At 34.4% G+C, this 60948-nt stretch overlaps 6 protein-coding genes and 1 non-coding gene across 7 annotated transcripts; 4 read left to right on the top strand and 3 right to left on the bottom strand.

Moving 5' to 3' along the window:
- The first annotated feature begins 851 nt into the window (after window positions 1–851).
- LOC7486380 (piezo-type mechanosensitive ion channel homolog) lies at window positions 852–16396 on the top strand. The gene is made up of 21 exons (XM_024601180.2): window positions 852–1369; window positions 2400–2480; window positions 3126–3285; window positions 3414–3547; window positions 4101–4257; window positions 4351–4537; window positions 4825–4940; window positions 5053–5137; window positions 5265–5480; window positions 5567–5744; window positions 6273–6404; window positions 6626–6799; window positions 6942–7175; window positions 7529–9067; window positions 9767–12234; window positions 12722–13117; window positions 13870–14028; window positions 14702–15205; window positions 15308–15443; window positions 15566–15710; window positions 15861–16396. The coding sequence occupies exons 1-21, from the start codon at window positions 1321–1323 to the stop codon at window positions 15994–15996; spliced, it is 7386 nt and encodes a 2461-aa protein (XP_024456948.2). The 5' UTR covers window positions 852–1320; the 3' UTR covers window positions 15997–16396.
- Window positions 16397–16804: 408 nt separating this feature from the next.
- On the top strand, window positions 16805–16886 carry TRNAS-UGA (transfer RNA serine (anticodon UGA)). The gene has a single exon. It is a non-coding gene; the product is annotated as a tRNA-Ser (tRNA).
- Window positions 16887–18077: 1191 nt separating this feature from the next.
- On the bottom strand, window positions 18078–19609 carry LOC18098821 (uncharacterized). The gene has a single exon (XM_024601179.2). It carries the CDS (start codon window positions 19419–19421, stop codon window positions 18492–18494), a length of 930 nt encoding a protein of 309 aa, XP_024456947.1. The 5' UTR covers window positions 19422–19609; the 3' UTR covers window positions 18078–18491.
- A 6686-nt stretch (window positions 19610–26295) lies between these two features.
- LOC18098819 (probable LRR receptor-like serine/threonine-protein kinase At3g47570) lies at window positions 26296–29929 on the bottom strand. The gene is made up of 2 exons (XM_006382570.3): window positions 27021–29929; window positions 26296–26863 (listed from the first exon to the last, which is right to left on the bottom strand). The coding sequence occupies exons 1-2, from the start codon at window positions 29767–29769 to the stop codon at window positions 26430–26432; spliced, it is 3183 nt and encodes a 1060-aa protein (XP_006382632.1). The 5' UTR covers window positions 29770–29929; the 3' UTR covers window positions 26296–26429.
- Window positions 29930–31659: 1730 nt separating this feature from the next.
- LOC18098818 (sugar transporter ERD6-like 2) lies at window positions 31660–32639 on the top strand. The gene is made up of 4 exons (XM_006382569.3): window positions 31660–31749; window positions 31948–32007; window positions 32123–32237; window positions 32331–32639. The coding sequence occupies exons 1-4, from the start codon at window positions 31660–31662 to the stop codon at window positions 32480–32482; spliced, it is 417 nt and encodes a 138-aa protein (XP_006382631.3). The 3' UTR covers window positions 32483–32639.
- A 4182-nt stretch (window positions 32640–36821) lies between these two features.
- Window positions 36822–39445, bottom strand: LOC18098817 (cytochrome P450 93B2). Its single transcript, XM_006382568.3, has 2 exons — window positions 38564–39445; window positions 36822–37606 (listed from the first exon to the last, which is right to left on the bottom strand). Exons 1-2 carry the CDS (start codon window positions 39443–39445, stop codon window positions 36920–36922), a joined length of 1569 nt encoding a protein of 522 aa, XP_006382630.2. The 3' UTR covers window positions 36822–36919.
- A 17964-nt stretch (window positions 39446–57409) lies between these two features.
- On the top strand, window positions 57410–60037 carry LOC18098816 (cytochrome P450 93B2). Its single transcript, XM_006382567.3, has 2 exons — window positions 57410–58297; window positions 59253–60037. Exons 1-2 carry the CDS (start codon window positions 57416–57418, stop codon window positions 59937–59939), a joined length of 1569 nt encoding a protein of 522 aa, XP_006382629.1. The 5' UTR covers window positions 57410–57415; the 3' UTR covers window positions 59940–60037.
- Window positions 60038–60948: the final 911 nt, after the last annotated feature.

Here is a 60948-nt window from a genome sequence, read left to right as displayed (position 1 = left end):
ATTTTTTTTATAATTTTAATATGTTGATATAAAAAATAAAAAAAAATTAAAAAAATTATTTTATATATTTTTAAATAAAAAATACTTTTTTAAAAAAATAAGTGCAACTCAATTCTGAACTGTCTAAAAACGTTGTAAATTAAGGTGGGAGTATTGTATACACAATGGTGAAAGTAAAATTTATAATTAGGGGGGGCATGAAAGAAGATAAGGGTTTTGTTGTGAAGTTGAAATCTATACAGAAAAAAATAAAATTCAGTTCTTCATCAATTTACAACTATTAGAAATATATGTTCAAGAATGAGTTACAAAAGAAGATATTTAGTGGTTAATGGTAACTTATACTTGTTGAGAATAATAAGATTAATGTTGAGAAGTTTTAAAGATTATATTTGATACGATTTTTGCAAATTAATTTATGTTATTTTTTCATTTATGAGTCATGAAAAAGTCATAAATATATCTGATTAGATATATTTTTTAATTAAATTAAAAGTTTATTAAATAAAAATTTGATTTAACCAAAAGTTGATATTTTTAACTTACACTACATATATTCTTTTTTTAAAAATTGATTTGAATTATTTTCACTGAACTTTCTTCTAACTCAAAGTTATTTGAACTTATGTTTACCATAAATCATTTATAAAAAATAACTTTTAAATTATAACTTAAAGTATATATATATATAAAAAAAAAGCAGAATTGGAATATGCATAAGTTAAAGGGACAAAATTTGAAGTTTTCCCTTAAAAATTACTGGCTCCACTCTCATGGGCTTAGAGCATCTTCATATTCCAGCTTCATTTTCCTTTGCACAGCATGAATTCAGTTGCCTATTATTGAGGAAACATGACCAAAATGGCAGGTGGCAACACAACAGTGTTACCTTTCTGCAAATGTCACACGCATGCATATGTTTTTTTCTTCTTCTTGGAAAGCGAAAAACAAGGGTCCATAAAAATGAAACCTTAAAAACCATTTTTCGCTCGTTGGCATTACCTTAATTTCTTCCTAATTATCAAATAAATTTCAAGCTTTCATTTTTTTTCTTCTTGTGAACATGATTTTTGGCAATGAAGGGAAACATTTTGTTGGACTTTAGGATTCAACAAGAAATCCCATTTGATATTTCCCCTAGTTATAACCATTAAGTATTGTTTTTTGTTGTCTATGTTAACAAGGACAGCTTTTTGATTGCTCTCTTCGGCTTGTTTTGGATTTTACTCAGTTGGGATTTCATTGTTTTCATCAAAGATTTGACAAGAATGATGCAATCTTAGTGGCCTGGGGATTTATTGTTGAGAAGGTAGGGTGACAATGAGGGGGTTCGTAAGTGGATTTGTATTGCCTATGCTGCTCTTGGCAGGTTAGCACATTCTGTTGTCATGATCCCTTCTTTCTTAAGATAATTGTCATGCGTTAGTCTGCCATGTTCATCTGTTGTCAGGTAGATTTCTATATATGTAATGTTTGAAAGGGAAAAGCCATTCAGATATTTTGAAGTGGTTAAGCATTATACACCCATTGTGCCGTATCTAGTGAAATGTTTCAAGTTTCGAGAATTTTTTCTTTTGTGGGTTTACTCTTTGGCATTAGCTTTTGTTAGGTTGAAATGTAAATAGCAGGAAAAGTTTGCAACCTTTTGCTTTTTATGGGATTCTGCAGTCTAACATGCTTGTCAGGTGCCAATGTGTATAATTTGTGATTTATTTTTGTACTTAAGGTACTAGCTTAGGTGTTACTGGGTAACCTGTAAGTTGGTTCTGCTTCAGCACTCCATAATATGCCTAGTGCATCTTGTCAACTTGGTTATGTTCTTGTGCATAAGCAATTAAGCCTTTGTTTTGATTTATTCAGAAGAAACATTAGATACAAGGAGATAAAGAAATAAAGTAGCTATCTTCATACATTCAGCAAGAATTAGTATGACATTAATCAGAGGAGAAGTTTCCATCAAAGCGGGGTTACTTGTAGCCTTACATTTTTCGCTGGCAGTGGAAGACCTTGTCCTTTATTGATATCTGCTGAAAGTGGATGTAATAAGAGATCATCTGAAATAAAATGGTTTTGATTTTCTTTGGATTTAAACTGAAGGCTTTATTATAAATATAAACTATCAAACTGCGTTAGATTTTTCTACTTAAACCATGATGTCAAATGTGTTGAATGGGCATGATAAGATTTTAGATATTGAATTACTGATATTTCAATCTGCCAACTGAATTGGGCTATAAGCAGTTCTAATGGTAAATTTCCTGTCTTTTAAGTTTCATTGAGATTGAGTTTACATATATTTGGTGTTGTAATCTGCTCCTGCAAAGAGGTTTGGTGGTGCGCAATTCAGTCTTATTCTACCAGCTAAATCCTTCTCTCGTTTTCTTCCCTATTTCATCCAGCTGCCTTGTTCAATTGGAGTTTGATATCTCTGGCCGATCTGTTAGCCTTTCTTTTCATTCAGCATAGTGCACCAAAAAACGGTAAGCAATTGATGTTATATATGTTGTCTTGATTATCAATGTTGTCTCGTTGTGTTATATCACATATGGTTCCTGTTAGATAAGCCATGTCCAGCCCAGAGGTTCAAGTGATTAGGGCTTGAGCACCATGAGTGCTTTTAATGGTTATCAATCACATGAAAAGCCAGTAAGGCATTTTCTATGTTGTTATATTGGTTTTTTCTATTGCAATGGTATTGCAAGATATTGGTGTTACCAAATCTTCTTCCTCTTAAATTTGCATTAAAAGACATCCTTGCACTTACCATTCATACAGCTCTAGATTTTGTGAAGTGGCTGTGTATGGCAGCTGGTCTGTCCATGCCAGGACACAATGGTCAAGCATGCACATCACACACATATATGTAAAAGCTAATTCTATATTTTGAAAAGTTACTTCATCCTTTTTCTCCATTTTATCTTGTCCAGGGTCAATCTTTTTGTATATTTAGGTGTGCAAACTAAATGGTCCTCCATTCACTTTGTGCACCTGGTTGTGTGCTCTCTTGCATATGAAGTTGCCATTTTGTTGAGTGAATTGTTATGTTTCATGTGCTCAGGAAGATTATCAACCTCTCGGAAATTGTATTATGTTTCTTAAGTCATACTTTCCTCATTGGCTAATAGGCTTGCGATCTCGAAGACGATCCCTTGTTCCATGGTGTACTCTTACCCTTTCCTCACTGGCTATTCTTTCAAGTGCAACATTTCATATTATCTGGGCTATTAAGGGGGATGATTGGAGTGTTGCTGATGCTCAGTGGGTCAAGTTAGTTGGTTTCCGAAGGTAAGGTCTGATGCCAAAAACATCTTTTTATCTTTTTCATTGTAGGAACCCCTTCAATGCAGTTTCATGAAGACACATAGTTACTTCTTAAGCAAATATTCTTTACTATTGCAATGCTGTGGTTGCAGTGTTCAGACCTGGGGGTCTCCATCTCTGCTGTATTTTTTGGTAATCCACGTATTGGCAGCTTTTGCCGCAGTAATTGAAATCCACAGGAGCAGATTTGATCAGGTTCTATGGAATTCTCCAGAGATAACTATAGGTTTGTCATTGTAGACTAAACAATAGAATCTTCCTGAGTTGAGATGTGTTCTATCTTCTCTTTTTAAGCACAACTATGAAATATCTTTCCACTATGGTTCTCTAGTGATTTAGTTTGGAGACAGCTTTTCTTGAGCATTTATGTGATCAGGTTTGCAAACAAATAGTAAAATATGCTTCAACTTCAGCACTTGATTCATCTTACCCTCCCAAATCTCCATTTGATTTCCTATTTTATTTCAGCCTTGTGTAATTAGGTACTATAGAATCATTTTCCAGAACAACTTCTCTTGTCCAAAATCAACATGTTTGTCTGAAGAGAATCCTTTTCCCTAGTTTATTGAGTTGCCAGAGTCATTGCATCTGAATCATTGAAACATTTGCAAGGTTCCATCCTCTGGCCAATCATATAATCGCTTGTAATGCCCAGATGAATTTCTCCAACTATATTTTTTATTCACAATTAATTGGCTTGAGCATAGATTATTCTTCATTTGTTAAATTACTATGCCCTCAGGTGTTGATTTTGGATTATTTCTTTTGATCCTTGGAAGGTTCTCATCTCAGGGTTTTATGCTGCTTATTGTTGCCTGCTGTACAGTTGGTTGTGGGAATTAGTCACCCGTCTTGGGCATCTTTACCATTTTTCATTTGTAGCTGTATTGGACTAGTCAACTGGTCTCTAACAAGCAACTTTCTGGGCCTATTCCAGTAAGTTTCATACACTTAGCTGACTAATCTTAGTTGTTCTTTTGAATGAAATGTCAGCTTGACTGATTTACATTAATTTGTATGGGTTTGAAGGTGGTGGAGGTATCTTTTCATTTATGCAGGCTTGAACATTTTCCTGCTGTATGTATACCAACTTCCCATCGAGGTTTCTGGGACGATTGAATGTGTAGCTGGTTTCATTGGTCTCTATAAAATACCTGCACGACCAGAGCTTTCAGAAATTTGTTCTGGTCTTTCACTTCTACTTTTCTACATTATGGTGAGTGGAACTTGTTTCAAGTTTATATAAATTTAAAAGCAGATTTCATAATATCTGATTGCTATGATTTAGACCAAACTTATTGTAACTGCTGATTTGCAATGCTGGAATTGCATGTGAATTCTTTGGAAGCAGAATGCTAAAAAAGCAACAAGTATATGCCTCTTAATCTACTCAAAAATATATTTTAGCGCTACACAAGACAATTTCTCGTTTCTTTTTCTTGTTCATATGGGGGTGCTTCATTTCCTTAATCACAACATTCACTGACATTCTTTCCATAACAGCTATCCTGGATCAGATGTGATCTGACAGAAATGAATTTCATCATGTCAACAAGAGAAAACAATTTGAATGAGCGATTGCTTCCCCTTAAGCATTCGTTTTTCATTTCTGAATCGAGGTAATTTGCTGTGCTGCTTTATAATATGAACTTTCTGTATGGCTTCAGCTTAAGCCTCGACAATTTTTTTATGGTACTTGATGCTTTACTTTGTTCCTCATCTTTATCCTAGATCTGGTGCAAGGAACACCAATGTGTTGTTGAGAGGAGCAGTTTTCCGGACCTTTAGCGTTAACTTTTTTACTTATGGTTTTCCGGTAGGCTTTGGCATTAACTCTCTCTTTTTTTCCATCTTCTTTTCAGAAATAATTCATCTTGCAACTGATTTGTACTATTCTTTAGTTGGTTTCCTTACTTAATACCTTTTTGTATCACCCGTGACAGATTTCCTTGTTTGCTCTGTCATTTTGGAGTTTTCATTTTGCAAGTTTATGTGCATTCGGACTACTTGCTTATGTTGGTTACATTCTATATGCATTCCCTTCACTGTTCCGCTTGCACCGATTAAATGGTCTGCTGCTTGTTTTCATTCTCCTATGGGCCACCAGCACCTATATCTTCAACGTGGCATTTACAGTCCTAAATAAGAAAATGTGGAAGGTATTCTTCATTGAGTGCATACTTTATGTCCTGTTTTCACAATCATTAGAGATTACTGTAGTAAGATCTTTTGAACATGTTTTCAGGATGTGGAAATTTGGGAAACTATTGGCTTATGGCATTACCCGATTCCGGGATTTTATCTCCTTGCACAATTTTGTCTTGGTGTCCTTGTTTCTTTGGTCAATCTGGTGAACAATTCTGTTTTCCTCTACTTGTCAGATGAGGATAGGGAGCTTTCAAATCATGATTTTGTAGTTGAAGGTGAGGAAAGGAAATAGTCTTACTGGACTATTTGCACCAATTTAGTTGATTTCTGCAGCTGCATGGATTCACTTTGGCTGGACTGTTTCGATTCCTTTATAGCACGGTTGTTTCCTTTTCAGTTGACATTGTTTCTTCCTGGTACCTAGATAGCACGAAATAATAATTGTTAGAAGAAAACTGTAGCAGCAGTGGTTTCACACTATACAAGAATAAAAGTTAAGAGGGACACAAAATTCTAGAGAACTTTTTGTGGATTAGGAACATTTCCTTTCTTTCTTGATTATATAGCCACCCCTTGGTCCTTACTGTAGCTACACTGACACATCATAAGTCATGAAAGTTTAGAAAGGGTAAGAGCATAGCATGTGGATGTGTTCACTTGATGCTGTCTTTCTTCTCAGTTGATTGGAATTCAAAGATATAAATTTCGTGAATTTCTTTTTGATGGTTTTCAGTTTTAGTTTAGTTATTCTTGGAATAATGCCATGGTTGTGGGCCATAATTTCAGTTGCATTTACATTTCAGAGAGTGAAGAAACCAAAGTAATGATTGTTGCTACAATAGCATGGGGACTTCGCAAAAGCTCCCGTGCTATAGTACTGTTGCTGATATTTCTTATTGCATTGAAACCAGCAGGCTTCATTCAATCTGTATATAGTAAGTTGAAGTAACGCTTCTTATTCATATATGTATCTATGTGATTCACTTTTCACACGATGCTAAAAACATTCTTCATAGGTGTGAAATTCTTTGAGTACATCCAACTGTTTCGCCGATATTTGTCATTTTCTTCTGGATATTTTAGTGCATTGTGTTATGATTTGACAATTTCAGCAGACAATGTACTAACCCTTGCCAATTTCTGCTTCATGAATCAGTGATTTTCTTTCTGATATATCTGTTAAGCCACTTGATCAGCAGAGAGATACGCCAATCCCTGGTTCTTCTATGTGAGGCACATTTCGCAATGTTGTACATTCTCCAGCTTAAACTGATATCAGAAGTCTTGAAACAGAAATTCTCATTTACTACGGAACTTCTTTCACAATTAGGTAAACAGTAGATTTTGATACTTGTTATTTAGGCTCCTCATCTGAGTTTCTTTGTACTGCCTCCCTTCTGAGTGCACGCAATCATTTATGTTTGTTTGTTGATGCAATTTATAAATATCTTATCTTTCATTAATTGCTGTAGGTTTTCTTAGTCAAACTAGCACTGGGGATTTCTTGAAGATCATAGCGCTTGCATGCATTTGTACCATCCATAATCATGGATTTGAAATGTTGTCCTCATTTTCAGCAGTTGTGCAGAATACTCCTTGCACTCCAATTGGGCTTTCCATCTTGAGAGCTGGTCTAATCAAATCGGTTCTGTTATCAATTCATACATCAAGATCCAGACAGAACCACGATAATAACTCCTCTCATGGTATATAACTCATCCATTGTTAAAATATTTTTAAAAATGATTTTGGTTTTTGCTTTATGACTATTCTAAAATGTGCAAGTGTTTCTGATACTGGCTACCATCTATTTTTACTGATGAGAAGGCTTAAAACTAAGTTTAAACCTTAGGGAGATGTTAATAAATATTAGCATCAGAACCTCTGACATGATATGGTGAGTTTCCAGTGCAAAGATTATTTCTGTAGCTTTTCTGATTATTTTACCATGTTGCCTTTATTAATTTTTAGACTTCTAACATGATCCTGTTTGACCATGCCTTTTAATTCCTCTGTTGTGAAAACTCTATCAGGTTTTTAATATATTTTTCTTGTTCAGAGAAAAAGATAGTATCATTTCTCAATGCAATTGGACAAAAGTTTCTTTCAGTATATCGATCATGTGGAACCCCCATTGCCCTTCTGACAATTCTTCTTTCGGTGTACCAAGTAAGACCTAATTTTATTTCCTTTGGCTACCTGTTCTTCCTTCTACTGTGGGTGATTGGAAGACAACTTGTGGGGAAGACAAAAAAGCGCCTTTGGTTACCACTGAAAGTTTATGCAGTTGTGGTGTTTATTCTCATTTATGGCTTGAGTGTCTTCTCCAGTTTTCGCACATGGTTGTCCAGGATGGTTGATGTTTCTTTTGCCTTTGCATATAAACCAGAAGCTTCCATTTTGGAAAATATATGGGAGTCCCTTGCTGTGTTGATTGTGATGCAACTTTATAGTTACGAGAGGAGGGAAAGCAAGAACTCACAATCACGTTATGTTAATGCACCAAAAAAATGTTCCCTTATATTTATGAAACGTCTTCTGATCTTGCACAGTGAGAAGATATTAAGTCTTTCCCTTTTCTATGCATCTCTGTCCCCTTTAAGCATATTTGGTTTTCTATATCTTGTTGGCTTGGTTGTTTGTTCAACTTTACCCAAGTCTTCTAGGAGCCCATCAAAACTGTTCATCGTTTATTCAGGACTTCTTGTGATGATTGAGTATCTTTTCCAGTTATTCATTGACCAGGACAAAATTTTCTCTGGTCAAAAGCAGTCTTCTCTGTTTCTTTTCCTTGGATTGCAGCTCTACAAGCCTTCGTTCTCGGGTCTAGAATCAGGCTTGAGAGGAAAAGTTTTGGTTATTGCTTCATGTATACTTCAGTACAATGTCTTCCGTTGGTTGGAAAAGAGACCGTGCAGTTTTGGAAATGTTAGAAAAGGGGAGGAGCCTTGTGCTTTGTTTGGTACATCAGAAGAGGTCTCAAGTGAAACAACAGAAAGTAAGCTATCAACAGCTGCTAGCGTCCTTTCAGCTAGCGTCCTTTCAGAAAAAAGAAAAGACGCAAGACGCAACTCATGGCCATCTCTCAGCACTTTTGTACCTCAGGGGCCAGATCCTACATCCTATGAAACTGGGGTCACTGAAAGCTACACACAAAAATATTTATGCGTCTCTGGAAGTTCCAGAGGTGGCCATAAGTTGAATAGAAAGAGGATTCGTATCTTGAGAAAAGAGAGACTTCACATGCAGATTGCTACTTTAAAAGTGTTCCTGAAGTTTTGGATAGAGAACATGTTCAATGTCTATGGTCTTGAGATTAACATGATTGCATTACTTCTTGCCAGCTTTTCCGTGCTAAATTTCATCTCTTTGCTCTATGTTGCATCACTGGCTACTTGCATTCTGCTACCTCGGGGCATCATACAAAAACTGTGGCCCAAATTTGTGGTCTTATTTGGTTCTGTTATAACCCTTGAGTACTTGGCAAGTTGGCAGACATCCTGGAAACAACATGCCCTAGGTGATGTAGAGGTGCCTTGCAATGACTGTTGGAGAAGCTCCGATATGTACTTCAACCGTTGCAAAAAATGCTGGTTAGGTATCCAATTCCAGAAACTTGTTACTTTTTTACACATCATTTTATCTTTCCTTGCATCACTGCATTTAAAAACTGTGCATTCCAAGTGTTTCACTTTTAGCAAGTTGATCGTTTTTTTATGTTATAGATAAAATGGTGTTGCTGCAGCTCTCAAAAGGTTTCAATGATCTGTTAGAAAATTCGACCAGTCTCCAATTTATTTAGTTGTCCATAGATACATTTAGTTAAAATGCTTTGTTTTGGATTTGGTTGTCTATGGCCAATTTAGATTTCATTTCTCTGGCTTCACATTGAAGGAACTAAGCCTATCTTACCCTTTCATATTTAAGCTACAGATTTTTTGGTTTATCGATATCAACTTAATGTCATTCTTTATTTTCTTTTTACGACCCATCAGTCTCTTTTATTATGAAATCTTGAAACCACTTTACAGAATCAGCCCATGTCTTTAGATGCCACAAATAGGAAATGTATCACTTGACTTCCACTTGTTCTTCAGAGGAATACAGAAAACTTGCCTCCTTCCATGGAGCAGATCTATGGCTAAACCATGCACATTCTCTTCAATTCACTCTTCTCCTTTTACTCTTTCACACACACACATGCATACATCCCTTCAGAACATCCTGTCTACTTTTTTGTCTATTGAGCCATCTCTCTCTGATGTTAAAACTTCACAAACAAGGTGCTTTTTATCAGGAACCTTGGTCGATGATCCTCGAATGCTCATCAGCTATTATTTGGTTTTCATGCTATCATGTTTCAAATTTCGAGCTGATCGCTTGTCCAGTTTCTCAGTGTTAGAGACATATCAGCAAATGATGTCCCGTTACAAGAATTCATCACTGAGTGACCTCTCATTTGAAACAAAATGCTTGTGGACTATTCTTGACTACCTGAGGCTTTATAGTTATTGCCACTTGCTGGATCTTGTTCTTGCTTTGATTTTAATTACAGGGACACTTGAATTTGATATTCTACACCTTGGATATCTTGGTTTTGCTTTGGTTTTTTTCCGTATGAGGCTTGAAATACTTAAGAGGAAGAATGAAATCTTCAAGTTCTTGCGGATGTACAACTTCGCTCTTATTGTTCTTTCTCTTGCGTATCAATCCCCTTTTGCTGGGGACTTCTGCGAGGGGAATTGTGAAACAATTGATTACATAAGTGAGGTGGTTGGATTTCATAAATATGATTATGGGTTCCGAATTACTTCCAGATCTGCCCTTGTTGAGATTATCATATTTATGCTGGTAGCACTACAGTCATTTATGTTTGCAGCCCAGGATTTTGACCATGTGTCTCGGTATCTTGAAGCAGAGCAGATTGATACCATAATAAAAGAGCAAGAAAAGAGGGCCGCTTGGAAAACTGCACAATTGCACCAGATCCGTAAATCAGAAGAGCAAAAGCGCTTGCGTAATTTGCAAGTGGAAAAGATGAAATCAGAAATGCTTAACCTTCAAACCCAACTTCGCAGCTTAAATACTTGTGCGAATTGTGGTGACATTCAAAATGAAGGCATTAGACGGCGGAGAAATAGTTCTCTAAATGCAGATGCAGGGAATAGCATCCTGGAGAATCTGGAAATCAATTTTAGGAAGCAACCAGTTAACTTGAGTTCTGATTTAATATATTCTTTTGATATGAATGAGTCTCTTAGAAGTGAAAGATTTGGAAGCTCATCCGCAGTGAACTCTAGAAATCATTCAATGGATTTTCTTGGTGACGTCATATTGTTAAATAATAGAGCTGCTAGTTATCAGTGCTGGGATTCACATAAAAGGGATGGAGAAAGGTTCCGAGTAAAGACAAACCCACTAGTCTCAGTAGTGCATCTGTTCAGTGATGGTGTTTCTCAAGCAAAATCTGTTGGTAAGATGGCTGTCTCCAACCTTGTGACTTTCTTTAACATAAAACATGAAGAACCTGATTCAAGTGATGATTCCTCTGACGGTGATGTGTACTATGAAATAGAGAATCAGAATATAGGTTCTGAACCTATTGAACGAGCATTTTCCACACAATCTGATAGTGTGCAGACTACTTCTGCATACCGGCAAATTCAGATGATCCTCCTTTACATGTGGGAGCAAATGCGATCAAACAATGATATTGTTTGTTACTGTTGCTTTGTCCTAATATTCCTATGGAACTTCAGTTTGCTGTCAATGGTTTATCCTGCAGTCCTCTTCTTGTATGCACTCTGTGTAAATACTGGTCCACTTAGCATGTTCTGGGTTATTATGCTGATTTACACTGAGATGTGTATATTTGTTCAATATCTATATCAAATCATCATCCAACACTGTGGATTGACCTTCAATATTAGTTTGCTTCAGGAATTAGGATTTCCTACACATAAGATCTTGTCATCTTTTGTAATCAGCAACTTGCCTCTTTTCTTGGTCTATTTATTTACTCTCCTACAAACCTCCATAACTGCAAGAGACAGAACAATTACTGATGCCCGCTCTCAGAAGAGAAGAAACAATTTCCAGGAAGAGGTGGTTCAGGGTTGCATGATGAGAATAGAAACGCTGCTTTTGTCTGCTAAAAATGTTCTGAAGCGGCTGATTAGAAGTCTGTTCAGGTATTGGAAATCTCTCACACAGGGAGCAGAAACTCCACCTTACTTTGTACAAGTGTCAATGAAAGTTGATGTGTGGCCTGAGGATGGCATTCAGCCAGAGAGAATTAAATCAGGAATAAACAAGCTGCTCAAGGTTATGCATAATAAAAGATGCCAGAAGAAAAATCATTTGCACTCAGTCAGCAATATCCGTGTCCAAAGCATTGAAAGAAGTCCTGAAAATGATAATATTGCTCTGGCTGTTTTTGAGGTGCTTTGTGCCTCTCCCTTGACAGGATGCACCAATGTGGATCTTTACAAATCACTAACTCCAGCAGCTGATGTAGCCTATGAGATTCTAGAAGCTCAACGCGCTGGTATTGTTAAGGAAATAAGATTTCCTTACCCAATACTATCAGTGATTGGCGGAGGAAAAAAAGATATTGATCTTTATGCCTACGTGTTTTGTGCAGATTTGGCTGTCTTCTTCTTGGTAGCCATTTTCTACCAATCAGTCATAAAAAACAACAGTGAATTTCTTGAAGTTTATCAGCTTGAAGATCAATTTCCAAAAGAGTTTGTTTTTATCTTAATGGTAAACCTCTTTCCTTATGAGACAGTGTTGATATTGCAGTGTAATCCAAAGTTACAGTTTTATCAATTCTCCATGTAGAATCAAAGGTTGGAAGAGGTCAATTTAGAGTCGCCCCATTGTACACAGACACACATGAATATATGGAATATGTATGTGTAATTACTATCATGGAACTATCAACAGAACCAATGGCACCCATTCAGATTTTTGTGAAACAACTATGTATCGATTTTCATCATTAGCAGATTAAGTTTCTGTAAAAACCCCAGGCTCTTAAATCAGTTTGTTTTGATAAATGACACACATGCTCTTTCCAAAGTGATTTTGTCACATAAAGTTCAATCTGTAATTTAGTTTCCCCCCTAGTATTTTTTTCATACTGTGAGCAGACTCGACAATGTGAATTCAGTTTCTTGTTATTTTTCTCCTATGAATCTTTGGTGCCAATATATTTTTCTGAAGGACATCAAATGGTTTCTTCTTGCAGGTGATCTTTTTCTTAATTGTGCTCGATCGTGTTATATACCTTTGTTCATTTGCCACCGGAAAAGTCCTCTTCTATCTCTTTAATCTTGCTCTCTTCACATACTCAGTCACAGAGTATGCTTGGTACACAGAGCCACAACATAGGCATGCTGGAAGATTAGTCCTCCGAGCTATCTATCTCACAAAGGCAATTTCTCTGGCTCTTCAGGCAACACAAATACGATTTGGAGTTCCACATGAAAGCACTTTGTACAGACAGTTTTTGACAAGTAGTATCTCACGAATTAACCATATGGGCTTTCGAGTTTATCGTGCTCTGCCGTTCCTTTATGAATTACGATGTGTTCTTGATTGGTCTTGCACAACTACATCTTTGACCATGTATGACTGGTTGAAGGTATGCTTTACTGATATCATTTTCAATGCCTATCCAAATAACTGGAGTTTGGAATGGTGCCCATTCTTCAGCTATTCACTATAGTTTTTTATTATCTTCTCCTTCCATGTGCATGAGAATGCTTCGCACAAAACAGTGTAATATATCTTCCTTGTAAGGTATCTAACAAAAGGATAACCTCCTTAGATTTCCAAAGCCATACATCTCCCATTCTCTGCCTTTCTGATTCTCTAGAAAGGAGAAAAAACTATACCCTGGTTTAAGAAAATGTAAATATACTTGCATGTCATTTATTTACACATTCACGTATTCATTTATATAAAGGTCTATCCGATGGAACTTTGTAAACCCACAGCAACTTCCTGAACTTGTTACATTCTTTACTCGCTGATTGTCTGCATCCAATTCCCCCTTTGTTCTATTCAACATATGATGTAATATCCATGCAGCAACTTCCTTTTCATTGTGCTATCTTTTATTTCTGTACTATCCACCTTTCTACGCATTCCTTTATATGCTTCTCGAGTTAGTTCTACAATATATGTTTGCAACAACTGAATTGCACTGTACTTATCCACCTTTCTATATTTGAATGAGTATCTGTATCACTACCTACACTGTGGTGGGTGTCACTGTTTACTTGATTGCTACTGCTGCTTTATTTTTTACTTGTTTTCATCTCATTTGTCATTTGAGCACATAAGCTACATAATCTCTTTCCCCTGAATCTAATTTTAGCACTTTGTTTTTAGTTAGAGGATATTCATGCAAGCTTGTTTCTTGTCAAATGTGATGCGGTTCTGAATAGAGCAAAACACCGACAAGGAGAGAAGCAACCGAAGAGGACAAAATTCTGCAATGGGATATGCTTATTTTTTGTATTGCTGTGTGTTATATGGACTCCTATTTTGGTAAGAATCTCATATGCTTTCTGGTTCCAATTCTTTTTGACAGTCTAAGCACAGTCTATTTTGTAATCTGTTGGTTCTGCAAAACAAATAATTGAGATAAAACACAAGGGTCTGTACCTTGAAATTATGAACTTGTCAAGGATGAAGTTTTAATACCTGGCTATATTAGATAACTTTTGGAGAAATAATGCTTTTTAAATTTTGAAAAGTGAGCATTTTGATTAGAGAATCCTTTGGCAAAACATAGAAAAAGATACCATGAGCATAACCCCGCTGCAGAAGCAGTATACCTGGAAAATACCAAGAATCAACAAACAAGCATAATAGAGATTTTTTAGAAATAGCCAGAAATATCATCGTTATCTGAAAGAAGATTAAGACAATAATAACAAAAATCCAGAAAGAAAATCTGCATGTTGCGGCTCTGCTTTCTCAAATGCCTGATCTTTTCTCCTCCTGTGAGCTCCAGAAGAGACAGTAGAGCACCATCCTTCAAACAGCATTACATTGTCTTAAATCTCTTTACATAACAGCATGCTTCTAGATATCTTAATATTTTGTTGGCAAACAAGAATCATTGGTTTTTGTATCTTCCACTGCATGTTGGCAATGGTGACTTCAGGTTTGTAAGTTGTCATTTTTATAAATTCTGAGGCATACATTTTCTGGGCAGATGTACAGCAGTGGTAACCCCACTAACATTGCTAACCCTATCAAAGATGCAAGCATTCACATTGATATAAAGACACTTAGTGGAAGACTTACATTATTTGAGACAACTTTGTGTGAAAAGATCTCGTGGGATGAACTTGATTCACATGATGATTTGGATCCACAAGGCTATCTAAGTGAATTTAATGAGAAAGACATCCAATTAATATGCTGCCAAGCTGATGCTAGCACATTGTGGCATGTCCCCCCGGTGGTCCAGACCAGATATATGAGATCTCTTAGATCGAACATGGACATCATCTTTTCCTGGCAATTAACAAGAGATCGGCCTAAAGGAAAGGAAGTCGTGAGATATGAATTAATTGTTCAAGATGAGGACCTTCCAACGTACTCAGAAGTAATGGAAGTGCTAAATGGCACTACCAATAGCTTCAGAATATTTAATGTTTATCCAAGATACTTTCGTGTCACTGGATCTGGTGAAGTGCGGTTGCTCGAACAGTCGGTATGTCAGCTATTTCCATTTTTCCAACCTGATGTCAATGAATACGTAAATCAGCTATGATGAAAAATGGTGAAAGCAGAAGTTGACCTTCTATGTACACAGGTAGATCTTGTCAGCGGGGATCTTGTTCTTAATCGTGGGAATCCAGAATGGTGGTCTTTCCATGATATTGATGTGTCATCTGGATGTGGCCAGTTTGGAGGACCTATGGCTATTATTGTATCCGAGGAAACACCACGTAAGTACTTATAAAGAGTGTGACCACCACAGCTTTTATATGTATTTAGAAACTCTCTGCCTATGATGGTAGGAGTTCCACCAGTCCCTAAAAGATTAACATGAATTCTGGTATTTCTTCAGAGGGCATTCTTGGTGAAACACTAAGCAAGTTCAGTATCTGGGGTCTCTACATTACCTTTGTGCTTGCAGTTGGCCGTTTTATCAGACTGCAGTGTGCTGACCTAAGAATGAGAATACCCTTCGAGAATCTTCCTTCTTGCGACAGGTAAGCGAGCTTTGTCTGTTGTGGACATTTATTCATTCCACCCTCTATATATAGTAACCGTATGACAGTGTGTCGTTGTTTATATAATGTTTGCATGTTCTAACCCTTTCCAAGAATCATATTACATGCTTTGTCCTGGTGTTGTACCAGGTTGATGGCGATATGTGAGGATATTTATGCAGCAAGAGCAGAGGGTGAGCTTGAAGTTGAAGAGGTTCTTTATTGGACACTGGTGAAAATTTATCGGTCTCCACATATGTTGCTTGAATACACCAAGCCTGACTAGGTCTTCAGAAGGTGCAATATCAAGTCACCTGCAACCACGCCAACCTGAAATGCTGAAATTTCTCACTAACTTGACTGAGAGACCAGGAAAAATTGCAGATGGGATTTTGATTCTTCTGGCAATGCTGCTGGTCTGCTAATCAAATGGAAGGAGCTCACTACATTTTATAGCCTTATTTCCTTTCTCTGGAGGATTTCCCATGTCTTGATGCAAGGTTGTTGAGCAACCAAAGATAGGAACCACTATAGCCCCATGTAAATTTTGTTAGGCTTCATGCAACAGAAATTTTTTCTTGACAAAGGAAATTCCAAACTTCGAACTCATAGTCAAGCAAATTGTATCTGACAATTTTCTGTCATTCTGAAATGATGAGTTCCATTTTTGGGACTGTATTTCTACTTGTACCAGTGTCCTGTTCTAGTTACATTTACTTCAAGTGACAGAACCCTTACTAGCTAGGTCTCCCAGCAAATCTTTCTTACCTTTTCAAGATTTTGAGTAATATCCTAAAAAAGGGGCCATCATAATGAAAAAATGTTAAGCTTTCCAGAAGACTGCTTGATTCAACACAATCATTTAATACAGAATATTGGCCGGTTAAAAAGGCACCTCTTCCTTGAGATGGATTCTTAGAATACAAACTTCACACGCTAGAAATGCTTCCTCCAGAACCCTTCTCCTTGAAAGCACATCATCCCTGTGTTTAGAGTTTCAAGATTGATCCTTCACGGGGAGTGCAGGAGAAGGATTGTTAAAATATTATTTATATTTATATATATAATTAGAAAAGATACAGAGTTACAAATCGGTCGATATGTCCGAGTGGTTAAGGAGACAGACTTGAAATCTGTTGGGCTACGCCCGCGCAGGTTCGAACCCTGCTGTCGACGGTTCCTTTTTTTTTTTTAATAAATAAATATATATACCATGTAAATATATTTATGTATACATAATGTATTTCTTGTTATGCTTATTTTGTATATAATATCTACTTTTTATTTATTAATTTATTCAGACATTCAATCCAAAATAACGACTGTTTATATTTTTTTAAAAATTCATCCATTAAAATCTGTTTAAATAAATATTAATAAGTTTGAGTTAAATTTAAATCCCTGACCTGTTCCTGCCACCAGCTTTTTTATTAATACAAGAAAATTGGATTTTCATTCCATGAAGGGCTATATCACAATTCAAATGAGAAAGCCATAGGTATCAAAATGCTTAACTAAACTAGGCCCAGATAAGGGCATTAAATACAAAATAAAAGCCCAAACCTAACACAAAACAGGCCCGATTGTAAACTTCTGCGTGCACGCACGCTCCTCCCATCTGCTAAGAATGTTGCTTCCACGCGCCACCACAAATGAGGGCGCGTGAAAAACAATTCTCTGCTGAATGAAGTGCTTGTTTATTTTCCTTAAGACTTATGTGCCATCCCTTTCCATTAGTTTTTTTAAAAAAAAAAATTTAACTTGTGATCATACATAAGATCTCAACTATAGCTTTATGTGATATTCATGTCCCTTACAACATTTAATTTATCTACAATATTTCATAGTCTTATCTCCATTGATAAATTGTATCCCCTGATCAACCAATCAAATTATTGCCATGCACATCCCTAGCTCAACTAAATTAATTTAATTATAATAATAATTTTTTATTTAAATTAAAATTCAATTTAAATTAAATTTTAAAGTATAATTTTTACGAGTTATATAGCTTATTGATGCGGATTAGGTTTAATAATTATATAATGTTGGTAATAATATTTTTTCCACCTTTGATTGGGTCACTCCATTATTTTATTTATTAAATTTACCCCATTTTTTCAATAGTTGTTTATATTTCTGTTAGTTTAGAACAAGAACAATAATAAAAAAAATTATTCTATTTTATTTCTTCTTTTGTCATGTCATATAGGGCATATATATATGCTTCTAAATTAATAGAGAACTACAACCGTGAGGGACCGAATTCCTTATAAGGACATTAATTGAGAGCAAGAATGAATCTAGGAGTAATAAAAAATAAAATAAAAACGTAACCATATTTAGAAAAAATTTAAGAGCATAGAGTGACACCCAAATATTATTATTAGAATGAATCAAATCTTATGTTTGATTTACACATAGGGTGACACTACACAATGTTGGGAGAAGACATAACTCTCTCTTTCTCTCTTTCTTTTTGTCTTGTTATAAAACACAAAAGGTTTTTACATTAATCACTACTAGAAAATTAAGAAAAAAAACAGAAAAATCGATGGAAAAATATCTTGTAGCGATTTACTGATGAAAAATGTGACATGCAATGCTAGCTGTGAACCCCAATTAGATTCCTCAATTATCCACTCCTCCAAACTTGGCTGAGACACATCGGCCATTTCTCCCTGCAGCTAAGCCTAATACTACCCCATAAATCGAAACACCACAAAATTACAAGTCCAGAAGGACACCACAAAATTAATTACACACATCATATAGAGAACTTCACCTTGTTGGCACACAATATTGTTGGCTCCAAAGGTTGCTACGGTGGTGGTGGTGGTGATAATCATTGTGGTGATCAACCACCAGCTCATGACACCTTATTCTTAACCCTTCTTTATTCACTCGAAATCCCAATTCCCCCGCACTCTCTTCTTCATTGTTTTCCTTAACCACCATCTCCTCCTCCTCTAATTCTCCTTCTTTCTCTTCCTCCAAATATTCTTCTTGTTCTTGTTCTGGCTCGTACTCTTCTTCAACAACTGGGAATTCTTCATCTTCAACAAGATGTAACCGCAACCTTCCATCTTGTCTGGAGGCACGTAAAATCTCGTGCCTATCAATCCTAACCTCTGTCAATTCAAGCCTACCATCTTTTCTCACTGGCTTGAGGAAAAAACTAGGTTGACCATTGTGGTTTAAAGAAGAAAGAGGTGGTGGAAACTTCTTGGCTTCCTTTTTCTCGCCAAATTCTCTCCATTTAACTTTGTTTATTGTTGGTATTTCCCTTGAACATAACTCGTTATCATCATCAAACCTTCTTTCATCAGAGCTCTCAAACCCAAGACTCTCAGTACAAGACATCAAACCATTAACACCACCACCAATATCATCAAGGAATCCAATCCCGCTAGGTCCCTTTTTAAAGATAGAGGCTATAGATGGTGGTGGTGGTGGTGGTGGTGAGGAAGGTGGGGTGGTTAAAGGTGTAGAGGATTTGATAGTTGTTGATTCAAGAATGTTTGGTGTTTTATGGACACTTTCACATGTTGTTGTAGTTATTAACCCTAGTCCTGATCCAGAGGGAGAACTACAAACACCTTGACATTTGCAAGAAGGCTTTTCTGCAGCACCAATACTACTAACACTAATATTGGGATGATTTGTAAGATCTAAAAACGAGTGAACACTTTTCTTGCAAAAGCTCATCATGATATATTAATTATATAATATTTTTGAGAAGAAAGACTACAATACATAAAATTGTAGATGGATGAGCACTAAGGGAGAAAAACTTAAGGCATGGAAGTGAGAAGTTATAGAAAGTCTAGAGGGTATTAATAACATCCTCACAACAAAGATAGAGGGAGAGGGAGAGGTTGAGGGAGACTACGCGGTATGGTATAGAGAGAGCCAGCGTGACAGAAGGGGGAACAATGATAGCTGGCGGATTAGTGATAGAGGTAACGGTTCCAAGTCCCACGTAAGATGGCCTAAGACTTCGTTCAGATCTTGCCTTCTCCTCCCCCACTCTTCTTTGTTTTTTCGATAGGGTTGGTAATTTTGAAAGTGATATATATATATATATATATATATATATATATATATATATATATGGCCATGGTTGTGTTAGCTGCCCAGCTAAACGGTCAGCCTAATCATTTCCAATCCAAGAGGAAACACCTCCATCTATATCCCACGTTCTCATTTATGAATTAAATCTTAAGAAACTGTAGAAAAAATAGTGTTACAGCACCAATTTGAATACGGATATTTACTTAGTTGAAGTTTGAAAAGATGGCCTTCGATTTGATGGGTGAAAAATTCAGAGGAGAATATTCTTATCATCTAAAATTAAATAAAAGAATATTATCATGGATATATTACTAGTGCTGTGTAATTATCACCCAAAAGATCTATCAACTATGAAATGAATTATGAATTGTCGTGCTACAGGCATAAAACGGTTTTGGCTTACTGTTATTAATTCTTGCTTGGTTGATAATTCGGTGATTTGTGTACCTTGAATTTAGTTAGGATATGTCTCAAATTTAATTTAGGCTTCGTCTTGCGGTGGAAAATAGTTTTTTTTTAAATTATTTTTCAAACTTTACAGTGTTTATTTGTTATTAGAAAAGTTAGTTAACGAAAAACACTCTCCAATCAAAGAAAAATTTGACTTAGTTTCTAAGAAAGTATTTTTCTTTTATTTTGAGCGGAAAACATTTTTCAGAAGTTGTGAAAAATTTAGAAATATCATATTATTTGTTGATTATATCCAATTTGATCTTTAAACTTTTAATTGCTATTTATATTTTGTTTTAAATTTTTTTTTTGAATTTCATCCTTTCAAATTTGATTTTTATATTAACTTTGGTTTTTATTTTTATGATTGTTATTTGCTTTTCTCTTATCATTTTTTTAATTGAATATTTTTATCTATCAAATTTAATCCTCATTCTTTTAATTGTTACTTATTTTATTTGAAATAATTTATGAAATTGTAATTATTATTATTTTAATTCCATCATCTTTTAATTTTTTAATTTGTTAAATTTGATCTCTATTATTTATTTTATTTAAGATAATTTATGAAATTATATTTTTTTTTCAATTTTATTCTCATTCAACTTTTTAATTTGTAAGATTTGTTCCTCATTATTTTAATAAACTTGAAAAACAATAAAACATTAATAAGTTATTTTCCAGCTCATTTTCCATGACATAACCAAACATTGGAAAGTGTTTTCTAACTTATTTTTCATGACACTATTAAAATACATCGAAAAATAATTCACTTTTCAGGAATTCACTTTCCAAGAAAACCACATTTCAAAAAGAAACTACTTTCCAGCAAATAAACGAGGTCTTAGAATCAATTTGGTTAAACTTGATCGGTGATATGAAAATTCAATTTTTTAAAAAAGAAAATTGTAAACAATATAGTTTTAACTTCTATGAAATGTGTTTTTTTATAATGAAGTGACAAAAATCATCAATAATTTTATAAATTTTATAGTTACTTGGGGAAAAAAAATATTTCTTATATATATGTTGTACATGATTTGGAAGATTTTATTATATCAGAGAAATCTTCTAAAATAAGTACACATATGGATCAACGACAATATGTGCAGGTTTGTTTGACAAATCTGCTTTTGTCTCATGCAAGTTCGAGAAATCTTAGGTTGATGTTGTCTTACAATTAAACCAAATCATTAGGCAATTCGAATTTAAACTTTTGTCGCCATCTTTGCAAGACAATCTTGTGACTCCTCTTAAGTGATTCTTTGGGCCATGACCACTTCTCCTGGAAAGACACCAAACTAGCTAACTTCTTGTTTTCTTTTTCTTCGTTATTTGATTAAAATTATTTTGTCGTGAATATAATACCAAGATTTCTGATTGCTCGGCGGGACGGGGAAGAGAATATTAAGACCAAACTATTTGGATGTGTCCTTCTTTTGTAAAATTTTGATTTTTTTTTGTTTTAAGTTAATTTTTATATATATTTTTAAATCATTTTAATATGCTGATGTAAAAAATAAATTTTAAAAAATAAAAAATATATTATTTTGATATATTTTCAAGTAAAAAAACACTTTAAAAACAACTATTACCACAATATTAAATAATATCTAAGTTGCTTGGAAGTTTCTATTGGACCAATATGTTAAGCTTAGACTTGGGAAGAAAGCATATAACAATATAAGATAGACAAATGCATGTCACTGTGAAGTTGTTTGGTATTGTGTTTTAACCTGTATTTTAATGCATTTTAAAAGTGTGTTTGACATGAAAGAATATTAAATTAATTTTTTTCAGTGTTTTTTTTATGATTTTGATATGATAATATCAAAAATAAAAAAAATCTGAAAAAAATTATTTTAATATATTTTAAAGTGAAAAATGTTTTGCACCACTACACCAAACACATATGTAGCCTCAATGGAAAGGTTTGTCGTTCATGACTAGAGATGGTCTTAGGAGAAAAAAGTTTATGCAAATAAAGGTATGATATACTCCTTAGCATGTGTTTGATATTGTCGTGTAGGTTTAAAAAAGTTATTTATAACCTTTTCTTAACTAGGGTTTTTAGAGAAAATATTTGATAGGATCCATACAAAATTATAGTGTACATTAATTAATCAAATATTTTCTAAATTATAATATAATCTCAACCACACCTTACCGCACTCCTAAATGGTAACCTATCCAAAATATACCATTAATTATTATTATTTTTACCTTTATAGAAGGCAAGTAATGTGTACCTAAGTTATTTTTCTTATTCCGTCAAAAATAAGATGTTCACGTAGACAAGGCAAGGATTTGTTTGAGGTGGTTGTGAATTAAATTAATTTAATTCAGCCCACTTAATTCATGTTTTCGGCACCAAGATTTTATTTGAGAAATTTCAATTCAACCCATATTTTTTTCTCATAATAAGTAAGCATTTTGCTTCTCCAAAAATACCATTAATTCCTTCTACTTGTTTGGAATGCTTCTGCTTTTTTTCTATTTCTGGTACTTTTCAAAAGTATTTTTTTACTTTGAAATGTATTAAATCAATGTTATTTTACTTTATTTTAATGGTTTAATTTGATATGTTGATGTTAAAAATAAAAAGAATGTGAAAAAAACTTATTTTTATATATTTTCAAGCAAAAATATATTTTGAAAAGCACTCTGCATCACAATCTCAAGCAATCAGTTAAATATCCTTCTAATTTGTTTATTTTGAGATTCATCCTGGTAATTTTTTAATTCTACACCACTCCTCTATTGAAATTAATTCTAGTTCCATCCTCATCCACAAAGAAATTATTTAAATTCATGATAATTTAAAACTTTTCACAGACTTATCTGATATTTAAATCTTTGTGATAAAAAAAGATCACACATCTACTTTACTATCACAACATCCCTAAATTATTACCAAATACGTTTCTAAAAAAAAACGTCATCTCTATTTGCTTGGCTTATCCAAACCATGGACGTACAGACTATCAATTATGGCCAATATATAATACACTTCCATTGAGATATTTTTCTATGCAAAAGGAGAAAAAAAGTAGACGTTGCAGTTAGAGACTTTTTTATATTGTTTTTTACTGGATGTTTATTCTTTTTTTAAGAAAAGAGACGTTCATTAATGTTACAAGTCCCAATTAATTATAAATAAACTAGCTAGTATTTGTCTTGATCAACTTAATTGTTGACAACTGTTAGTAGCTGAGAATATCTACTTGCATTGATCTTCTAAATCCTTTCTTTGTGGAAGCACTGTGTAATCCTTTATTGCTGGAACTCTTCAAAAAAATTTGTGATTTTGATGCCCAGTTGTAACATTCATCTTGTACCGTCAGCTTGTCACAGACAAACTGCATGTATTTTCCCGTTTATTTTTATATTTTATATTTTTTTATTTGTTTTAAATTAATATTTTTTGATATTTTCTTATTATTTTGATACAATATATATCATAAATAATTTTTAAAAATTAAAAAATATTTTTTAAAATTAAAAACACTTTGAAAAACACAATAGTTATCTCTTTAATTTGTCACCCAATTTTTTTTCTCTATTGTTTGTTGATAGAATCACAAAAAGAAACTTCCTTATCTCTCCATTTATGAGGATTAAATACCTTATCTCGCTAGGAATTAATATCAACCTTATCTCTCTAGGAGTCTTCTTGAAGGCAACCAGGAATCAAAGACTGACATGGTATGAGAATTCCTAGGAGTCTTCTTGTTAGATCTTTGACTCTTTATAAGGAAACATCATTTCATCAAACACAACATGGTGTGACATAAAAAAATTTCTACTCGTAGGCTTAAAGCATTTATAGCCTTTGTATTTGTCCTTGTATATATCCGACAAACACACATGGAATTGTCTTGGGATCAAACTTATTTTTCTTTGGGTCCTATGTGTAAGGAAAGCATTTATTCTTAAAACATAAATGTTGTAGTTTTGAAGCTCTTAAGACATTAACAAATCCTTTATTCTTCAATAATTGTAAAGTAGATGCTTGAGGGTGTCCCAAATGTTGGTGCCATACTTCAACAGTGCTTGATTGGTGTCTGCTTGAGAAGTATAGTTCTGGTAAGTTGGAGAGAACATAAAGGTCCCCTCTACGTGCTCCTGTCATCAATTTTTGTCCAGTTGTTCTGTCATTAACACAAGAATATCTCATCAGAAAATTCACAATTTACAGGAGGCTGAGTTGTTAGTTGATTGACTGACAGTAGGTTTCTTATTAATTCAAGAACAAATAAGATATTTTTTAATGGTAACATGATGATCATCTGTTTTATATTTGTATCACCTATACCATTAATTTGCAATGATGAACCATCTCCAATTATAACATCATTTGTTCCTTTAATTATAGCTTCTAAGATTAGTAAGTACATCTACCTTACATGTCATATGATTGGATGCACAGTGTTTGATGTTCATTCTATATTAGCTACAATGTTATCTAACATTAGGGCTGCTAGTGCTTGAGGAATATCAGACTGTGTTGTTGCTTTCTTTAGCAGCCACCAATATATTTTTGCAACACGTCCATTGACATCATAGTATTGACACTTATCTTCACGACACATCTCTTTTTCTGCAGGTGTCGTCCTGCGTTCACCTAGTGAAGAAGAACGACGAGGCCTGGAAATGGAAACAAAAACATCGTTAGGATTTTTATTGTTACCTTATGATTGTTGTGCTTGGAAGCCACGTCATGCTAAATTAAAGGACTGGTGTTTGCCATAAGTAGGCGAAGAGAGTTGCTGTGCTCTCTTCTGTTGCCCAAAAAAAACAAGTTGATGAGAAAATTGCCGAGGTTGTTTGTGTGTTCTTCCAGAGAACCAATTGTGACTTTGATCAAAGCTTTGAAGCTGAGAGACAAGTTGTGAATAACTTGGTCTTGGGGGCTTGAGCATAGTTATTGTGAAAGGTTCATATTGTGAACCAAGGCTTGTAAGAAGAAAGGAGACCTTCTCTTTATCTTTTACTAGTTTCCCAATGGCTGCTAGATGATCATAAAGACTTTTGAATGTTCTTAGATGTTCACCTATGGTTTTATCTTCACTCTTGCGAATATAATCCAATTATTGTCGCAGCGTAAATTCCCTTTCTTGGGAATCTTGTGTATATTCCTCTTCTGAGAGAGTGCCTATAAGCCATCCCCGTAGTAATCAATTTTATTTTCGCCATACGATGAATGTATCTATCAATATTTGTGTGTCTTAGGGTTGAGTTGTTGTATTTTGGTGGTGCAAGATCTTCATTGTTGAGGTGACCAACAAGCTCTTGCGTTCCAGCAAGGGCCAATGCTTCTCCTCACCATAATGGATAATTTGATGAGGTCAAACGCAGGGTGATGAAGTTCCCTGCATTGCGGGATAATATGGGCATGTTTTTGTGAGTTTGATTTTGCTGACTAGTCATGAACTGTTAACATACCCCACATATGGCCTAACATATGTTTTCCAGAGATTGAATATGGAGCCCAATTTATATCACCAAATCCTTCATGATTCTGTTTTGATTGTTTGTCTCTTCTTTTTTTTTGTTTGGTGAAGGGAGGAGATGGAGGTGGGCTGTTTTAAAAAGACCTGTTTGGATAATGCTTTTTTAAAATTAATTTTTTTGTTTTTAATTAAATTTTTTATATTTTTAAATTGTTGTGCTATATTAAAAATAAATTTTAAAAAATAAAAATAATTAGTGTATTTTATATACTTTTAAAAAATAATATTTATTGCTTTTTCAGACAAAAAAAACAAATTGAGAGAGAGAGAGCAAGGAGGTTTGTGTCGTGGGGGGTATGATTTCTTTAGGTGGTTCTCTCTAATTTTTTGTGTTCGGCGCATGGAGGGAGGAGATGAAGGTAAGCTGTTTTGTAGAGAAAGAGGGGGGAGGGGATGGAGGTGGGTTGTACATTTTTAGGGATTTTTCATTAAAGGGTGTAAAGAGAGGGAGTGTTTTTTTTTTTTTACTTTTTTTTCCCTATATGGATAAATTAGTGGAACCAAAACTGTAACTAATAGAAATGTGCTAGTTACAGCTTGCTAGAGCATGTTGGTAATTATTTTCCATGTGCTATAAAACAAAATAAAATATAACATGGGGCTTGAAAAGCATAAAACATGAACCAGGAAGAACAATTAGAGACAAGCACAGAACAAAACAGAGAGTGAACCAGCTAAATATCTAGAAACTCTTCATGCTGCTATTGCCAATTCCAGCTTCCAAGTCAAGATCTGGTTTGTGATCAAGCGGTGGTTTGAGAAGAGTGTCTCTAGCCGTTTTCAGTTTGAGAAGAGAGTCCCTCATGTTAGTTCTCCGATCAGGAGAATCAACCGTGCAGGATAGCCCAACACCAAGGATAGTAATCAAGCATTCATGCTGTTTTTCAGGGCTTATGGATTGAGCGTCATGCTGAAAATCTTGAATTGATAAGAGTAGCTCAGGGTCCACTACTTGTTCTATGCTGGCAGGAAAAACTGATTCCACCCACTTGATTATGCTAAAACCACCAGAAAAGATTTCGTGTGTTGGGCTCTTCCCTGTGAACAGCTCTAGCAGCATAACTCCATAGCTGTATACATCTCCCGAAGTTGATGGCCGCAATCCTAAACCATATTCTGCAAAGAATATGTCCATACATCTCAAATGCAATAAAGTAAAGGAACTGTATAAACACAAGTGATCTATAGACACAAGTAAGAACAGAGGCGCATGCAAGGACACACACTGTTCAAACAACAATTTGAGATTCCAAGATCAAGTTAATTTGCTAACCTGGAGGAATGTATCCTATAGAGCCCCTGAGGCCACCTGTGCAAGTTATTGGCTGTTGATCAGCTCCTCTCTCTGCCAGCAATTTAGCCAAACCGAAGTCTCCCACCTTTGCAGTCATGTCTTTGTCAAAAAGCACATTACTTGGTTTCAAATCACAGTGCACTACTGGAATTTCACAGTCATGGTGCAGGTAATCCACAGCGCAAGCAACATCGATTGCCACATTTAACCTCTCCAAAATATTCAACAAGCTTCCATCTGATCGCCTTTTGCTTCCCTTAATCCATTCTTCCAAGCTCCCATTATGCATGTAATCATAAACCAAAGCCACAAATTGGAAACCCTTAACATCTATACTTGAGCATGAGGTGACGAGTTTAATAAGATTCCGATGCCTTACGTTCTTCAAAGCCTCACATTCAGCCAAAAAACTCTTCCAGGATCCGTACTTCTCGATGTCAAGCACCTTAACTGCAACAACAGTCCCATCTCCAAGTTCACCTTTGTAGACTGACCCAAAACTGCCCTTCCCTATCAGATTTCCAGTGTCAAAACTCCCAGTTGCTTCACGAAGTTCTCTGTAAGTGATTGTGGGATGCTGAAGCTTAATTGAATCTGCCCGTGGCATAATTTTCCCTTTTCTTTTCCTTACACACAGCAAAACTGCTATCACTGAGCATACTGCAACTGTGGCTATGCTGGCAATGACAATATAAATTGCAGTGGATGTTCTTTTCCGATGTTGATTGTTCCAACAAGTTAAATCCAAGCAGAGCTTCGAATTCCCTTCCACGTGAATTCTAGAGAGATTTCTGAAGGCTCCTTCCTTAGGAAGAAGTCCTTCAAGGTCGTTGAATGAGAGGTTCAACAAGTAAAGGGCCTGCAAGTTTCCAAGATTATTGGGTATTATGCCTGATATTTGGTTCGAAGAGAGGTCAAGGATCTCCAAACCCTTCACGTCGCCTAGAGTAGCTGGAATGGCTCCAGAGAACATATTATTGTCCATGAATAACTTCTCCAAACTCTTCCAGCTTCCAATTGTATCTGGGATGCTTCCAGACAAATGATTGTGAGAAAAATCAACAGCGGCAACATTTTCGAGCCCCTTGATCTCTTGAGGAAAAGAACCTGTTAGCTGGTTACTGGACAGGTTCAGAGTTGCACTCAAACTGGAGAGACTAAAAATTGCTTTTGGTATGCTTCCGTTGAGCCTGTTGCTGGATAGATCCATGGACACCAATTGCTGGAAATTAACAAAAGTTGTGGGCAGACTTCCTACCAAGTCGTTACTAGATAGATCAATTTCATTCAGTTTTTGGAGCTTTCCAAGGGAGTTTGGAATTCTGCCCGATATCTTATTTGCAGCCAAATGCAACTCTTGCAGATTTGTAAGCTCGCCGATTTCTGGTGGAATTTCACCAGAAACATAATTATAGCTTATATTTAGCAACGCCAAGCTTCTAAGATGTCTGATTGAGGCAGGTATCCTTCCATATATTCTATTCCCTCCCAAGTATAAACTTCTAAGAGAACTCGAGAGATTTCCAATGGATTCCGGAATGAGACCCTCCAGAAGATTGCCATCAACGGCAAGAAAGTTAAGATAGCTACTGTTTATGAAAGAAGTGAGAAAATTGAGACCCTCATCACCAGAACTTTTTATCTGATTGTAGCCAATGTTATACATTTGCAATTCAGGAAGATTTCTAAGTCCTGATGGCACATATCCACTCAGAAGATTGTGTGCCATACGGATGCTCTGTATGTTTGTAAGATTATGCAAAGACCATGGAATTGAACCAGTAAATTTGTTAATGCAAAAATTGAAGTTCAAAAGATTTGGGAGTCTATCTCCAACATCAACTGGGATTTCACCTCGCAGTTGGTTTGAAGCAACAGCGAGGAAAACCAAAGAAGAAATGTTGTACAGGGATAGAGGAACATTGCCGGTGAGATTATTGATACTAAGGTCTAGATGTTTTAGATTCTTAAAACGACCAAAATCGTCAGGGATCATTCCACCAAGATTATTGGTGGCTAGATTTAGGGTGAGAAGAGAGGAAATGTTTGCGAAAGATGGTGGGATCGTACCCCAGAGCTTGTTTCCACCCAGATTAAGGATTTCAAGGTTTTTTAGGCTGCTGAGTTCCTCAGGAATTGCTCCTGAGATCTCATTCTGCATCAAGTCCAGGATCTGGAGATTTAAGCACATGGTTGTGTTCAAAGGTATTGGACCATTGATGCTGTTAAAGCTAATATTCAGGACGCTCAAACGGGAAAGAGCACCAATTTGATCAGGAATAAGTCCTGTAAATTGGTTCCCTTGTAGATGGAGTGAGCGAAGGAGGGATAGGTTTCCAATATTTGGGCTAATGGAACCTGTTAATCTAAGGCCAGACAAATCAAGGCCAATGACTCTTTGATTCACCTGGTTGCAGCTAACACGAGTCCAGTTACAGGGGCTGGAGCTGTTGTTCCATGAGGAAAGAGTATTTGAAGGATCAGTGGTTACCTGAGATTTAAGCGAAAGCAGTGCTTCCTTGTCAGTGAAAAGGTCCAAAGCAGCTGCCTTCACCTTCACCACTGGAAGTGCACTTGGGGATGATAATAGAAAAACTAAAACAGCAACACAGCGAAAACGCAATGCTAAAGCCAGAACTTTCTGGTTTCTGAGGGCACTAGAAAAGGAAGAAAACAATCTGAAAAATATCGGGTAACCGAGCCAAGGAACAATGAGCTTATCGTACATTTATGGAACAAGGTGAGAACCTCATCTTGAATTATCTAAGCCCTGGACCGAGTCCAAGAGGAGGGCTCAAGAAACCACTAGAAATGTCAATACGAATGACTATAACGCTTCTTTGAGAGGATGTTCAGATTGTTTTTTCTGGCCAAGTCAATATGGGAGGTGGTTCTGTCGACATGTCACTGCTCGTGGCAATTTCCATTGATCCCACTCAATGGAAAGAGGGTCCATTCTCTTACTGTAAATGTCACCACTCAGTCAAAGTGTCGTGGCAATTTGTATATCGATCAATATGTTTCACTTTTGTTTTGTTTACTCCCCATCATTCTGGTATAATTGAAAGTCGGCAGAGATCTTAAAAGATTTTTAAAGTATTTTTTATTTGAAAATATATTTAAAAAATTAAAAAATATAAAAAAATTAAAATTAAAAATTAATATAAATTTAAAATTTTTCAAAAATCAGAAAACAATAATTGCAATAAATATAAATATAAGAGGCAAGAAGATCACTTCAATTATCAACAATTGTTATTAAAGATAATTAATTATGTTTTCTTTGTACGGGGATACCATTAAATTGATTTTCTTCCTTGTAATTTGTCAATTTTTTACATTTCAGTCCTTGTAATTTGCAAGGTCTTCAATTTAGTCATGAAATATTTTTTTTTTCTTCATGTTTTCGGTCCTAAATGTTCAAAGAGCGGACAGAAAATCATCGGGAAAAAATGAGAAGAGAGAAAGTTTTGCTGGTTAAGGATGTGATTAAGTGGATCTGACTGTAACATCAGGTCCAAGCGCTTTGAGCACCAACCCATTAAATTTGGGTTAGGACACAAGACCCAAGATTATTGGGTCTTGACACAGACTCATCAGCCTAGAGTCTGGACTCCTAACCTAAGTGTCTTGAGTCAGGGAGGGATGCAAGACCCAAAAGACTTGAGTCTGCGTCCCTGCCACTCCCAAGCAACTTGAGTCAGGCTCTCCTTTCTAGACCCAAGTTTCTTAAGTCTGGAAGAACATGTCAAACCCAAGTTAATAATAATAATAATAATTGACTTGATCCTTCAAATCAAATCTATGTTTTTATTCGATAGTAATAAAATTTATTTTAAATTTAATAATATTATTAAATTTGTTTGGCCCAAGTTTTTATAGTTTTTAATCCCGTCAAATAAAATTTATTGTTTTTCTTTGATAGTAATAATATTTTTTTAATTTTACCCTTCAAATCTATAATTGTTTTTCAATATTAATGATATTTTTTACAAATGTATTAATTATGATATTAATAATATTAATTATACTTAAAATAATAATCTTTATACTACGAATAATAATATTTTTAATATCAATAACATTCATTATAATAAAAATAACTATATTTATAGTACAAATAATAATATTTTTAATATTAATAATAATAAAAAATTAAAATATTTATAATACAAATAATAATATCATTGGTTATGGCTGCACAGCCAGACCCAAGATCGGCGAGTCTGGCTGGGCAGCCTGACCCAGCCCCCTTTTGAAGTGTTTTGGGTTTGGGTCAGCCAGACCCAAGATCGGTGGGTCTGGTTGGGCAGCCTGACCCAACTCTTTTTTGAAGTGTTTTGGGTTTGGGTCAGCCAGACCCAACACTGTTAGGTCTTGTTGGGCAACAGGACACAACGTTGTTGGCTCTTTTTGGAAGTGTTTTGGGCCTGAATTGGCAGCCAGACCCAACAACTTTTGGCAGAGGAGGCAATGTCCCCAGCCACAATTCTTGATAAAAAAAAAAAACAGCCGAGGAACACCCCCTCAGGGCTCTACAGTGCTTTTAGCAAAGAGCAAACTCAAACAGTGCAGTCTATAGTGAAATCACTCACACCCTGCAATAACTCGCGTTACAATGCAAAACAGTGCAATCCACAGTAAAAGCACTATAATAAGTTCATACTTGAAAGAGCTCACCCCAATATTGACTTTGGTTGGCATATTGGTATTTAATCTAGCCTGGAAAATTACCAAAAATTCAGAGTTTTTTCTATAGACAATTCAAATCCCGTCTTTAGATTAATGAACATAAGTTCATACTTGAGTACCTGTATTAATTTGTTCTGCTTTTATTCTGAGCAAATTTTCCTTCCAAGTAACACATAAATGTGCTCATTGATTAATTAATTAATTCTATGAACAGGGTTTCGGCTGCGGTTTTGCCATAGGCATGTCAGGAATACCTTGGGTTATAATGGCAGAGGTATAAGTTATAAGGCTTAAACTTTTATATGTATGTATTTATAACAGAAAAACTGACTGGAAAGGAAAAAAAAAAGGGTTTATAAGTTGAACTTAAGCATGCGTTTTCACTGCAGATATATCCTGTAAATGTTAAGGCATCAGCAGGAAGCCTAGTGGTTTTAACCAGCTGGGCTAGTTCTTGGGTTGTGACATACACATTTAATTTTATGCTGGAGTGGAGTTCAGCTGGTGAGTTATCCCCTTCCCCCTCTCACCGCCGCATCCACGCACAAATTGCTCAATATTTTTTCATTAAGATTCCGTGCTGGATATTTCTTGCAGGGACATTCTTCATCTTCAGTGGAATGTGTGCTTTAACTATTTTATTCGTATGGAAGTTGGTGCCAGAGACGAAGGGAAGAACATTAGAAGAAATACAATCAAGATTAATCACTCAGATCCCTGGACAAAACTCGGTGATAGCGAAAACATAAAGATGGTGTTTAGCTTAACGACACTGTTTCACTGAGTATATTCAATTTTTCTTTGATTTTCTTAATGAACATGAATTTATGCAACAATTCTCTTTTAAGATTATTGTATGTTTTTAATTTATCAATATAAAATAAATGGTGAATTACAGACAATAAATTGGTGAAATTCTGAGCATTTAGCCTTGATTCTAGAACTTGCAATAAAATGAATGAACTAAATAATATTTTTATAAGTATCTATCCTAAAAACAAAGAATTAAAATAAAAGATATTTTCATGTTTTAAAATATAAAATAAAAATCAAGACAGGAGGGTGTCTAATTAGAAAGAAAAAGGAGAAAAGGATTATCAATTCTCGGAATTTTTCACAACAGAGTTGATGAGAATCTTTAAGGGTAATTTCTGTCTTTAAAAAAGCTTTCGGAAGTGCCAATTGCTAGAGAAATTTATAGTCAATTGAACGAAGAGTTAAATAATAATAATAATAATAATAATAATTTGGTTAAGTGTGAGTTTTTTATATAAAGCTCAGATCTCTCTACAAGAGAAGAAGGATCCCCAGGCAACAAATCAGGCAACTGATAATGTAATTTTCTGTCAAGCCATTTAGTAAAAAAAGAATTCTGCGCACTTAAAGGAAGGTTAGCAAAGTGCAATGAAAAATAGAAATTTATGGTTAATTGAAAGAAAACGCTCTCCTTTTCTTTCTTGAAGTGTAGAGATTAAGGTGATAGAACTTGAATGAATGAAAACGCCATCTCTTGACCTCATTCTCGATTCTTATACGCCAGGAAAAACAGGGTGAAAAGTGGTCACATAAATAAACTTGAAGCCCCATGATTCTTGGTCCATGATTAGAGTTTTGTTTTAGCTTGACCCAGCTAGCTCAGTAATATTTGAGTCCAATCTCTGCATCTGGGCTTTATTCGGTGGGGTGAAGATTTTCCAATCTCAGAGACTACAGACTCGGAGAATTGACTTGGCAAGGGGGCAGTAAAAAATGTTCGATGTCAACAACAAACATGATTTTCTTACAATTAAAAAAACAAATATCATTTTTCAGATAAGAATAAAATGTTAACATTTTTCAGAAACTCCCAACAAAGTCACGGAAGCGGAAACAGCAGCAAGCAGAGAGTTTCCAGCAGCAGGTCGGTGCCGGAAGTCCTTCCGGGAGGTGGGTTTTTAGCTCCTGCAAGGCTGCTAGAAGAGGCATTTTTCTTAGGGAAACTGGACATGAAAAAAGAGGAAGTTTCCTACAAGGAAAAGGAGAAGAAAAGTACCGAACTGATTTAAGAGGCTTTATATGCGTCAGAAACAGCCTTGAAGACAGTTGAGTTTAACTCAACCTAGTCTCTGACTTCGAGAGTTCTGGGTTCTGACTTAGTTTTAAGTTCTAATTTGATGTAGCTGTTTGTTTTCAGAACTGTATTTTTTATTGTATTGATTGAATAGGAATAATACAATTTATAGGATACAAACCTAGCTATATCAAAATAAAAAACTAAATATACAAGAAAATCTGGAAACTAATTATAGAAATCAATAATTCTAATTCAAGAAACAAATATAGAATCTTACATGTATATAATTCCTGATTATACGAGATAAAATCTCAACACTTCCCCTCAAGTTGGTGCATAGATGTCACACATGCCCAACTTGTCTAAAAACTTTGAGAACACTCGATTTGAGATTGTTTTGGTGAGAATGTCCTTAGGCAACTCAACAATTTTTCCATCTAATTTCTCTTTAATGAAGAATCTGTCTATCTCGACGTGCTTTGTACTACGAATAATAATCTTTATACTATGAATAATAATATTTTTAATATTAATAACATTAAATATAATAAAAATAAAAATATTTATAGTACAAATAATAATATTTTTAATATTAACAATATTAAAATTAAAAATATTTATAATACATATAATAATATTTTTTTAATATCAATAAAATTAATTATAATAAAAATAACAATATTTCTAGTACAAATAATAATATTTTAATATTAATAATAATTAAATTAAAAATATTTATAATACAAATAATAATATTTTTAATATTAATAATATTAATAAACTTACCCAAGTTTAAGTGGGTCTGACTGTAACATCAGGCCCAAGCGCTTTGAGCCCCAACCCATTAAATTTGGGTTAGGACGCAAGATCCAAGATCATTGGGTCTTGACACAGACCCATCAGCCTGGACTCCTAACCTAAGTGTCTTGAGTCATGGAGGGATACAAGACCCAAGAGACTTTAGTTTGCGTCCCTGCCTCTCCCAAGCAACTTGAGTCAGGCTCTCCTTTCTAGCCCCAAGTTTCTTAGGTCTGGAAGAAAATGACAAACCCAAGTTAATAATAATAATAATAATAATTGACTTTATCCTTCAAATCAAATCTATGTTTTTATTCGATAATAATAAAATTTAATAATATTAATGAATTTAATAATAATATTAAATTTGTCTAGTCCAAGTTTTTATAGTTTTTAATCCTGTCAAATAAAATTTATTGTTTTTCTTTGATAGTAATAATATTTTTTTTCAAGTCTTAATGATAATAATAATATTTTTTTAATTTTACCCTTCAAATCAAATCTATAGTTGTTTTTCAATATTAATAATATTTTTTACAAATGTATTAATTATGATATTAATAATATTAATTATACTTAAAATAATAATCTTTATATTACGAATAATAATATTTTTAATATCAATAACATTCATTATAATAAAAATAACAATATTTATAGTACAAATAATAATATTTTTAATATTAATAATAAAAAAATTTAAAATATTTATAATACAAATAATAATATCATTGGTTATGGCTGCACAGCCAGACCCAAGATCGGTGAGTCTGGCTGGGCAGCCTAACCCAGCCCTCTTTTGAAGTGTTTTGGGTTTGGGTCTGGTTGGGCAGCCTGACCCAACTCTTTTTTGAAGTGTTTTGGGTTTAGGTCAGCCAGAGCCAACACTGTTAGGTCTTGCTGGGCAACAGGACACAACGTTGTTGGCTCTTTTTGGAAGTGTTTTGGGCCTGAGTTGGCAGCCAGACCCAACAACTTTTGGCAGATGAGGCAATGCCCACAACCACAATTCTTGATAAAAAAAACAGACGAGGAACACCCCTCAGGGTTCTACAGTGCTTTTAGCAAAGAGCAAACTCAAAACAGTGCAGTCTATAGTGAAATCACTCACACCCTACAATAACTCGCGTTACAATGCAAAACAGTGCAATCCATAATAAAAGCACTCACTGTAATATCTCACATCGACAAGTGAGGACTTGGGGGACCTTATGGGAGCATGTTCACCTTGACTAGTAAGACACATTTTGGGGCCATGCGTGACTGTCAAGATTAAATTTGTGAGGCCCGTGGGCCAAAACGAACAATATCTTGCTAGTGAGGTGGGGTGGGGTGTTACACTCACAGTCCATAGTAACTCCAACTACAGTAAAATACCGATTCCTTTTGGGTATAGTTGATTCTTTCATGGTTACTCTAATAATTATCTGGTTTTATATTAAATTATATAAAAATTTAGATTGACATACATGTTAACTTATAACCTAAATATTGATATTGTCAAATCTAAGTAAGAATAAAACTTATTTACCACAATTTAAAAGAGAAGAATAATAATTTATTTTGATGATTTGACCGAGGAGAATGATAAGTTAATTACACAAGGATTAGATTTTCATTGCAAAGCACTGCAATTATTGTGTTTAATTTGTAAATCCAAGAACTATAATTTAATCATTCTAAACTTAAAAATGAAATGCCATGATCTAAAAAATTAAATTACATAAAACCAGTTATTTTGAATGCTGATACTTTACCTTCGCGCATTTATTGGGGGACGAAGCATGAAATCTTAAATCATGATTTTTTTGGGAGGGTAGATTAGAATAGCCTTTCTAAAATATCACAAATTTTAATCACTGTTTATGATGTTTAGATTTTTAATGATTTTAATAAAAAACCACAAGAGTTTTTAGAAAATATTACATAAACATTTTTAATTCTCAAAATATAACATTTTTTATGTCCACAATATCCTAACCTGTACTAAAAATATCATTAATGAGTATAATTTCTTGTGCTTTTAATACACCTTGAAATATAGATGATCACAATTTTTTATGGAACAACAAAGCATTTATTCTTTTATTTTTTCAGAAAGCAACATTCTCATACTTTTCCTTATAACAAATACAATATAATTTAAAGAAAGGATCACCTACACAAAACCTACCATTGCACCATAGCTGTTTGTGTGCAGGATGGCTTTATTTATACATATAAACCGGAAAAAAAAAAAAAAAAAAAACGCGATACTACATTAATTACCACTGCGTTATTTTCCATCAGCTCTTGACTTTTTCATTTTTGGCAAAGCAATGGGTCAGCTCAGCTATCAACGGAGACCACTTTTTATAAACGCTTGAATGATGTCAGGTTGTCGTGGCACCGGTATGCACACAAGATCGTGAGCCCTTGGAACCGTTAATCCAGGCCTTTCTGTCATATCAACAGCAACATTGCCATTGATTTTCTCCCCCTGTGAGCCAGCCACTTTCCATTCAAAGCACTGAATCATAGCCGGGAGAGTTGTAGACAATTCCTGCATGGCCAAAGCAAGGCCAGGGCAGCTTCTTCTGCCAGTACCAAATGGCAACAGCTGATAATGTTGGCCTTTAAAGTCCACCGAAGCAGATTCATTGCACATATCTCCGTTGGGTTTTAGAAACCGTTCAGGTTCAAATTCCGACGGGTTTGTCCAGTATTTTGAATCTCTTCCGATAGACCACATGTTCACAAATAACAATGAGTTTGCAGGGATTGTATAGCCATTGATCTTGCATTCCTGGGTTGATTTTCTTGAGATCATTGGGATCGGTGGATGAAGCCTGAAAGTTTCCTTGAAGATGGCCTGGAGATAAGGAAGATTTGGAAAGTCTGATTCTTCTACCAGCCTCTTGTTTCCAACAACAGCATCAATCTCCTGCCTTGCTTTCTCAAGGATCTTTGGATGGTTTATGAGCTCAGCTAGTGCCCATTCAGTTGAAGCTGCTGTTGTATCCGTGCCTGCTGTTAAGAAATCCTATAAAAATACTTGCAGTAAGGATTTTGTCACGTATGAATCTTAATACAATGCTAATCTTAGAGGGAATGTTCTTACTTAAATCTCTTATCAGTAAATCATTCCTTGAAAAGTACCATTCATTAAATAGAATCAAATACATAGAGGCATCCACTCATATCTAACGAGTGTCTTCTTAAATAAAACCACCATTCATTCACTGAACGGATGGAACTCGCATCTCCACCTATCTAACAAATGAGTCGACAACATAGTTGTGAGCCTGCCCAGCACGGCGGGCTACCTCGGGCTACGAGTTTTTTTTTAATGATATCATTTCATGATTTGTGTTTTAGGAAAGAAAAAAAAAACACCTAGGTTCATCCTGGATTTACCCTTTCGATCTACGATCTACGAACCTTAATTAATCAAAGCCTGAGTTGAACCCAACCAGAACTCATAACTACAGTTAGTAGACGTGGCAACAATGGGCTATATAAATGGCAAATATTTTTAGTGCATTTCTTTTTCTGGTGAAATTAGGTGTAAATATCATACACTGAATTTATGCATTGGGACTACAAAAATATAGTATAGAGCTATAAAATGACAGTACAAAATTGCCAATGTAAATCGATAGCTACTAGCTAGATTCTCTACAAAATCACAATATAACCCTATGGCGTCATTTTTTTGTACTAGATTCTCTCCCTGATTCATTAATATCGTGACAACATACTGTTCATGAGTCCTTTTCCTTAATTAAGTCACTTCTAATAAAATAACCCATCGGAAAATAGATACTTTACTGAAGGGAGATGGAATAGACAGGGAGGATCCATGAAATTTTTGAATCTGTAAAAATTTCTCTACCAAAGTGAAATTTGATGTCTGTTATTGGAGTTATTTTGGAAAAGCCTTGTAAAAATGAAGAGAAATATCTCTAGTTGCTCGTGGAAGGAGGTTGTACGTTCTTACCAAAACCAAGGCTTTAATGTGATCTCTAGTAAACTCTATCTCTGAGTTTTGAGCTTCCAAAGTATCAAGCATCATGTCCAAAAGATCTCTGGCCTGAACTTTTCCTCCACTTTGCTTTCTCTCAAGCTCACGGTTTGTGATGATATTGTCCAGCAATGCATCAAACCTTGTATGTACATCCTCGGATTTCTTCCTAGAACCCTGAAAGTCAAAGTTCCTGCAAAGCCATATAAAATCCGAGACGTTAAACTCTCCAAATATCTGTGTTACCTCTCGTGCCAAAGTTTTGGCATCTTCACCCTGGCTATCGCTCCCTGAACACCTGATACTTAACATCATTTGAGAAATGATGTTGTTTGATAAGTTTAGCAACTCTTGAGTGACATTAACACTCTCACTGATTTTAGACTTGGTAAGAAGATTTTGAAGAAACTGTTGCAACTCAATTTTTCTTATAGGCTGAAAATGGTTAAGTGCCCGGCTGCTTAAGAGCTCAAATGTGCTCAACCTCTTGAGGAATTTCCAGAGAGGTCCATAGGGTGCAAAGGCAAAGGAAGAGTTATAGGTAAGGAGCTTAATGGCTCGAGAATCCATTTCGCGAGAAGAGAAGATGACGTCGTGTATCTTTAGGAATTCTTTAGCAAGTTCGGGGGAGGAAGCCACGACACATGGGGCAGAACCAAGACGGAGAAAAATTAAGGGACCATAACGAGAAGATATATCACGAAAGGAATGGTGAATTAGGGGTCCAAGGAGATGGAGGTGACCGATGATTGGTAAAGACCGGGGACCTGGAGGAAAACAGGCATGCCTTGGTCTGTTTGTGAAGATCAAGAAAATTGAAAGCAACAGAATGGCAAAACCTATGAGCTCAAGCATCATGCGTATCAAATTCTAAACTAGAATATGAACAAATATGGCATACAGATGAGGTGAATATATAGTGCTAGTAATTATTTTTTTTTAATTAGAAAATCAATTAATGATTTTGACTTTATTTTTTTATTAGAAAATCAATTAATGAGGTGAATGATTATTTTTTTATTAGAAAATCAATTAATTATTTTTTATTTCTTTAGACTTAGTTATGTTCAGATGGTCTCTAAATAAATTTGTTGGACTTTTTGAATAATCTATTAACTGATTCAAACATAACTGTTCAAAACCTTCAAACTCTTCTTATTCACCTAAGACATGAGCTTTTAATTGGTTTAAATAAAAATAATTCACAATTAAATCAAATCATGTTAAGAAATTATTTTTCAAAGTATTTAGCTGGAATTGTTTCTCATATATATTAATTAATGTTGTAAGTTTTTCTTTTCTATCTTGCATGTATTCGTGACAAAAGAAATTTGATATGTGTTTAGCTATTTTTTAATAGGTGAAAAATATTATTATTTATTATTTAAATATATTGATATATAAACAACCAAGGTTTCATAATCATGACGTAAATTTTTAATTACATTCATTTTACAATAATAAACTTGATAGAAAAAAATAAAGGTATTAATTATTTTTAATTAAAAACATTAAAATATTTTATGCTGGCTAATTTTGTAATGTTTTGCCAACACCACCTCATCCTAAAACAGCTGCAACCTGCAAGGAAAATAAAAGAAATGGAATGTACTCCATTAAAATTCTAATACGTGACATGGGAAGAGATAAGCATCTAAAAAGAGAGAGGGCCGAAACTGACCCGTCTGATAAATTAAAGAACTAAAATGTAATATCTGTTATGCAACAATGACTGGTGGACATTTAAAACCACTAGAAATACCAAACTCCATCCTGAACTTGCATTTTTTTTTGTACGTGAGTAATATTAGAGAGGTGGTGTAGAAGTCAAGGAAAAACTTGAATGTTGAAAAGTTGAAAATCAAAACTCAACTATCTTATCATGAAAATTAAACTTTTAGTTTCTTGAAAAAAAAATTACTCACAAAATAACTAAAATTATTGTATCATGTGCATGATGCAATATTTGTGCTGAATTTTCAATTTTGACTTTAATTGTTAACTCTTGAACCTGTAATCGTGAAATCCTAATAGAAAACGCGATTGATATCATGTTTCTTAAAAATTTAATATTTAATATTTTAAAATTAATTTTTTTATATTTTAAAATTGTTTTGATGTGTTGATGTCAAAAATAAATTTTTAAAAATAAAAAATATTATTTTAATACATTTCCGAGTAAAAATTATTTTGAACTGCAATCTCTACCATATTTTCTAACACCCTTTTAATTCACACCAGATAAGAGGATGTTTAGAAGTGTAGTTGTGGTTGTTTTTCAAAGTGTTTTTTATTCGGAAAAGCATTAAAATAATTTTTTTTTAAGAATTTTTTTTAGTTAAAAGCTATACAAATTAGGTAAAAGATATTTTTTGTTATCAAAAGAAAACTCGATTAATCCACTACTAAATTCCTAATCAATTGCCACACATTCCAGTTCTTTGGCTGCATGGACTGCCATGTTGATCTCATTTCCATTAGAATATTAATCTTGTAGGCAAAATATGCAACCATGTCAACTTTACATAATCCATGTGGTATTTCCATGCACAACATTAGTGTGATTTTGATTTTTTCCTCATTTTATATATGATATGATATAATAAAAATTTAATTAGCCGAGAAAAAAAACTCTCGGATTGAATAATCGATTCACCATCAGAAAATCGATAAATACAAACGGAAATACCGAGGGAATATTTCTGTCGGTAAATTTCCGAGGAATTTTACCGATGAAAATATTCCGTCGGTATATACTGAGGGAATTACAGTGGAAAAAAAATTAATGATTTACCAATAGAATTACCGATGGAATAAATTCCGTCGGTAACATCCGTCGGTAAATTCGTTGGTAAACTGTGAACACTGTTCATCATGTCAATTACAAAGGGAATCACCGAAGGAATTTTCCGTCAGTATTTTCCAGAGAGCTCCAGAACTATTCACTTTCCAATTGCATTGTTAATTGTTGTTCTTTACGGACAAAATCACCGACGGATTGAAAAGTCGTCGGTGTTATTTGGCGGTTTTCTGAAAAAATTAAATTAATTTAAAATTTTCATTTAAATATTACAGACGGAATCACCGACAGATTAAAAAATCATCGGTAATTGTTGGTGGTTTCTGAAAACGTTTTACAAAATTGAAAATTTAAATTAAATATTACCGATAGAATTACTGATGGAATAATTAAAAAATATTAGTATTCAATTATCCGTCGGTAACTCCATCGCTAATGCGCCCCAATAAAAAGTCTGGATCCCCTTATTTCATAAGAGATAGACTCATTTTTTATTCTTCTTCTTCTTCTTCTTCTTCTTCTTCTTCTTCTTCACTATATGTAAAAAACATCAATATCTATTTCTTTCTCTTCTTTTCTCTCCTCATCTCCTTCTCTTTCCCTCCATGCTCGGGTATGTCTTCTTCTTCTTTCTTTTTTTATCTTCTTAGTTTTTTTTTAATTAATATGCTTTATGATTTTTTTTCTCTCCTTAGCTTCACTTGCAACTACATTAAGGTAAGATTTTTTTTTCTTCTTTTTTCATGATTTTTTTCACTATATTTGTTTTTAATTTTATTTTTAATTTTTTTTGTTCTTAATAATTGTATAAATGTTGTTGTGAGATTTTTTTTTTCATATGAGATCAATTTTAGTTGATTTATTTATAGGGATTTTTAAATTTTTAGCAATTGCAACTTCATTTTTTTCATATGAATTTTTTTAGTTTAATTTATTTTTTTGTTTTATTTATTTGTTGCAAATTTGTTTGAGTTGATTTTCTTATTCTTTTTTCCAAGCATTTTGAGTATATATTATAGAGTGTTGATTTCTGTTAATTTATTATTTTATAATTTTATAAAATAAATTTTTTTTAAATGCTTTTATATAATTACCGATGGAATTTCCGTCGATAATTCCGTTGGTAATAAAAAATATTATTACCGACACGTCTGTTCCGTCAGTAATAATATACTAAAGGATTTACCGACGGACAAAAAATTACCGATGAACGATTCACCGACGGATCATTTCCGTCGGTAATATAATTACCGATGGAATATGTGTCTTACACCAACGGAAAAATTCCGTCGGTAAAACCGTGAAATCTTGTAGTGATTAATCAATTTATCATAGTAATCTCGTCTATTTTCTCTAGCCAAGATGGTTGATAGCTTGTACTTAGTGTTTGGTAGACCAATGTGACTTGTGACTAGCACCTTCAAAAGATTTCTCTTGATGGATGCGAAGATTCTCAGAAATTTAAATAAGTATCTTTTTAAATAGAAAAAACAGTACAATAATCCAGTCACGATTGGATCTAGTACTACACCAAGCCCAGACATGTTAGGTCTGGTACTAGCAAGGCCCAATGCATTTTTATTATAGCGTGTTTGGTATTGGCGCGTGCAGCCTGCTCTAAAATTAAAAAGAATTATCCCATGTGTTTTTTTATCTATTATTTTCTTAGTAAATATCAATAAAATATTGGTTGACTTCGAACAATCGATAAATTTCAAGGTCGCAAACTCCAACATGTGATCGGCAATTTCAATGAAAGTCCTGTACGGTAATGGATTCTCTTGGTTAGGTGAAGTCATTAAATACAAGGGTCGAATATATCACATGTAGCTCAACAAACATTCCTTATCGGCCGAAAGCATTTACCAGCATCAGAGGGCTACCAAAGTACCATATGAAAGATGTATTACAAGGTATTGATCTTCCTTCTTCTAGATCAAGAATATGATTCTTCAACGACGACGTATGGTGGTCAAGAAGTCTCGAGGATCGTCGAGTTGTCAGAAGGAATGTGCATGTAGGCATCGAGACTTGTATAAGCCCCAGTTGCAGTCAAACAATGGGCACTGAGATTCGTCAGGGCCGCCATGGTTGGACCACAATTGCTGTTACGCTATCTGACTATTCATGGCATTGTCCTCTTAGCTATTTCGGCCACCTACATTTACATCTCAAGGTGTCCTCTTTTTGAGTTGTAGCTGGGGTCCAAGACATGAAACAAAACAAAAGCACTCCTATCCCTTTACAATCTATTGACAACAAAATTAATGTGGTTTGGAAAGAAAGAAAAAAACAGCTTCGTACAATAATGTGTTTTAGTTCATAATTAACTTTGCATGTGATAGTGTTTTCTCCCCCCTGTTGCTGTGTGGTACTTGCGCTCTCTTCTATTTCGTTCTAGGAAGAGAGAAAAGTACATGAAGAATCTGTGCAAGTAGGAGTACCGTTCCGTGCATCAACTTTCCTGGGCGATGTCAATCACGTTTTAAAAAATTGCTATTAGGATTCCACGATGACAGGTTCAAGAGTTAACAATTAAAGTCAAAATTGAAAATTCAGCACAAATATTGCATCATGCACATGATACAATAATTTTAGTTATTTTGTGAGTAAATTTTTTTTCAAGAAACTAAAAGTTTAATTTTCATGATAAGATAGTTGAGTTTTGATTTTCAACTTTTCAACATTCAAGTTTTTCCTTGACTTCTACACCACCTCTGTAATATTACTCACGTACAAAAAAATGCAAGTTTAGGATGGAGTTTGGTATTTCTAGTGGTTCTAAATGTCCACCAGTCATTGTTGTATAACAAATATTACATTTTAGTTCTTTAATTTATCCACTATCAGAAAACCGGCGAAAACCAACGGAATTACCGACGGAATTTTTTCGTCGATAATTCTTATCGACGAAAATAATTCCGTCTCAAAATCTGTCGGTATACCGACGGCATAACTCCGTCGGCGATACGGTTTGTTTGGAAAGATGAAACGGTGTGGTGACGTGGAGTTTTTTCATACAATTTTACCAACAGAATGACCGAGGGATTCAAACCGAGATAGCCGTACAGTGACGTGGCACTGTCACCGATGGAATCTCCGACGGATATATTCCGTCGGTGAGTCCATCGGTAAAAGCCATTATATACGCACCCCCTTTGCCGACACTCTCTTCCTCTGTTTCTCCTTCTTCTTCTTTCTCATCCCACCTCTCCCCTCCCAAACTGCAGCCAACCACCCATCCCAACTCTCCACTATTCTCAACACAAGCACTCAAGTTTTTTATACTTTGTACGTGTTCACAATATCCGTTTCTTGTGGATTTTATCATTTTTTATAAGTAAATCTATCTTTTTTAGTTTTAACATTTAAATGTGAATTTTATTGTTTTTTTAGTATATGTATTTTGTTAACGTATGTACTTGTTTGATTGTTATTTGTCAAAGAAACTTGTAGTATGAATGTATAATTTTGTAGTTGTTATAGTTTGTTTTAGATTTTGTCAAATTATATTTGTTTGTAAATTGTTGAAATTTTGTTATTTGTCAAAGAACCTTGTAGTATGAATGTATAATTTTGGAAAGAAAATTAATGTGGTTTGGAAAGAAAAAAAAAACAGCTTCGTATAATAATGTATTTTACTTTTTCTCAACCGGTTATTATAGGTCTCCTGAAATTTAAAAAAAAATCATCATAGGCAATTCAAGAAAATAATAACTTACAAAATAAAATGAATGAATGAACATACCACGAAGTGCAGAGCATGATTGTCCACGAACTGCTTCACCCCCTTTTGGCGGTCTTGACTCTGCACATGCGTCTCTACAAACAGCTCCATTGGACTCGGTTCACGTCTAAGAGACGCAGCCTGTAAGGAAAAAATAGGTTGAAAGTTAAATATATTACAAGGAACGAAAAATTAATTAATGATATATTTCATTAAAATTAATCTTACCATCCGCTTTGCATGTGCGCTGAATGGGACGAATCCACCAGTGTGCGTTGTCACCGAACGATGAATTTGCCAGTTTCGGTTGTCGGCGCCGGACTGTGAGCGCCGTGAGAACCGCTCTGAGGTCACGTGCTCAATATATGCCGTCCATATTTCCCTCGAGATGAATGGCGGTTTGAATTCCCGCCAAACCGCCACATCATTCCATCCTTCAAGACCGTTATCCCTCGCATGTCTTTTTGATTTTTTTTTGATGTCATACCAAAAATCACGCAACCTAATTCCATAGTAACAAATTAGAATTTAAAACATAAAATTATAAAACAAAAATAAATATTATTTTCGATGTTGCCTAGTTGCCGCGTGATTCTCCCATACCCTCCTCACAACATTGTTGTTCGCCCTATCACACTCAAATTTGTTCTGTGTATATAAATAATTCATATAAAATAAAAATAGTACAAGATATAAAATTATAAAAATCATTTATTAAAAATAAGCTGGAAATTAAAAATTAACACCGACCTGAAATCGCTTAAACCATACATCGATATTAGGTTTCCACTTAGGATGTCTGGAAACCTGGCTCCATTGAAACAATGGAATCTTCATTGACGATTTAAACGTCAATATTATAGCCTTTGGAGCCTCAATGTTTGTGAACCTGAAATTAAATAAAAGTAATAATATTAATTAGTTGTTCATAAATTATGTTTTATATATATATATATATATATATATATATATATATATATATATATATATATATATATATACACAAACTAAAACCTAAACAAACTTACATTGAGAGGTCATTCTTCCATTGTGTCTGGTACTTGCGGGTGAATTGAACCCGCTGTGAAGGCACACCGCTTTTGCGCTGTGAAACCGTGCTAGAAAAGGCAGCATCACAAGTTGGCGTAGATTCCTCACCGTGATCAGCACCTAAGGATACGTCCTCCTCGCTGCTAGAAGAACTAGCTGCAACCGTCTGCTGACGACGTGCTGTAGATTTCATTCTACGCATCTACACAAATTTATACGAATAATTACATAATTAACTTCGATTATTTAAAAAAAATCGACAGAGTCTTCCCTATACTGGGAGGTCCCAAATTATCGACAAAATCATATTACACTTCCAATTTTATTTCACATCCTGATTCAATCATCCTGGATCTCAACCCAACTCATCATCATCAAAACAAAACATCTTATTCAATAACATCATATAATGAAATTCAAGTAAAAGAATCAATTTCAACTATGAACATTCATTGTTAAATTGGTACTTAGAGTTACAAACATTAGATTAAAGTCATACATTCAAATTTACAGATTAATATTACATTTCAAGTTTTAGGAGACAAGACTCTTAATTTATAAATAATTACATGGTCAAAAGCAAAAGCTAACTAAATCAATATCATTCTTGACACGACCCTAATGGACCTCAAAATAGAAATTAACGTGTACACATAAATATAAAAATGTAATAACAAGCAATAACAATGACAGGTAAACAATAATATCCTAAAATTAAGATAAACTAATTAAATTTAATTCTATATTTCAATTAACATTTAAAACATAAATTCAACAATAACAATTATAGCAATACAAACAATAATATCCTAAATTAAGATAAACTAATTAAATGTAATTCTATATATAAATTAACATTTTTAACATAAATTCAACAATAACAACTATAGCAATACAATCAATAATATCATAAAATTAATAAATAAAATGAAAAAACTAAAAAACACTACACAAAACAACCTAAACACAAAACTAAAAAACACTATATCAATTCAAAATAAATTTAGGAATAAAAAATGCTTACCTTAATAGTGTGTTGAATTTAAGATTTTATCTACAAACAATAAACAAAACAAAGAACACCAAAAAAAAATCATAATTAAAATAAAAAAAAATACAAAGATAAAGAAAAAAGAATACATACCTTTTAAAATTACTACCAAAACAATAAAATTTCTTCCAAAAGCCAAATAGAAACGGAGAGGAGAAGAGAAATGGAGAAGAAGAGAAACGGAGCCGAGAGAAAAAAATGAACCAAATGAGGGGAGGGGGGGTTTTATATATCAATATTTCCGACGGACATTTATTGTTGTCGGTGGCATTAAATTCTGTCGGTAATTCCGTCGGAAATTAATTGATATGCGCACAAAAAAAGTTCGAAAATCCCGCCAGACTTTTCGATTCGTCGGAAAATCCGTCGGTACTTATGCCAACGGACACGAGTCTGACATGTATGCGCTTCGGGATGTGCGTAATCCGTCGGTGATTGTGGCACAATCCCGTAAATTTTTTTCAACTCTCTATGAAATACTGACGGGTTATATTCTGTTGGTATACCCGTCGGTGAAACCGTTAATATTTCTTATTTTTTTGTGTATCCCCGTCACAAAATCTTGAATTGCAATTTTACAGCACAATAACAAGAGCTGACCATTAAAGAAGAATAAATATTTCATGTTCCAAAATATTACATTATAAAAATAAGGCTTTATAACATGTTTAGTTAGTCAGAATTTTCATCTTCCTCCTCAATTGAATTGTTATCATCACCTTCATCGCACTCTTCAATTTCGTTATCATCTTCTTCAACAACATTCTTTTTTTCCACTAGTAGAGCTCAGAACAACATTCAACTCCTCTGTGTCAACATCAACAAGACTATGGTTGAAAACACGAAAATTCGAATTTTCTTCTAAGTCAATCGAAGGAGCAACTCGGTATGGTTCAACCAACTCACTAGCTTGAAAGACTTCATGTATCACACTTGTGTCTTCGTTCTTATCCTGAACAACCTCGACACGACCCTTGGGTTTTGTTTTTAAAACGGATAATCAATCAACTCTTGATCGGTCCTTTCTAAAGGAAGGGGTGTATGTGTAATAAACTTGTTGGCATTACTTTGTAAAAACAAAGACGTCGTTTACGTTGCGGTGTCTAGCTTTTGAGTTGATTTCAATGAGACCATAGTGAGGATTTACTCTGATTCATCTGTCAGTTGTGTCATACCAATAGCATTTGAATAAAAACACTCTATTTTGCTCGCTATGATATTGCAGTTCGATGACCTCTTTCAATCTACCGTAATAGTCAACTTCAAACTCACTAGAAGTCGATCCCTTAATACAAACACCGATGTTGTATGTCTTTCTTCCATGCCCATATTCTTCAGTATGAAAGACATATCCATTGACAAAATACTCATTATAGCACTTGACTTTTCTTTTAGGGCCCAGGCTTAGTAAAGACAGTGAAATAGCAGCATTACCTCCCATTTGATAAACCTAGCTTGTAAATTAAATACAACAATAATCAATAAACGAATATTATATAATATTGACTACAATTAATTACATTACAAGAGATAATGAGTTTGTGATAGGACTTATATATGTTCTAAACCATGTGGCAAATTGTTTATCTTGTTATTGAAAGATCTGAGATTCGGTCAGCTGTGAGTTATTGGACAGTAAGTATCGTCGATGTTTCCTGCAAGGTTGTTCCAAATTATATGAGTGTATGGTATCACAAAACATAAATAGTACACTCTTGACAAAGTTTAAGTCGAACATCTACTTACTTAATAAAAGGTCTCAGTTCATCACAGTTAAATAGGACATAATTGTGTGCTTGTTTGAACTCTATTTTAGACAAATATCTTCCCCTCATGACATTTTTAGGTGTGGGTCGTCCAGGATTGAAGAATATTGACAAGTTCTCACTTGAAGGCACTTCACCACCATCATCATGCCGTGGAACATGGTTGATCCTCGTTCTCAAATGAGGTTCGAAATAGTATGAGATAAATGTTGAGATCTCCTCAACAATATAGGCCTCACATATTGATGCCTCAACATGCGCTTTGTTCTTAACCTTTTTTTTTTAAGATTGAACAAGTACCTGCATATATATATATATAGAATTAATAAAAAATTAGCAATTAAAAAAAACAAAAAAAACATTTAATTATGAATTACATAGCTCCTGTAATATCTAACCTCTCGAATGGATACATTCATCTGTACTGGACCGGTCCTCCAACTTTTACCTCAAACGGTAAATGTACGGGTAGATGCTCTATTGAGTCAAAAAATGATGGAGGGAATATTATCTCAAGTTTGCATATTGTCTCGACGATATTCGTTTCAAGCCTTTCAATGTGATCAACATTCAACTTGCTGGAGCATATATCTCTGAAGAAATGACTGATCTCCGTTAGTGCATCCCATATCCCCTTTGGCAAAAAATCACGAAAAGCTAATGGGATGAGTGTTTGCATAAACACATGGCAGTTATGACTCTTCATTCCATATAATCTGCATTCCTCCGTATTAACCAGCCTTGATATGTTCGAGGCATGTCCATCGGGGAAACACGGACTCTTAAGCCATTTGTAGACTAGTAGTTCTGTGTTTTTCTCTAACACGAAGCTTGTTCTTGGTTTTGCTACCTGTGACCCATCACAAACCAACTCCATATTTTTACGGTTACAGAACATCGCTACATCCAATCTAGCCTTGATGTTGTCCTTTGTCTTCCCCTTCACATCCATAACGGTGTTGAAAATGTTCTCAAACATGTTCTTTTCAATGTGCATGACGTCAAGGTTATGGCGGAGAAAATTGGTCTTCCAATAAGGAAGCTCCCAAAAGATACTTCGCTTCACCCAATAATGGGTCAAACCAAAACCAGGAAACTTTTGCTTACCTGATTGGAGACCAAACACAATGTCACCGTACTCTGACACAACATCAAACAATTCAACACCGGAAAGACGCGGGGGTGCAACATCCTTTTCAACTCTGCCAATAAAGAAATCATTTTTGTTCTTTCTATACCTGTGATTCGGCGACAAGAAATGACGGTGACAGTTAAAAAAAGAAGCTTTATCCCCATTTGTTAGCGTGAATGCCTTGTTGTTCTCCATACAGTATGGACATGCTAGCTTTCCATGCGTGCTCCAACCAGAAACCATTCCATAAGCTAGGAAATCATTGATAGTCCACATCAAAGCCGCTCCAATAACAAAATTCTGTTTCCTCGAGATGTCATAACTCAAAGCTTCAGAGGACCACCACTGCATCAACTCATCAATCAACGGACGAAGACAAACATCTATATTCCGCCCCGGACTGCTCGGACCTGGTATGACCATAGATAAAAACATGAACTCCGGCCTCATACACATCCCTGGTGGAAAGTTATAAACCGTCAGTATGACCGGCCAACAAGAATAAGGAGCAGCAAATGACCCCAATGGGTTAAATTTGTCTGTACACAACCTAAGATGCACGTTTCTTGATTCAGCTGAAAAGTGAGGATGCACACTGTTAAAGTGTTTCCAGGCTTCACCGTCAGAAGGATGAACCATCACTCCATCAACCGCATGGTGTGATTGGTGCCATGTCATGTGCTCAGTAGTCCTTGGTGACATGAATAACCTCTGTAGTCTAAGTGTGATTGGAAAGTATCTAAGTTTTTTATATGCCACGAGAGTCTTCCCTCTACCAGTTCTGGGTTTGTAACGGGAATGCCCGCATGTCATGCACTCGGTCATCTCAGCATTTTCAAGGTAGTATAACATGCAGAAGTTAGGGCATATATCAATTTTCTGGTATCCTAAACCGAGGGGTTTCATCATGGACTTGGCAGCATAGAAGTTCTCTTTCAGCCTGTTCCCTTCAGGTAAAATGCTTCTCGCCCATTCAATAATCTTGTCATAACCGACCTCACTCAACCCATGATTTGACTTGATGGTGAACACCTGTGCTACGGCTGATAATTTAATGTGGTTCATGCAGCCATCCCATAATGGTTCGTCAGAATCTTTCAACAGATTAAAAAACCTTGTTGCATCTGCATTAGGTTCTTCTTCTACGATTGGACATTCCCTGACATTACCTTCACTCATTCTCATTGCATCCATAACCATATTCTTGTAAGGATTAATGTTCTCATTTCCAACTTCATGCATGTTGCTAACACTAGAAGTTGACCCAACCACCTGTTCTTCCACGCTCTCATTAGGAACAAATAGTTCTCTGTGTGCATACCAACACAGGTAATCCTCCATGAACCCTTTGGTTAAAAGATGCATCGTTACAACATCTTGATGCAGAAACTTTAAATTTTTACACTTCCTGCATGGACACCTAATACCGCCATCAGTAAAATTCCTCGGAATAGATGTTGCGAAATTAATAAAATCCTGGACACCGTTACAATAATCCATCATCTGCAATTCTTGGGGTAAGTCCCGATACATCCATGAACGATCATCCATGACTTTCATTGAACCTCTATAAAACATAATAAAAATGTTGGTTTTCCCAGACATTATCCAACAAAGTAAAACAACACTTATGTTAAATATTCATTATCAATTATCAATTATCAACTATCAACGTTCATACATACAAATTTATACATATATAAATTTATGAAAATCACAACTTCGCAATAGAATTGATAACAATTAAAAAAGACCCGTTAAACAATCTATTAATTATTTATTTCATCACAACACATTAATTTAATTCGGTGTAATTCAAACAAAATTTCAACAATTTACAAACAAATATAATTTGACAAAATCTAAAACAAACTATAACAACTACAAAATTATACATTCATACTACAAGTTTCTTTGACAAATAACAATCAAACAAGTACATACGTTAACAAAATACATATACTAAAAAAACAATAAAATTCACATTTAAATGTTAAAACTAAAAAAGATAGATTTACTTATAAAAAATGATAAAATCCACAAGAAACGGATATTGTGAACACGTACAAAGTATAAAAAACTTGAGTGCTTGTGTTGAGAATAGTGGAGAGTTGGGATGGGTGGTTGGCTGCAGTTTGGGAGGGGAGAGGTGGGATGAGAAAGAAGAAGAAGGAGAAACAGAGGAAGAGAGTGTCGGCAAAGGGGGTGCGTATATAATGGCTTTTACCGATGGACTCACCGACGGAATATATCCGTCGGAGATTCCATCGGTGACAGTGCCACGTCACTGTACGGCTATCTCGGTTTGAATCCCTCGGTCATTCTGTCGGTAAAATTGTATGAAAAAACTCCACGTCACCACACCGTTTCATCTTTCCAAACAAACCGTATCGCCGACGGAGTTATGCCGTCGGTATATACCGACAGATTTTGAGACGGAATTATTTTCGTCGATAAGAATTATCGACGAAAAAATTCCGTCGGTAATTCCGTTGGTTTTCGCCGGTTTTCTGATAGTGGATAAATTAAAGAACTAAAATGTAATATTTGTTATACAACAATGACTGGTGGACATTTAGAACCACTAGAAATACCAAACTCCATCCTAAACTTGCATTTTTTTGTACGTGAGTAATATTACAGAGGTGGTGTAGAAGTCAAGGAAAAACTTGAATGTTGAAAAGTTGAAAATCAAAACTCAACTATCTTATCATGAAAATTAAACTTTTAGTTTCTTGAAAAAAAATTTACTCACAAAATAACTAAAATTATTGTATCATGTGCATGATGCAATATTTGTGCTGAATTTTCAATTTTGACTTTAATTGTTAACTCTTGAACCTGTCATCGTGGAATCCTAATAGCAATTTTTTAAAACGTGATTGACATCGCCCAGGAAAGTTGATGCACGGAACGGTACTCCTACTTGCACAGATTCTTCATGTACTTTTCTCTCTTCCTAGAACGAAATAGAAGAGAGCGCAAGTACCACACAGCAACAGGGGGGAGAAAACACTATCACATGCAAAGTTAATTATGAACTAAAACACATTATTGTACGAAGCTGTTTTTTTCTTTCTTTCCAAACCACATTAATTTTGTTGTCAATAGATTGTAAAGGGATAGGAGTGCTTTTGTTTTGTTTCATGTCTTGGACCCCAGCTACAACTCAAAAAGAGGACACCTTGAGATGTAAATGTAGGTGGCCGAAATAGCTAAGAGGACAATGCCATGAATAGTCAGATAGCGTAACAGCAATTGTGGTCCAACCATGGCGGCCCTGACGAATCTCAGTGCCCATTGTTTGACTGCAACTGGGGCTTATACAAGTCTCGATGCCTACATGCACATTCCTTCTGACAACTCGACGATCCTCGAGACTTCTTGACCACCATACGTCGTCGTTGAAGAATCATATTCTTGATCTAGAAGAAGGAAGATCAATACCTTGTAATACATCTTTCATATGGTACTTTGGTAGCCCTCTGATGCTGGTAAATGCTTTCGGCCGATAAGGAATGTTTGTTGAGCTACATGTGATATATTCGACCCTTGTATTTAATGACTTCACCTAACCAAGAGAATCCATTACCGTACAGGACTTTCATTGAAATTGCCGATCACATGTTGGAGTTTGCGACCTTGAAATTTATCGATTGTTCGAAGTCAACCAATATTTTATTGATATTTACTAAGAAAATAATAGATAAAAAAACACATGGGATAATTCTTTTTAATTTTAGAGCAGGCTGCACGCGCCAATACCAAACACGCTATAATAAAAATGCATTGGGCCTTGCTAGTACCAGACCTAACATGTCTGGGCTTGGTGTAGTACTAGATCCAATCGTGACTGGATTATTGTACTGTTTTTTCTATTTAAAAAGATACTTATTTAAATTTCTGAGAATCTTCGCATCCATCAAGAGAAATCTTTTGAAGGTGCTAGTCACAAGTCACATTGGTCTACCAAACACTAAGTACAAGCTATCAACCATCTTGGCTAGAGAAAATAGACGAGATTACTATGATAAATTGATTAATCACTACAAGATTTCACGGTTTTACCGACGGAATTTTTCCGTCGGTGTAAGACACATATTCCATCGGTAATTATATTACCGACGGAAATGATCCGTCGGTGAATCGTTCATCGGTAATTTTTTGTCCGTCGGTAAATCCTTTAGTATATTATTACTGACGGAACAGACGCGTCGGTAATAATATTTTTTATTACCAACGGAATTACCGACGGAAATTCCATCGGTAATTATATAAAAGCATTTAAAAAAAATTTATTTTATAAAATTATAAAATAATAAATCAACAGAAATCAACACTCTATAATATATACTCAAAATGCTTGGAAAAAAGAATAAGAAAATCAACTCAAACAAATTTGCAACAAATAAATAAAACAAAAAAATAAATTAAACTAAAAAAATTCATATGAAAAAAATGAAGTTGCAATTGCTAAAAATTTAAAAATCCCTATAAATAAATCAACTAAAATTGATCTCATATGAAAAAAAAAATCTCACAACAACATTTATACAATTATTAAGAACAAAAAAAATTAAAAATAAAATTAAAAACAAATATAGTGAAAAAAATCATGAAAAAAGAAGAAAAAAAAATCTTACCTTAATGTAGTTGCAAGTGAAGCTAAGGAGAGAAAAAAAATCATAAAGCATATTAATTAAAAAAAAACTAAGAAGATAAAAAAAGAAAGAAGAAGAAGACATACCCGAGCATGGAGGGAAAGAGAAGGAGATGAGGAGAGAAAAGAAGAGAAAGAAATAGATATTGATGTTTTTTACATATAGTGAAGAAGAAGAAGAAGAAGAAGAAGAAGAAGAAGAAGAATAAAAAATGAGTCTATCTCTTATGAAATAAGGGGATCCAGACTTTTTATTGGGGCGCATTAGCGATGGAGTTACCGACGGATAATTGAATACTAATATTTTTTAATTATTCCATCAGTAATTCTATCGGTAATATTTAATTTAAATTTTCAATTTTGTAAAACGTTTTCAGAAACCACCAACAATTACCGATGATTTTTTAATCTGTCGGTGATTCCGTCTGTAATATTTAAATGAAAATTTTAAATTAATTTAATTTTTTCAGAAAACCGCCAAATAACACCGACGACTTTTCAATCCGTCGGTGATTTTGTCCGTAAAGAACAACAATTAACAATGCAATTGGAAAGTGAATAGTTCTGGAGCTCTCTGGAAAATACTGACGGAAAATTCCTTCGGTGATTCCCTTTGTAATTGACATGATGAACAGTGTTCACAGTTTACCAACGAATTTACCGACGGATGTTACCGACGGAATTTATTCCATCGGTAATTCTATTGGTAAATCATTAATTTTTTTTCCACTGTAATTCCCTCAGTATATACCGACGGAATATTTTCATCGGTAAAATTCCTCGGAAATTTACCGACAGAAATATTCCCTCGGTATTTCCGTTTGTATTTATCGATTTTCTGATGGTGAATCGATTATTCAATCCGAGAGTTTTTTTTCTCGGCTAATTAAATTTTTATTATATCATATCATATATAAAATGAGGAAAAAATCAAAATCACACTAATGTTGTGCATGGAAATACCACATGGATTATGTAAAGTTGACATGGTTGCATATTTTGCCTACAAGATTAATATTCTAATGGAAATGAGATCAACATGGCAGTCCATGCAGCCAAAGAACTGGAATGTGTGGCAATTGATTAGGAATTTAGTAGTGGATTAATCGAGTTTTCTTTTGATAACAAAAAATATCTTTTACCTAATTTGTATAGCTTTTAACTAAAAAAAATTCTTAAAAAAAAATTATTTTAATGCTTTTCCGAATAAAAAACACTTTGAAAAACAACCACAACTACACTTCTAAACATCCTCTTATCTGGTGTGAATTAAAAGGGTGTTAGAAAATATGGTAGAGATTGCAGTTCAAAATAATTTTTACTCGGAAATGTATTAAAATAATATTTTTTATTTTTAAAAATTTATTTTTGACATCAACACATCAAAACAATTTTAAAATATAAAAAAATTAATTTTAAAATATTAAATATTAAATTTTTAAGAAACATGATATCAATCACGTTTTCTATTAGGATTCCACGATTACAGGTTCAAGAGTTAACAATTAAAGTCAAAATTGAAAATTCAGCACAAATATTGCATCATGCACATGATACAATAATTTTAGTTATTTTGTGAGTAATTTTTTTTTCAAGAAACTAAAAGTTTAATTTTCATGATAAGATAGTTGAGTTTTGATTTTCAACTTTTCAACATTCAAGTTTTTCCTTGACTTCTACACCACCTCTCTAATATTACTCACGTACAAAAAAAAATGCAAGTTCAGGATGGAGTTTGGTATTTCTAGTGGTTTTAAATGTCCACCAGTCATTGTTGCATAACAGATATTACATTTTAGTTCTTTAATTTATCAGACGGGTCAGTTTCGGCCCTCTCTCTTTTTAGATGCTTATCTCTTCCCATGTCACGTATTAGAATTTTAATGGAGTCCATTCCATTTCTTTTATTTTCCTTGCAGGTTGCAGCTGTTTTAGGATGAGGTGGTGTTGGCAAAACATTACAAAATTAGCCAGCATAAAATATTTTAATGTTTTTAATTAAAAATAATTAATACCTTTATTTTTTTCTATCAAGTTTATTATTGTAAAATGAATGTAATTAAAAATTTACGTCATGATTATGAAACCTTGGTTGTTTATATATCAATATATTTAAATAATAAATAATAATATTTTTCACCTATTAAAAAATAGCTAAACACATATCAAATTTCTTTTGTCACGAATACATGCAAGATAGAAAAGAAAAACTTACAACATTAATTAATATATATGAGAAACAATTCCAGCTAAATACTTTGAAAAATAATTTCTTAACATGATTTGATTTAATTGTGAATTATTTTTATTTAAACCAATTAAAAGCTCATGTCTTAGGTGAATAAGAAGAGTTTGAAGGTTTTGAACAGTTATGTTTGAATCAGTTAATAGATTATTCAAAAAGTCCAACAAATTTATTTAGAGACCATCTGAACATAACTAAGTCTAAAGAAATAAAAAATAATTAATTGATTTTCTAATAAAAAAATAATCATTCACCTCATTAATTGATTTTCTAATAAAAAAATAAAGTCAAAATCATTAATTGATTTTCTAATAAAAAAAAATAATTACTAGCACTATATATTCACCTCATCTGTATGCCATATTTGTTCATATTCTAGTTTAGAATTTGATACGCCATGATGCTTGAGCTCATAGGTTTTGCCATTCTGTTGCTTTCAATTTTCTTGATCTTCACAAACAGACCAAGGCATGCCTGTTTTCCTCCAGGTCCCCGGTCTTTACCAATCATCGGTCACCTCCATCTCCTTGGACCCCTAATTCACCATTCCTTTCGTGATATATCTTCTCGTTATGGTCCCTTAATTTTTCTCCGTCTTGGTTCTGCCCCATGTGTCGTGGCTTCCTCCCCCGAACTTGCTAAGGAATTCCTAAAGATACACGACGTCATCTTCTCTTCTCGCGAAATGGATTCTCGAGCCATTAAGCTCCTTACCTATAACTCTTCCTTTGCCTTTGCACCCTATGGACCTCTCTGGAAATTCCTCAAGAGGTTGAGCACATTTGAGCTCTTAAGCAGCCGGGCACTTAACCATTTTCAGCCTGTAAGAAAAATTGAGTTGCAACAGTTTCTTCAAAATCTTCTTACCAAGTCTAAAATCAGTGAGAGTGTTAATGTCACTCAAGAGTTGCTAAACTTATCAAACAACATCATTTCTCAAATGATGTTAAGTATCAGGTGTTCAGGGAGCGATAGCCAGGGTGAAGATGCCAAAACTTTGGCACGAGAGGTAACACAGATATTTGGAGAGTTTAACGTCTCGGATTTTATATGGCTTTGCAGGAACTTTGACTTTCAGGGTTCTAGGAAGAAATCCGAGGATGTACATACAAGGTTTGATGCATTGCTGGACAATATCATCACAAACCGTGAGCTTGAGAGAAAGCAAAGTGGAGGAAAAGTTCAGGCCAGAGATCTTTTGGACATGATGCTTGATACTTTGGAAGCTCAAAACTCAGAGATAGAGTTTACTAGAGATCACATTAAAGCCTTGGTTTTGGTAAGAACGTACAACCTCCTTCCACGAGCAACTAGAGATATTTCTCTTCATTTTTACAAGGCTTTTCCAAAATAACTCCAATAACAGACATCAAATTTCACTTTGGTAGAGAAATTTTTACAGATTCAAATTTCATGGATCCTCCCTGTCTATTCCATCTCCCTTCAGTAAAGTATCTATTTTCCGATGGGTTATTTTATTAGAAGTGACTTAATTAAGGAAAAGGACTCATGAACAGTATGTTGTCACGATATTAATGAATCATTGAGAGAATCTAGTACAAAAAAATGACGCCATAGGGTTAAATTGTGATTTTGTAGAGAATCTAGCTAGTAGCTATCGATTTACATTGGCAATTTTGTACTGTCATTTTATAGCTCTATACTATATTTTTGTAGTCCCAATGCATAAATTCAGTGTATGATATTTACACCTAATTTCACCAGAAAAAGAAATGCACTAAAAATATTTGCCATTTATATAGCCCATTGTTGCCACGTCTACTAACTGTAGTTATGAGTTCTGGTTGGGTTCAACTCAGGCTTTGATTAATTAAGGTTCGTAGATCGTAGATCGAAAGGGTAAATCCAGGATGAACCTAGGTGTTTTTTTTTTCTTTCCTAAAACACAAATCATGAAATGATATCATTAAAAAAAAACTCGTAGCCCGAGGTAGCCCGCCGTGCTGGGCAGGCTCACAACTATGTTGTCGACTCATTTGTTAGATAGGTGGAGATGCGAGTTCCATCCGTTCAGTGAATGAATGGTGGTTTTATTTAAGAAGACACTCGTTAGATATGAGTGGATGCCTCTATGTATTTGATTCTATTTAATGAATGGTACTTTTCAAGGAATGATTTACTGATAAGAGATTTAAGTAAGAACATTCCCTCTAAGATTAGCATTGTATTAAGATTCATACGTGACAAAATCCTTACTGCAAGTATTTTTATAGGATTTCTTAACAGCAGGCACGGATACAACAGCAGCTTCAACTGAATGGGCACTAGCTGAGCTCATAAACCATCCAAAGATCCTTGAGAAAGCAAGGCAGGAGATTGATGCTGTTGTTGGAAACAAGAGGCTGGTAGAAGAATCAGACTTTCCAAATCTTCCTTATCTCCAGGCCATCTTCAAGGAAACTTTCAGGCTTCATCCACCGATCCCAATGATCTCAAGAAAATCAACCCAGGAATGCAAGATCAATGGCTATACAATCCCTGCAAACTCATTGTTATTTGTGAACATGTGGTCTATCGGAAGAGATTCAAAATACTGGACAAACCCGTCGGAATTTGAACCTGAACGGTTTCTAAAACCCAACGGAGATATGTGCAATGAATCTGCTTCGGTGGACTTTAAAGGCCAACATTATCAGCTGTTGCCATTTGGTACTGGCAGAAGAAGCTGCCCTGGCCTTGCTTTGGCCATGCAGGAATTGTCTACAACTCTCCCGGCTATGATTCAGTGCTTTGAATGGAAAGTGGCTGGCTCACAGGGGGAGAAAATCAATGGCAATGTTGCTGTTGATATGACAGAAAGGCCTGGATTAACGGTTCCAAGGGCTCACGATCTTGTGTGCATACCGGTGCCACGACAACCTGACATCATTCAAGCGTTTATAAAAAGTGGTCTCCGTTGATAGCTGAGCTGACCCATTGCTTTGCCAAAAATGAAAAAGTCAAGAGCTGATGGAAAATAACGCAGTGGTAATTAATGTAGTATCGCGTTTTTTTTTTTTTTTTTTCCGGTTTATATGTATAAATAAAGCCATCCTGCACACAAACAGCTATGGTGCAATGGTAGGTTTTGTGTTAGGTGATCCTTTCTTTAAATTATATTGTATTTGTTATAAGGAAAAGTATGAGAATGTTGCTTTCTGAAAAAATAAAAGAATAAATGCTTTGTTGTTCCATAAAAAATTGTGATCATCTATATTTCAAGGTGTATTAAAAGCACAAGAAATTATACTCATTAATGATATTTTTAGTACAGGTTAGGATATTGTGGACATAAAAAATGTTATATTTTGAGAATAAAAAATGTTTATGTAATATTTTCTAAAAACTCTTGTGGTTTTTTATTAAAATCATTAAAAATCTAAACATCATAAACAGTGATTAAAATTTGTGATATTTTAGAAAGGCTATTCTAATCTACCCTCCCAAAAAAATCATGATTTAAGATTTCATGCTTCGTCCCCCAATAAATGCGCGAAGGTAAAGTATATCAGCATTCAAAATAACTGGTTTTATGTAATTTAATTTTTTAGATCATGGCATTTCATTTTTAAGTTTAGAATGATTAAATTATAGCTCTTGGATTTACAAATTAAACACAATAATTGCAGTGCTTTGCAATGAAAATCTAATCCTTGTGTAATTAACTTATCATTCTCCTCGGTCAAATCATCAAAATAAATTAATATTCTTCTCTTTTAAATTGTGGTAAATAAGTTTTATTCTTACTTAGATTTGACAATATCAATATTTAGGTTATAAGTTAACATGTATGTCAATCTAAATTTTTATATAATTTAATATAAAACCAGATAATTATTAGAGTAACCATGAAAGAATCAACTATACCCAAAAGGAATCGGTATTTTACTGTAGTTGGAGTTACTATGGACTGTGAGTGTAACACCCCAC

Source organism: Populus trichocarpa, chromosome 5 (assembly GCF_000002775.5).
Source record: "Populus trichocarpa isolate Nisqually-1 chromosome 5, P.trichocarpa_v4.1, whole genome shotgun sequence".
In the NCBI taxonomy this organism is placed as follows: Eukaryota; Viridiplantae; Streptophyta; class Magnoliopsida; order Malpighiales; family Salicaceae; genus Populus; species Populus trichocarpa.
This window is presented reverse-complemented; position numbering and strand designations above follow the sequence as displayed.

Excerpts from the sequence above, each read along its gene's own strand:
- LOC7486380 (XM_024601180.2), top strand. The coding sequence starts at position 1,321 with ATGAGGGGGTTCGTAAGTGGATTTGTATTGCCTATGCTGCTCTTGGCA. Across the intron at positions 3,286-3,413 it reads AAGTTAGTTGGTTTCCGAAG|TGTTCAGACCTGGGGGTCTC; the intron begins GTAAGGTCTGAT and ends CTGTGGTTGCAG. Across the intron at positions 4,538-4,824 it reads TTCTACTTTTCTACATTATG|CTATCCTGGATCAGATGTGA; the intron begins GTGAGTGGAACT and ends TTTCCATAACAG.
- LOC18098821 (XM_024601179.2), bottom strand. The coding sequence starts at position 19,421 with ATGATGAGCTTTTGCAAGAAAAGTGTTCACTCGTTTTTAGATCTTACA.
- LOC18098819 (XM_006382570.3), bottom strand. The coding sequence starts at position 29,769 with ATGTACGATAAGCTCATTGTTCCTTGGCTCGGTTACCCGATATTTTTC. Across the intron at positions 26,864-27,020 it reads TATAGGATACATTCCTCCAG|AATATGGTTTAGGATTGCGG; the intron begins GTTAGCAAATTA and ends TATTCTTTGCAG.
- LOC18098818 (XM_006382569.3), top strand. The coding sequence starts at position 31,660 with ATGCAAAACAGTGCAATCCACAGTAAAAGCACTATAATAAGTTCATAC. Across the intron at positions 32,008-32,122 it reads CTTGGGTTATAATGGCAGAG|ATATATCCTGTAAATGTTAA; the intron begins GTATAAGTTATA and ends TTTTCACTGCAG. Across the intron at positions 32,238-32,330 it reads GCTGGAGTGGAGTTCAGCTG|GGACATTCTTCATCTTCAGT; the intron begins GTGAGTTATCCC and ends TATTTCTTGCAG.
- LOC18098817 (XM_006382568.3), bottom strand. The coding sequence starts at position 39,445 with ATGATGCTTGAGCTCATAGGTTTTGCCATTCTGTTGCTTTCAATTTTC. Across the intron at positions 37,607-38,563 it reads ACATTAAAGCCTTGGTTTTG|GATTTCTTAACAGCAGGCAC; the intron begins GTAAGAACGTAC and ends GTATTTTTATAG.
- LOC18098816 (XM_006382567.3), top strand. The coding sequence starts at position 57,416 with ATGATGCTTGAGCTCATAGGTTTTGCCATTCTGTTGCTTTCAATTTTC. Across the intron at positions 58,298-59,252 it reads ACATTAAAGCCTTGGTTTTG|GATTTCTTAACAGCAGGCAC; the intron begins GTAAGAACGTAC and ends GTATTTTTATAG.